Source organism: Cricetulus griseus (genome assembly GCF_003668045.3).
Source record: "Cricetulus griseus strain 17A/GY chromosome 1 unlocalized genomic scaffold, alternate assembly CriGri-PICRH-1.0 chr1_1, whole genome shotgun sequence".
Taxonomy (NCBI): Eukaryota; Metazoa; Chordata; class Mammalia; order Rodentia; family Cricetidae; genus Cricetulus; species Cricetulus griseus.
In genome coordinates this window covers 46,991,531-47,063,619 of record NW_023276807.1, presented here as the reverse complement: position 1 = coordinate 47,063,619, position 72,089 = coordinate 46,991,531, and the positions used below count along the sequence as shown (strand labels likewise).

The 72,089-nt window shown below is 34.8% G+C and overlaps 1 long non-coding RNA gene across 2 annotated transcripts; it reads left to right on the top strand.

The window, feature by feature from the left end:
* The first annotated feature begins 40,201 nt into the window (after positions 1-40,201).
* LOC118238715 lies at positions 40,202-61,077 on the top strand. Of its 2 annotated transcripts, none has more exons than XR_004772535.1 (5): positions 40,202-40,478; positions 45,719-45,777; positions 55,256-55,422; positions 55,670-55,742; positions 59,293-61,077. It is a non-coding gene; the product is annotated as an uncharacterized LOC118238715 (long non-coding RNA). The 2 variants fall into 2 exon arrangements; XR_004772536.1 differs by having other exon boundaries at positions 55,670-55,825.
* Positions 61,078-72,089: the final 11,012 nt, after the last annotated feature.

Genomic DNA, 72,089 nt, shown 5'->3' with positions numbered 1-72,089 from the left:
AAGGTTCATGTGTCTACATAAGCAACACAATACAAGGATACTGCAAGTGCAGCACCAGGCTTCCTCTGAAAATTATAATTTACTTGACCATATGTATCAGTTATTGAGGTAAATTAACTTGAGCACCTGAATGCTCTTAAAAAGAAAAACAAAACTGTCAATCTAAGTATCTTAATAAACTCAAGATGATTTCACTGTTTTGTAGCAAGCTGACAAAGAAATTCTATTTGAAAAATGCAACTATATTTTGCAATTAAATTATAGAGTAAAAACAAGATGTGTTGGTATACCTACATAACTATGCAGATCAAAAGTATATTTGCATATCAGACAGCTTTAAGAAATTGGTAAAAACATGGAGACATTGCTATATAAATTATTGATCAAATATTTACTATTTTTAGATTTCCCTACTAACTCTTTAAAGTCATGAAATATGCATAAGCAGGAAGGTAGAAAAGCCATTTAAGTAAAATATACAGCTCCCCCAAAGACTACAGTTATCATTACCCCATTTATAAAGGTTTTCTTTCTTTTTTTATTTGATTTAGAAACAAGATTGTTTCACATGTCAATCCAGTTCCCACTACCATACCTCCTCCCCAACCACCCCCACAACTAACACCCTACCTATCACATATCCTTTCTGCTCCCTAGGGAGGGTGAGGCCTTCCATAGGGGGTCATCAGAGTCTTTCATATCCTTTGGGATAGGGCCTAGGCCCACCCCAGTGTGTCTTGGTTCAGTGAGTATCCCTGTATGTGGATTGGGCTCCCAAAGTCCACACCTATGCTAGGGATAATAACTGAACTACTACAGGAGGTCCTGTAGATTTCCGAAGTCGCCTCACTGAAACCCACATTCCTGGGGTCTGGATCAGTCCCATGCTGTTATCCCAGGTGGTATCCCATGCTGGTATCAGTCTGGGGACCAAGAGCTCCCTGTTGTTCAGGTCAGCTTTTCTGTGGGTTTCACCTGCCTGGTCTGGACACCTTTGCCCACCACTCGTTCTTCTCTGCAACTGGATTCCAGTTCAGTTCAGTGATTAGTTGTGGGTGTCTGCTTCTACTTCCACCAGCTGCTGGATGAAGGCTATAGGATGGCATATAAGACAGTCATCAATCTCATTATCAGGGGAGGGCATTTAAGGTAGCCTCTCCTCTGTCGCTTAGATTGTTAATTGGTGTCATCTTTGTAGATCTCCAGACCTTTCCTTAATGCCTTTCTTATGTTGAACACTTGGTAGAATTTCTACCAGAATGCAATTAATTTGAAAAGTGAAAAGAGATGTTTTAAGAACAATATCTAAAATTTGGATAAGTTATCCTTCATATATACTAATGAGTTTATCATGTGAGCAAATCATACCTGCCATAAGAAACCATTCAGCTTCAGAAGACCATACTTTCCCATGTAAGTTAACAGCTCAACAAGCTCTTCTTTAAAACTAACAAAAAAAGTAGTGTAAGTGCATATTATGTGAGAAGGTGTCACATATATGAAAAAAAATTAGCTGGGTGGTGGTAGTCCATACCTTTAATCCCAGCCTCTGTGAGGCAGAGATGGTGGATCTCTGTGAGTTCGAGGCCAGCCTGGTATACAGAGTGAGTTCCAGGACAGCCAGGGCTACACAGAGAAACCATGTCTGGAAAAACCAAAACTACAACAAAAAATATTATTTGACATGCCCATAATTTTTTTTGGGGGGGATGGTTTTTGAGACAGGGTTTCTCTGTGTAGCTTTGGTCCCTGTCCTGGAACTAGCTCTGTAGAACTGGTTGTCCTCCAACTCACAGAGATATACCTGCTTCTGCCTCCCAAGTGCTGGGATTAAAGACATGAGCCACCACCACTTGGCATGTCCATGATACTTATTATTGCACAGAGTAGAAAAGTCCCACACACATGCAACATAGGTCTATTATTATGAGTACATGTGTTTATCTGGTACATATTGCATGAAGCATGAATAATTTCTGAAGAATAATGTATGAATCTTGGGCAGGAGGTCTTTGAGTTTCTCAGAAATCCACAGCTGGACTTAAGTATAATAAATATCCTTACTCAATGTCAGGAGGAAAAAAGAAACAGTCACACTCAAAATATGACTTTCTACTGAGCAATAAAATTTAGCAGTAGCCATTGCTACTTAAATAGATGGTTTGGCTATATCAAGCTCATTAGAAAAAATGTGCCCCAGTGTAGTCAGCTGGTATAGCTATTAGCTAAATGGCATACACATTGCCAAGTAAATCCCTCCCTGCCTAACTCATCAGTCATAATTTATCAGTTTCATGGTAGCAAGAGGGCTCACTGCCACATGAAGACTGTGAACAATTTTACATAATGCCATGCTGACAAAGATTATGAAGAGTGAAAACAATTGTGATAAGAAATAGAGATAGCCATTCAAGCATGCAAATTGTATGTGCATCCATGTGAACATTTCCTTTATTCTAACTATACCTTTAACCAAATAGAAGTAAAATCTACTGGTGGGATCCTGAATGTCAAAGGCATACCTAGATCCAATTTCGCTTGTTTGTTAGTTTGTTTTTATAAAGTCTAATCAATAAAAGCATTAGGTCAGAGAAACTGTTCAAATAACCTTTATTTAGATAATACCATAATCAGGTTCTTTGAGTTTTCAACTAAGTGAGAAGACTTTTAGTGAGACATCTCCTGGTTACCTTTTGATTCACAGCAGGTGAATTTTATTATAAAGTGATGGGCACAATGCAGATTGTGGCAGCTCCAAACAATGTGTTAATAGACCACTTACTTTGCATCTTATTTCCATGTATAAGAACTCCCACAGAAGTCACAGTGGGGCTAGACAGAAAGTGGTAAAAGGAAGGTCATGCATTCCTGTGTGCATTTTTCTGATGCATGAACATTATGACTGCGCTTGAAATTTATCCATTTATTTTTCCTTCCACCTGGTACCGTCTGTATTTTATTACATATTAAATTAATTAGGAAGGGAATACAACATAATAAATAATGAGTAATGAAGTGACAGCATAGCATTTGCCTGAATTTTGATATTTCAGGAAATCGTAAGTTCTATTAGTTCACATTACCTATCCTCAATTTCTTCAAGATAGCAGGGTAATTATCATGACACTAGCTATTATTTCATTTAGTCACAAATAAATATATCCATGTAATGGACCTCAAAAATTGTCCCTTTGGAAATCCAAATACAGACTAGAGCCAAAGTTTTTATTAGCATGATTGCTTAATTTTGAAATTCATATTTAGGAAAATGCTATGATCTCTTAGGAGTCATTTGAGGTGAAGAGCCTGCATCCCTTTCTCCAAGTTTCCTATGTTGACTCCTATACGGGAGACTGTAGATGATTACACTGCCTGCATGAGAGGCCATAGCAGCAGGAATAAGGATCACCATGGTAACATACCTTGGCTTTGTCCCACCAGTTCACAGAATAAGCCCCCAGTTCCAGGTGTTATAAGTTAAGCATATCTTTCCATCCAGGTACAGGGCATAGATTACACATATCTCTAAGTACTGACCGTCTCTCACAGCATCATTTAATATGTAATGCCATTTATTTTTCTCACAAATACTAAGAAGAGTCATTATTTTCCTTACAAATAGGGAATTTTCATTTGAAGTTTAGGGGTATGTGGTTATAGACAAAATAATTAATAGAGACCATTCAATAAAATGAAGCAAGTTAATGGATCATTTTTAAAAAGTAACTCTGTAGTTACAGTTTCACCATACATATTATTTTTTATTCTGATTTTCAACCAATGATTTTGGATCTTGACATATTTGGAGAAGACTTCATTAATGTTCTGAAGGGAACAGAAGCCACAGCACCAAAACTGGAATTCTGGAAACATTTGGGTCTATAGTTGTGTGGGGTCATTAAAAAGAGGGCATAACACTGAGAACAAAGCAATGAGTGTTATATGGGAAGTTTTGGAGGGAGAAATGAAAATAGGGAATTATGAGATTACATTATAATCTTAAAATATAAAGCAATAAATAAATTAGGTAGAGCTGTCTTCCACAAATCACATCAGGATTTCTCTGTTTAACAACAGCGTGCAGTGTATGTTTGGTGCCAAGAGACAACTAGACCCATTTTATGAAGACATTTTGAAAACTGTGACTTCACACATAAATATGATCAATCAACCTGGAAACAGCATATGCTTTGGTTAAAGCACAGACCCCAAAGGAAGACTGTGCCCTACAAACATTTCCTACAATGCTATCTCTGAGACCTCGGGTATTATTTGATCATTTTATGTGGCATTAAGAATAATTATGAATCATATCTGTATTGTTATTGTCATGATTCAAGGAATTCTTATTTTAAGGTTTAAAGAAAAGAACATTTATCATTACTAATATTCAGATTTGCCAAATAAAATTATTGCAGATAACAATATGGTCCACACTGTGCTTTGTTTTCATCCTAGAGAGAACATAAATAAAAGTAGAACAATGCCATGAACCTTCCTGCTTTTGGTATATTATTTACATTTTCAAAGGTAAATGAACTAAGCAATGACTTTGCTTGTGTTGTAGCCTATGAGTGTGTAGAACACGTTTTCCTGTCTGTTGGATAGCTTCCCAGTTACTCATAGTAGAGCCTCAGAAGAACACCATAACCCAAAGTGAAGTGGTACTATAATAAGACACAGACATGTAGCTGATGATTCATGGATCACATGTCGTCAAAGCAGTCACATCACACATCACTGTTTGTATTAAAAAGAAATCTGAGCAACCTTGCTCACAGGGCTGCTGTGATGATAAGTTCTGAACTGAATGCAAATCTGAATTTAAAAGGAAGGTAATATTGAGAAAAAGTGGTGGTGTGAACAGCATGGATGTCAGATGAACATCCTTCCAATTTTTAAAACATATCTCATAGGAAAGTAATGCAAAGAGAACTCACTAATCTAGAAGAAGGTCAAAGACAGACTCGAGGGTACTCAAGACCAAAAAAAAAGTATGGAAAAGGCCTACAACATCTTTGACTAGAAATCCAATGAAGGAAGATGAGCAAAAAGGCATCAACACAGAAGTGATGGACAAGCTGAAATGGGACAGAGTAGTTTACGAACTTTACTTCAAAAAGGTTTGATCATTAGGATATTTACTTTACACCTAACAGCACCCTTTAACTCTACATACTTGAGAATTTATTTTCTAGGAGGAACTGTGATATCTTCTAAAAGGTTCATGGCTGTGATATTGACATAAACTAAAAATAAAGGGGGGGGGACTCGGCAATTAGGCGGGCAGACTATAGCCAATTGTGTTTTTTGTCGAATAGCCTACTTCCAATTACATATGGCTGTCTGGAAAAAGACATCACTGATTACAACATAGAAGAGTGCCTAAGGGCCATGAAGGTCTTGAGCACCCAGTGAAAGGACTTAGGATTCCTTCCAATTCAGCTTTTCATTTTCCTCTAGAAAAGTCCCCCAATATCATGCCCAGACACAGCCCATAATCCCCACAAGAGGAGGCCTCTTTCAGATCTCAGATCATCTATGGTGTGGCAGAGGACCTCCTGAATAGCAAAATGGTCAGTTGAGATGAGAAGTCAGACACCTATTTAAGCATTATGTCCTCAAGATCCAGTGGTCTTAGATATTTCTCCATTACAAAATGGAGGCAGAAGTGATGGCTACCTAAAGAGGAACTATGAGGAGTAACTAGTACAATACTTATATGTATGATGTAAAAATCACCAGTTATATGATCTCTCTTTCTCTCAATCCCCAATGTGTTACAGACAAATCTCCCCCAATAAGCATTTGATTCCCAGACCAACATCATGAATCATCTAGTCACACCATCAAAGTACTAACATAGCCTCCAGGATTTGTTTTCAAATAAATTACACATGCATCTGACATTATTATATGTACAAAGAGTTAGAACTAGTAAACCAGGTATAATATTCCAGTATCCTTTATTAAATGAAAAATGATCCTTTAAAATTAGGAGACAGACTAGTCAAATGAAACAATCAATTAGAGTATAAACTTGAACATGGGAACCAGAGAGATGGCTCAGCAGTTAAGAGTAATTGCTTCTCCTGCTGAAGCCTAGGGCATGGTGTCTCATAAAAGTCTGTAACCACAGTTCCAGGGATCCTAGTGTCTTCTTTGGCCTAGAAGCCACAAGGCTCGAAAGTGGGGTACAGACATACATGCAGGCAAAATACCCATACATAAAATAAATAAAATACAATTAAAATGACAAACTATCCTAAGTATTATCAATCCATGAAATTATATTTTATGCAAAACTAAGTAATTATGAAATTTCTGATGACATAGAAATATTCAAATCACAATTTCATCATTTCACTATTATTGAATCTATTTTCCTTAATGGATAAAACTTGGAGTCAAGCCAAGTGCTACTTAATCCCTGCTGTGACTGCTATACTTCAAATACCCCTTAGTCAGCCAGTAACCTTGGGGAATCAGATGTGTAAGATATAACAGCTTGAGAAAAACCAGGAGTGCAAAGCAGCTGTGTACAACTGTTTGTGGTAAAATTGTAACTGTGGTATGCCATTTGGCTTTTGCTCCCAGGGTTTTAGAACATACAATTCACTTAGATAGATTAAATACAGTTATTCAGAAATCATACCTACTTATTTAAAACAGCACATATCCTACTAAATGTGTGTTCTGAGCAAAAAAAAAACATGTGTACTAAATCAATATAAATTGAAGACACAGCAAATAGAGTGAATATAGGCTTTTAAAAACATAATTAAACTTCAAGAGTTCCCCAAACGAAAGTAGAATTTTTTTTACACAATCCAAAAGTATAAAAATGTTAAACTGTAGATTCATTAGGGATATTTCACCAGAACCTTGAGTGAGTCATAATGCATTCACTTGAAGGAAGACCATCATAGTTTCTGGGAGGGACTGATTTCTTATTCAGGGTTATGAATTTTAATTCAACCAACACGGATAAAATAAGCTATTTTCCTCACTTTCTAGCACAGATTATATTAACTGTCATCATGAATTGAGCTTCTATACATGCCCTTTATCTTGCTTTTGTGACAGGGTTTGGGTCTTTTTCCTAAGGGTATGTTTGAAAGGCCACTTTCTAATAGGAGATAGAACTATGAGAGTAAGTAAAATTATCCAGTTACTCCAGAATTCAAGTTTGGTTAACTTTCATTTTTCTCAAAACTGCAAAATTACATTAGTGTCTAATAAGTTTGGTGACTGAACACCCTCTCATTCATCCTTGAAAGAATTTTTTCTGTTACCCACTATGTTGTTTCTATTACAAATGAATTCTAAGTTACATAACATATCATATCATTTTAATTTCTTAATACCTCTGATTTTATTGCACACACAGCATGGCAATTCTTGCTGAAGGGAAAGAACATGGTGTGCTAAGAATTGCATCCTTCGTTTTCATGTACCAAGAAATCAAATTACTTAAGAACTGATGGGGTAGGAGGAATGGTTTATAAAAATGATTCTCACAGACCACATTACTTTCTCTAGAAAATATATACCTGGAAATAGATAAGCAGGAATTGCTGAGTGACAGTTTGCCTGGAGTTAGTTTTTAAAAAAAGAAAGACAAAGACAAGAAAGGAAAAGAAAATCCCTAAAAAATAATCTTTGTATTCTAGATCGATGCAGCAAGACTGAAGTGCCTCTAATGCTATACAGCTCTCCTTTCCTAAGGTTTGGTCTATCTTCAGTATTCCATGCTAAGCCAAATGCACAGAGAGGAAATAGACACTTCCTCACTGTGGCTTTGATTTGGTGCAAAACAAAAGAAAGAATATAGGGAACAGTATAAGAAGATCCTTTAGGAAGAAAGAAAGCTGAAAAGAGACATGCTTCTTCAGGACATACTGGACAAGCATTAATATGATGGGGAAAAGCAGAAGTAGGATTCACAAGCAGACTGATGCACAGTTGTCAAAACCAGTTAGTCATCTAAAAAATATAAGTGAGCTCACCAAAGGGAGTGATAAGTCACTACTAATTCACAGTGTATTTAGTAAGAGAAAAATCTGGATTCTTAAACTTATAATTTAAAGAAAATATTTCACAATTTCAGTACCAGAGACATTAGTAAAAATACTTTTTAAAATAAACATATTAATTTTAATTAAAATGCAATTATTTAACCAAATTCATATAAAAATAATTCTACAATGTCATATGAGATTATTTTGTCAATGAGTTACTAGTACAATTTTCCCATCACTTTTAATTGAACTAAGCTATATAAATGAAACAATTAAGGCTCATAACAAACAAAAACAATAAACCCAGTTGTATTTTTTACATTTTCAAGGTGTTTGTTTTGTAGGCAATATTGCTATGAAAATGTTTTGTAACTTCACGTGTATATATTGCATTTCTTTTAATAACTGATGATGGGATGACAATGAGTTTCATTGCCCTAAAAAATTTCTAGCTATCTGTTATAAGTGTCAGATAAAAACAAAGTGGCTGTCTGATGCTGAGAGAAAACTGAATATTAAAATTATGTCTTAAATTTACAGTTCTACAGACTACTATCTCCAGTTCTACACTTCTACTAACCTACTGATAAAATTAAAATTTCAACATATACTATGTCAAAGAAACTGAATATTATTTTTATTTTACAATGGCAGATCTTACTTTGAGTTAAAGAGTGCACAGGGAAGAGAGAGAAGTTAAAAAAAGAAAGCAACAACAAGTGTGGGAAGAAACCCTGGCCAGCTTGATAAAATATCCTGAATGGTGCAATAGTGGCACTCACATCATAGGGATAATCAAGAGCTCTCCAATGCTGGTAAGAGAAACTTATCCAACCTCTGAGGGATAGTAAGGTAGTGGACTTTAGAGGACAACCTACTGCTGTCTGGGGGGCCAGACACTAGCAGCACAGGGCTTCACAAGGAATCCAAGGAGTCAGGGAGACCAGACTTTCCTCTCTGAGGGGAGTTAGTGGAAAAGGCACTTACAAACACTCTTGATGATTTCCTTCTTTATTCTCTTGTTTCTTTATCTTCTCTCTCCTTATTCCCTCTCCGTGTGTCCTCTCATGTTTTTTCACAACTTTTATACCCAGCAGAATCTTCCAGGCAGTACAAGAGACAAAACAATTGCCTTCTATTTCTCAAGTGAATAATTACAGGTAAAAACATGCTTTTCATCTCCATCACATGATTAAATATTTTATGTATTACAGCAAATTATCCCAATAACCTATATACGTTCATACCCAAGCAACTTGTTACAGATTAACTATGTGGACAAGTGTGGTGTTCTTGTCAGGTCTTTTACTAACAGACTGTGCAGCTGATATAAAGCAAGATGGGTCTGCTAAAGATAAGAGGAGACTTATGCTATTAGGCTAAGAAACTCCAAGTGTCACATTTATAATCTCATCCACATAAATTGTTAGGGCTATAATTTAGACAATATTAGGAAAAACCCTATAAACTTCAGCAGATTCTGAAACATCAGAGGGCAAATCCATCTATCATAGTAGGGCTGGAAGGACACATAAATTCAAATCAATTTTTTTTATTATCATAAGGATTCCAAAGACGAAGGCATACCCAATAGACCCAATAGATCATTGCTTTTCAAATCCATATTTGGAAATCTGTTTTGTTACGATTAGTTGTAGGAGAACAGTGGAATATCACCTTGGATGACATTCCCAGTGGACTGAGGGTTTGAACTCAGGACTTCACAGTTAATTAACATCTTTAGTAACGACTAAAAGGCAATGCTTCAATTATTATGAGCATGTGGAATTTGGCACAAGCAATTTCTCATCATTATTTCAGCAGAATGTCAAGTACTGGGTAGGACTTACACTTGATGTCTGTCATAGACTAAATAATTATGGCCAGGAACCAAATTGCTTATATTTTAAGCAATAGAATTCCACTCTTTTGAGCAAGGGATTTTAGTATTATTTCCTGGCATCAGAACTAACTCTGGGAATCCCTGAAAATTGGGCAAAGATTAATTTAGACACTTAGAGGTGTTTGGATTCTCAGTGCTGTTCTTTATTAACCTTGGAATGATTCATAAATCAGGTGAGTTCAGAAATTAAATGCAATTTGCTTAGGTGAATTGTTAGCTCAATTTTCTTACATATTTTTTTCCTTCTCTTGGGCCTGAATCCTATTATAAGGTTTTTAGGTATACTGTTCTGAGGGTATATTGGCTATGTGACTCCGTTCAACAACTAAAGTTAATTTTCCCTCAAGTGTAAGTGGGTTCTTGATCACAAAATCCACAGTGCTCATTTCATATCATTAACATAGATGCAGAAAGTCATACATTATTTACATATTCTTCCTCTAAAAATGTCATAAATTTCGAGGCATTTTATGACTTTTTAGTAAACTTTGTTATCCCTGTTTATCCCAAGTTTTTATAATTTTGTGTTTGACAGCACATAATTGTCATAACCCAGCATTTCTGAATGAGACTGATTTTGCTTCTTGGGTTTATTTTGTAGCTGTCCTAGCAAAGAACCTCTGCACATCCTTCTGTCCCCTTCCTAATAGGACTGCCTAATCCAGCAGCAACAACCAAGTGGTTTGCAGCCTTAGTTAACCATTCAGGAAATCAGACATTTATTCATGACAAATCTGATCTCTTTCAAATATTCCATTTGAACATTAAATAAACTTATGTGACATAAGAGGATGGGAGATTATAAAATTGATGTCATGTTTGACATTTTTATTTTTTTTGCATTGCAGTTATCTTAAAAGTCATTAAAATAGGCTTATCTATGGCATGGATATTTTCTTGAAATTCTTTAGTAACTCATTTGCAGAAATTCTAGTGGAATTTTCTGGACAAAATAGTTGTTCGGGCTTTTTTTTTTTTTTTGCGGGGGAGGGTTCTAGGCAGGATTTCCCTGTAGCTTTGCAGGTTGTCCTGGAAGTAGCTTTTGTAGACCAGGCTGGTCTGAAACTCAGAGAGATCCACCTGCCTCTGCCTCCCAAGTGCTTGGATTTAAGGTGTGCGCCATCACCACCTGGCCTGGTTTGTTTTGTTTTGTTTTTAATCTACACTTTTTAAACCTTGAAACCACCAACATTCAATATGAAAAAAAATCATGACTACTCACTAAAACAGTTTTGTGTTGTATCTTTGTATGGAGAGCTCTTTTCTGTACTTTTCACAGCAAAGTGGGAAACCTGTTAAATATAGAATATGCAGATAACTCTTTGAATATTTGTCATTAAACTTAATGCATCCTGTTAATAGAAATATGTAACTATTGAGAGAGAAAATAATATAGAATGTTTAGTTTGTGGCAAATGAAAATTTTGCTCGCCTCAATAAAATTACACTTAGGTTAATACACTGTAGAACTTTAAATGCTTAGAGCTTATAAGATTCAAAAGAAAAAAAGAAAGAAAGAAAAACCTTAAAAACAGTAGTTATAAAAATTCCCAATTAGCCTCTAGGTTGCTTCTGGCAAGCTATACTCATAATAGCCTTTATTCATATCAAAGGATAAAGATTGTTTACCCCCAAATATAGCTGAATGAATAGCAAATATCTCTTGCATAAAGCTGCAAGAGAAGCAAGAAAGTTGACTTCATGCTCTATAAAGTAAATTTAGCCCATTTATTCTGCATAAAGAACTTGGCATTCCAAAATTTCAGTAACTTAATTGTAAGAAGTAGAGAGCAATTACAGGACCAGTATTTCATGTTAGTAATGAAAAAAAAAAAAAGAGTGTGAGACTGTTCAGTGTGGTTATATGAGAAGAAACAGACAAGGGAAAAGGAAATGAGGAAAAGGTTTCTATAGAACCAGTTCTGAAACAGACAGAGGCCACACCTCCCTCCACCCTATAAACACCAGAAAATGGATCGGACCTAGCCAGGATTACAGACAAGAGCTGAAGTTGTCACTCTACTTCAGCTATTCTCATCACAGACGCAGAGGTTATTCTGAACACTCTGTAAGTTGATTTTTACTTAATTCTCAACACTATGACTAAGAACAAATATGTGTGATCCCCCATACTTGTCGGTATTCACATGGGACTTTGACTGCCTTCATTATCTTGAACAAGTTTTGTGCATATAGATAAATGTTATCTGATATTGACAGAACTGTTTGCTTTACTCATTCTAATAATTATTTTGATATAATATTTACATAAAATTATTTATTTCTAAATAATTACATATGCTAATATTTAACAATTTTTATATGCATATTAGCCATCTATATATCCTAAAAGGAACAAATAATGTCTTCCATGTTTTTACTAATTTTCTATTTTTTCTATATAATATATCTTAATTATGGGTTTTCCTCCCTCTGTTCCTTTCAGTTCCTCCCTGCTTCCTCTCCCATTCATCCCTACTCCCCTTAGAGATTTTTTCTCTCATTAGAAAAAAGTGGGTTTTTAAGGGAGAATAATAAAATAATAACATGGTGAAAAACAAAAGCTAACACATCAAAGTTGGACAAACAAAACAAACAGAAGGGAATGAGTCCAAGAGAAGGCACAAGAATTAGAGAACTACTCATTAGCACACTCAGTAATCCTATAAAAAACAATAAACTGGAAGGCATAATATATAAGACAAGGACCTGGTATATGTCCATGCAGGCCCTTTGCATCCTGCCTCAGTCTCTGTGAGTTCATATGAGTTTTACCGAGGTTGATTTAGGGGTCCTTGTTTTCTTAGTGTCCTCCTCTGGCTCTTACACTCTTTCTAATTCCTGTTCCAGTGAAGTTCCCTGAGCCCCAAGGGGAAGAATTTGATAGACATCCCACTTAGGGTTGAGTGTTCTAAGATATGTCTAAGATCTATTACTCTCTGCATAATGATTGGCTGTGGGTTTCTAATGTTAATGTTACCCTTATATAAGCCAACTTAAAAACTTAAATGACTTAGAAAGTATCAAGTGATGAAAGTTCAGAAAACTTTACATACACACACACACACACACACACGCACACATATATATATATGTGCGTGTGTGTCATGAACATAAGCAACATTGAGTCTCATTTAAATATATTCCCACCAAGAAAAAACATAGGTCCAGATGGTTTTTCAGGTCAGCTCAGTTCTAGAAAACATTCAAGACACAAATAATTCCAACTTGTACCAATTCATCCATAAGAAACATATTTTGAATCCAAAAATGCTTCAACTTTTTAAAAATCACTTTGTTATATAAACCAAAGATACTGTGAGACAAAAGTGAATGACCAGACTAACCCATGAGCATATATATACTTTCTATGGGAGGAATTTTATCAAGTGACTGTTTTGCTAACTTTATTTTTAAAGGTTATATAATAAATCCACAAATAAACACAGGTTTTAGGAGATTAAAATATACTGTATCACCAGATGTATAATAAATGCATAGAAACAGAAAAATGCCTGTGTATATTAGCAAGAGTTTAAAGACAGTGTTAAATTACTGAAAACAATTATACTGAAAGTTGTCATTTTTTTAATTTTTTGTCAGTAATAAAAGCTATAAATGTGTCTGTTTAAAAGCAGTGACACAAAGCTGAAAATGACTGCACATGCTTACATTATCTCATTGAAGTTAAAGAAGGAAAGATAACCTCATTTACTTAGCAGGTGCTACAGTGGTGCAGGATTTATAGGAGTGGCCAACCAACTTCTTGGTTAACCAGAAGTCCACACCACTAGAGGGAGCCCATGCCCCACACTATCTGGATGGGCAGGATTTAGAGCCTGATTAGCCCAGAGACCTAGGATGGGTGCCTTGTCCAGCCATCAAAAGAGAGGCTTCATCCAGCAGCAGATGAGAGCAGGTGTCAACACCCACAGCCAGACATTGTGTGAAGAGAGTCTGAATTGGAGGTCTCCATCGGGTCCAAACCCTAGGAGATTCAGAACTCAGGAGAAGAGGGTGAGGAAAGGTTGAAGGAGTCAAGGAGACCGCTTCCTGAACATAACACCAGTAGCATAGACACTGAGATCAATAATTGATAATGGGACCTCCTGAAACTGGGAAGCTTCTGTAAGGCAAAGGAGATAGTCAGCAAGACAAAATGGCATCCCACAGACTGGGAAAAGATATTCACAAACCCCACATCTGACAGAAGGCTGATCTCTAAAATATACATAGAACTCAAGAAGCTAGTCTCCAAAACACCAAACAATCCAATTAAAAAGTGGGGTACAGAACTAAATAGACAATTCTCAATAGAGGAATCTAAAATGGCTGAAAGACACATAAGACAGTGTTCAACATCTTTAGCCATCAGGGAAATGCAAATCAAAACAACTCTGAGATACCATCTCACTCCTGTCAGAATGGCTAAAATCAAAAATACCAATGACAGTTTATGCTGGAGAAGATGTGGAGAAAGGGGAACACTTCTCCACTGCTGGTGGGAGTGTCAACTAGTACAGCCACTTTGCAAATCAGTATGGCAACTGCTCAAGGAAATGGGAATCAGTCTACCACAAGATCCAGCAATTTGACTCCTAGGCATATACCCAAAAGAAGCACATTCATACAACAAGGACATCTGTTCAACCTTGTTCATAGCAGCATTATTTGTAATATCCAGAAACTGGAAGCAGCCTAGATGCCCCTCAACTGAAGAATTGATAGAGAAAATGTGGTACATTTAAACAATGGAGTACTACTCAGCAGAAACAAAAAATCCAATGGAATCTTGAAATTTGCAGGAAAATGGATGGAACTCAAAGAAACCATTCTGAGCGAGTTAACCCAATCACAAAAAGACAAACATGATATGTACTCACTCATATGTGGATTTTAGCCTTAAATTTTAGCCTTATCAGCCTACAATCCACACTGCCAGAGAACCTAGTAAACAAGGAGGACCCTAAAAGAGACAAACATTGTCCCCTGGAGAAGGGGAAAGGGTCATGATCCCCTGAGCAAATTGAGAGCATGGGAAGTCAGGGGAGAGGGAGCTAGGAGAATGAGAAGGGAAGAAGAGGAAGAATGCAGAGGTCATGAGGGAGCAGAAAAGTTGAGTCAGTTGTAGAATAGAAGAAAGGATATGTGATAGGTAGGGTTTTATTTGGGAGGGGTGGTAGGGGAAGAAGGGAGGGAGAAGGGAACTGGGATTGTCATGTAATTCAATCTTGTTTCTAATTCAAATAAAAAATGATAAAAAAAAGGTTGAAGGAGTCAGAGGGGGTAGAAGACAGGAAGAGAACATGGTCCAAGGAGTCAGCTAAGCAGTGCACATGGGCTCATAGACATTCATGGGGTTCTGCAGGGGTCTGCACCAGGTTCTCTGTGTACATATTATGCTGCTTGCTTGCTTTTTTGCTGAGACTCCTAACAGTGGGAACAGGTATACCTCTGGCTCTTTTTTTGCCTGTGCCTCAGACTATTTTCCTCCTTGTTCACCCTCAATATAAGAGCCTTTGCCTTTGCTTGCTTTATCTTGCTTTGTCCTGTTTTGCTATCTTCTCTTGGAGGCCTGTTCTTTTCTAAAGTGGAAATGGGGGGGTAATCTGGGGAGGAGGAGGGAGGGGCTAGGAAGAGTGAATAGAATGGAAGGGAAACTGTAGTTGGGATGTATTGTATGGGAAAAGAATCTGTTTTCAATAGAAAAAAGGGGAAAATCCTACTTAAAAATGTATTCTCTGATTTGAAATGATTTAGAAGAGTGAACTGACTCTTTAAAAAAGATTTTATTACACATATTAAAAACTTGAAACAAATTATAACATTGAACTAACTTCTAATAACTATTTAAAAGGTATTTGGTTTCTTTCAATTTACTACAAATAATTATTAACTATCAGTAGTAAACATTGAAATTCATCTATTGTTTACCATGAACCAAAATAATTCCTTTTGTTTTACTTCACATTTTAAGAAAAAGGAACTGTAATAAGAATGTTAAACATCTGCTTATTTCACTGTGTGTGTCTCCATCCAGCTGTGCTCAGAGCAGACATTACTAATAGAATATGATTTTCTCCCGCGTGGAGCCTATACTGCTTCGGTGACCTCCAGTAGGCACCTCAACTCTAGCAAAATAGGACTGAGTCAAACAGTAGCTACTCCACCAAGGCAATCAGCTTCAGCCAGCACCCCACACAGATATCTCATTAAAGAGCTCTGGGGTCTCACCAGGTTCTTCAATCCTTCCCAGGATTTATATAATGATTTATTGCTACATCAACCTTGGATGTTCTCAGCCAATTTAGATGAGATTCCAGAAAACACTGAGGACTAGAGTAGGCATTTGAGCTTAACTTAAGCCAAGCTTTGTCAAAATAACTACCAGATGGAATTTCCAAGTTAAAGTTTCTTGGGTCCCAGCTTATCTGGTAAAAATGTCTAAACCTGCAGTGAAATGTAGGAAATAAAAATTAAAAACTGCCTGCAACTTGTAAGAACCTACAACTGTGTTCTCAGCAAACTTTTGAAAGTATGGTCAAGTTTTACATATATTAAAATATAATGATTTAGGAATCAATGATTTCTAAATTTTATATGTCATAGAATAACAAACATACACATATAAGACAAATTTAATGAAAAATTAAGGTAAATAAGCATTTGAAATATAAAGTTAAACAAAACAAGATGAAACCAATTAAACAGTTATTTCAGGGTTAATCAAATGATTTAAAATTAAAATCATCATCTTTGAAAACTGAACAACTGACAAGTTGATATCCTATTTATCCTATGGAAGTATTTATTTTTGCTAAAGTCTGGCAAAAAATTATCACTAATCCACAGATGTATTTCATATGAACACACAAAAGTTTCCTGGTAATGCTAATGCATGCTGCAATCACTGAAGTGATGTACTCTTCGCAATATCCATCATGCTTACTATGACTACAGCTATTTCCTAGTTTGTCACTCTCAAAAAACTTATGATCACATTGACGTCGACATGAAGAGCCACTACTTCTGTCTGTTTGGATTTTAATAGAACAGTGCATGGATGGTGTGGTCCTTAACTTGAAACATGTATGGCAGTTCATGTGTGCTTGCACAATAAAAAGTGAACAGAATTGATTCAATTATGTAATTATTAACAAATTTGTGTGCCGAGTGAATGTTCAATGCCTGCTCTTCGACCATGGCATTGAGTACTTGGCCCCTAAACATAGTGGTGTTAGGAGAGTTTGTGAAACTTTGGGGAGGGAACTTCACTAGAGTGAATGGTCAATGGGGCTGTCCTTCATGTCTATAGCCCTACTTCATCTCATATCCAGCCATGCTTTTCTGGCTCATATGATGTGAGCAAGCAGCCACATGCTTCTGCTACCTCATCCAAGAACTGTTCATACTACTACCCTTTCCTCATGATGAGTTAATTACTGAACTACGAGTCAAAATAAGCCCTTTCCCCCTCAGGTTGCTTCTTTCCATTGTGACTTTCCTGTCACAGTGACGAGTAACTAATATAGTATGCAGATGTTTATACAGCATGTTACTAAGATCAGAGGTCCTGGAATTTCACAAATCAGAAAGTGGTAACATCTAATTATACAGCTAAGGGGAAGATGACATTCTGCACCCCATACACGTTTTCTCATCTTAATAAATACATTGTAAATCTATAATAATCACCTAGTGTCAAATTTGAGATCCAGTCACTTAAGCTGACTTAATTACACAATATGTGTATTTTTTGATTCAATGTAAGGTTATGCTATAAGTACAAGACCAACATGCAGCAAAGAATGAAGAATGCTTCTCTTTTCATGGCCAGCAAAGCTGATTCATTTCCTTAAGTGACAGTTACACATTATTGACTGAGGAACAAAAGAGAAAGCAGATAATAAGAAATTAAATGATCATTATAAGTTATTTGTATAATTAATGGAAAAATACAAGTTGCAAAGAGGCACTTATAGTATGTTTCTAATTTCACAGTTACGAAACTCCTGACATGATATTCAAGAAATTATGGGACTGAAGTAAATATTTTAGCTCTATACTGTGTATTTGCATGAAGTATGCTTTTGGCAATGACCATGAAAGTTAAAATAGCATAAAGCTTTACAATATAAAATACCCAAGTTGCATAAAGGAATAATTGTTTCTGTAGATAATATGATACATTAAGTTTTACTAATGGCTTCAGAAGAATTACATAATACCCTATTATTGGATCTCTATCATTAGGAAATTCAAGCAGCAGACACTGCTTGTGCTTAGGTGGTTTCCATAGAAACATCTTATACTGCTGAGCACTGTCTAGTTCCAGTGTGTGGTTCCAGATATCTAGAGTGTGAGAACATGACTGAGTAGGTTCACAGATGAGAACTCCATCTACATGGTAGGCTCAGACTCAACCAAGAAAGACATAAAAATTTGAATACTAATGCATTGATTTAAATATAAACTTCAATAGAATAAAATCTAAATGGTATTGTATTTATAGTGAGAGATAACAATGACTATTATTTTGATAGTCTGGAGAAATTATGTTATTAAAATGGTATCTTATTATTAGTAGTCATCAATTAGTAGTTACTAATTAGTCTATTCAATTTTCAGTAGACTAGAAAAATTGAAATCCACAAGTTTTCTAAAAGATGACAACAATGAGAAATATTGTGACTCAAATGGTGATTGATAGTCTAAATAATTATATATATGCATGTATTTGTATATATACATATAAACATATGTACACACGTACGTATATATGTTTACATATGTATACATATATGTGTGATATAACCTGTCATCGTTTGAATAAGAATGGCACCCATGGGTGCATATGTTTAAATACTCAGTTCAAAGTTAGTGGAACTGCTTGGGAAGGATTAGGTGGTGTGGTATTGTTGTAGGAGAGGTGTCATTGGTTGTGGGCACTGAAGTTTTAAAAGACTCACACCATTCCCAGTTAGCTCTTGGCACATACTATTGTGGATCAAGATTTGGCTCTCAGTTCTTTACTCCACCATTATGGACTCTAATGATCTGAAATCATAAGACAAATGTTTTTTTTTTTTTTTTTGGTACGTTGCCTTGGCCATGGTGTCTTATCACAGTAATAGAAAAGTAATTAGCACATATTCCCACATTACCAAGGTCAGAACTATTTCATGTAATAGAAGTGATTTCACAACTACACACTGATGATTCTGTGGTTATCTTACAGTTGTAAGTAGAAGCTATCTTCTATAGCTCATTTCAAGATTCCTGGGGCACATTATTTTCCTTCCTCCCACACTGACAACAGACTGTATTACAACTATTCAGAGTATGTTGTTAAACATATGTACCCATATTTTTAGATTGATTGCTGAATCATAACTCCTTTTTCAGACATATTGAACTCTTATATCTTCTAACTGAGAAAAATAAAACATTATTTACAATAAATTGTCAAAATGTGGTAATATTTCAGTAGTTTTCATAGAATATAGCAAAAGTGATTCACAACATTACATTCAAGATACTTGTGCTGCTCCCCTGATTCACTAAATCTTGGCTATTTAGGTGTCAGCAAGGGATCCATTTTCAAAGATATAAAGAAGAACCTCTGAATGAGTATGGAAATAACATTTTAAAATGGGACTATTTGTTGGAAAAAATAAAAAATGATTTAATCTTCTGTATTAAGCCTGTAGGACGATGCCTGTAAAGCAATTCTGTTGCTTTAAGGCTATCATATAGCCTCAAAACTATACCAAGCACTTAACATTCTGAGAACAAATGCTAAGATTTTAAACTCACAAAATGCTTAGTCTCTGTATGAATGTGCATGTACTCCTGTGGGACTTGCTGACTTCATTCATAGGTAATCTGGGTGGCAGAAAATCCTCATCTCTCTTAGCCTACCCATTCAGTGAGAAAGGAAGGGAAAAGCTACCACTACATGTGCTATCCATATGGGAATCAGAAGAATGTAGCCCTCCTCTGCCAGCTTTATTTGAATCTTATGGGGTCTGTAGTCTGAGACTCACTGACTTTGCCACCTCTTGGCAAATTTCAGTCACTCATATAGCTTATTACTGTAGCTCTCTTCAACAGGTATATAACCAGTTGTCAATTCAGGGACAATAGAACAACTCCTATTTTCATCTAGCATTCCACTTTAGTAATACTAATTCCTCAAGAAAAGTATATGAATCATGTGCCCAGGAGAAACATAAGAAGTGCTATCTTTTTCATTCAAAATATTCTCCAATAATCCACCTCTTTATGACTAATTGACCTGCGTATAACTCCACTTACCATAACTTGATCATATTTTATTGTAAACATGCATGAAATCTCTGACTGAAGCACTACCTACTTAATATCATAATTGTGACCACACTTGTCACATTGTAGTATATATTCAAAGATAACACATCTATTAAATTTTTAGTTCCATAAAAGGCAAAGAGATAGGATATAAGATAAATGAATTTGAATATTTAAATTTTGTGATAAATGAAATCAGAAAAAGTATCATGATGTAAATAACAATGGTAAGAAAAGATTACTGACAGAATTGGATGAAAGATAGATTTTGGAGGGAGCAGAAGAAGAGAGAGCTCAGTGATTATGAACAATTGTTGCTCTTACAGAGGAATCAAGTTTTGTCTCTTTAACCCATGTGAAAGCTCACAATGTTTATAAATCCAGTTACTTGGAATTTGACATCCTTTTCTTACCTTGGCTGCCCTCAGACATGCACATGTTACAAAAACACATAACATAAAACTCATAAATATAAAATATCTGATTATGAACTGCAAACTTTATTAATAACATAATACAGTCTTAATAAGAGATTTTCCAAATATTCTTACTCAATGGATTATTTTTACCATTCTCTGAAATAAAATTTATATGTAGTTACACACAAAAAATTTTTGACAAGATATTTACCAAAGGAGTGAATTTATAAGATATTTTCTCAATAAAGTAATATAGGCATTTTTCTCCCAGAGTGTGGTTTTCACTGTCATGATCATAAAAAATTGTGTTATTAATATAAATGAAAATTTAAGCTACATTATGGAAAATGAAAATAGTTATAGGATATTAACTTAGATAAAACTATTAATTATATTTAATGAAACCTAGTTTATTGCTAATATTACAGATTAATAAATTATACATGGAATGAGGATAAATTGTTGCTTAAATAATGAGTATCTAAATTTTTTTTATGTTTGTATATTTTTGTACATATTTCAGACACCAAAATCAAGGTACAAGTATGTTAGTATTCATGGCTTCTATTCAGCAGCATACAGTACTAAGATACTATTATCCAAAAGCACTAGACTTTACTACATCTGTCTAGAACTACAGAAGGCGCACAACTATATTTTGAAAAAATTTTATAGAAAGCCAAAAAATCCCAGCAAAAAATGGACAAAGAAATCCACTGAGAATGGAAACTTTACAATAGGAACTATTATCAAAAGATACTGAAAGTGGTTTTGTAGAAAGGTCAGAGTCGTAACTACCACATATGTACAAGCAAAATTTATGAAGTTCAAATTACAAAAGAGACCAAATATGATGCTAAGGATATGACTACATATTATATTTACATGAATTTTCCACTTCCTCCATGAAATCAGTCACAAAATAATCATTCCTATCCTACTCGCCTGGGTCCTTTATGAGATGTATAGTAGACATCCAATTATAAACCCCAAAGCTGTGTGTTCTAAGGGTCATGTGCTTGGTAGTTACATAAGAGATATAGCAAAGAGTGGTGAGATTTCAAAAGTGGTGAGAATGACATTTCTAATTTGGTTCCAGAACATTGTGGTTCTTTATATTAGCCATCATCTTGATCTGATTAACCAATATCTACAGAACAAATAAATCAGTTCTTCTGGGTATCTGTGAGGGTGTTCCCAGAATTTGACCTGTGGGATTAAGTCAGGATGATTTATCATCCATATGGATATGCACCATCCTATTGCCTGGGGGCCAGAAGACAAACAAAGAGCAGAGAAAGTTCTAGAATACATAATACATAATACATACATACATACATATGTTCATATATATATATATATATGTATCTATCATCTATCTATCTATCTATCATCTATCATGTACCTACTTACCTAATATCTTGATGAAAATATGGCGAGGAAACTTGTTAGACAATTTTGGGACAGAGACCCTGAAAGCAAGCAGTTCTGATTTCACTGCTAATCCAGAAATACTACAAGTGGTTCGATCAGAAATACCAGAAGGGTTTAGGGGCCCTCATTCTTATTCTGGTTTCTCATAACCTTTCCTTGATCATAATAGTCTGGTAAATACACTGGATGGTGTGTCTCAAACTGAGACATACAAATACATCATGGTGGAGTGAGTTACAAATAAAGTCTGAATAAGTGTGAGAACAGGAACCTCAGGGACAAGTCTTTCTTGAGTATATTTACCCTGTGCAGACCTCTGCTTGCTTCTTCTGTCTTAAGCGCTTTCTTACAACAGAGCTCCTTTCTAAAACCAACTACTCTTTTGTCTATGAAACTAATTCTTAGATTTCTCATGTGGGAGACTCTGGAAGTCACTTTCCTGGAACAGTATTTGCAGTCACAACTTTTCTGGGACCCTAGGCTCCAAATTATTCTTCATCTGAGGCAACAAAAGCCTCCACAATTATCATTGGCCTTCTTAACTTGCTTTACCATATTCTATCATCTGTCATCTAAGTATCCCACTGTTTCTATTTTATCTATCTATTTTATTTATCTATCCATATACTATTGGTCTGGCTCTCTAAAGAACTTTAACAAAATACCACTATAGTCCTGTTAGATTGTGACCAAGGTAAGAACAATCAGAGTAAAGGATACAGATGCCAATGTCACACATATTGCTTGCAGACACTTGAAGATTCCATAGTTCCTCACAGTGGTCAATACAGTCAAATATAATTAAAATCATTATCCTCTATTTAGGAAGTACTCACTGAGGTTAATTGTCTCATATGCTGCTAGTCTGAAGGTACACCACAGTGCTGGCTGCCCTTCGTCATTCAAAGCAGGTCATTTTTGATGCAAATAATTTTTCCAGTATTTCCACATGCAGTATTTGGCTCAACATTTAAGGTATAAACTTCCTGGTGGGAACGGAATTTTCTTTTATATCTGATATCTGCTGTATATCCCTGTCAGTGAATGTTCTTATATTAAGCCAGCATTCACATATGTCACCAGATAATAAGAACTGGACCCCTTTATACTCAAACATGAATAAAGGAACTTATGTTTCTTCTTTCTGTATTAAGTACTCAAAGATATTAAACAAACTATGAGAAAACAAAGCAAATTATTCTATATATTTTTTAATTTAGATCACTGGCTAGGGGGAAAAAACACCTCAACTACATTACTATAGTTTTATTCAACTTTGACTAGAGATAGTCCCATCTATCTCAATAGTGACAGTGTGAGTGTTGGGGAAGGACAAGTTGATTTTGCCACAAGATGAAGAAATGGTGCCAGGGACAGAAGCAAATATCTTGGAAGTCATTCAAACTCCCTAATGGACCATTATCAAACACTGAGAGGCACAACTCCTGATTTGGTTGGATGGCACTGCTTTTGTTCAGTGGCTAAAACCAGAGAGATCGATCCTGGCATTGCACTGCAGCAGAACAAACAGATCACACTGTTTATTTGTTTTTATTTTTCCTTTAAACTGTGCATTTGCTCTGATGTGGGTAACCCTTACAAGATTTAAAACTCTCAGAATTTGATTTTTTAACAATGTATCTCTATGTATGATAATGGACTAGGAGGAGAGGCTCACGAGTTATCATAGTTTTAAAACCGTCCTGCATATAAAAATCTTTATATTGTTCCTCAAAGCAAAGTGACTCTTCAATGCAAATAAGTTCCAGGAGACAGAGTGAGAGCAAATATCATTATGTATTTTGTCCTCTGTGCTTAATCCATTATAGATGATACTAGGAAGAGACACACAGAATATGATGCCACCTCACAAAAATACTATAACTTTAATCTATGAGACATTGAGGCACCTGATTCCACATCAATTCTGCTACAAGCACAGCATTAATATTTTAATAAACCATTTGCTTTGCCTTTTGGGCAGCTACTGCAGAACAAGAATGTCTGTATAAAATTTATCATATTGAATTTTAAAACCTGATGATTTGAGTTGATCCAATTATCTTAGTTCTTCATTTCTACCCTACAGCTGTATTTAATGGTAGCTAAGGCTACTAAGAAAGTGCTTTTGTTCAGAAAACTAAACTTATGAGATTTCTCTTTCATAAAGGAGGTAAAAGAGCAATCTGTCACCCACCACAAGAAGTTCAGAAGGGTAGAAATTAGAAGAACTGAAATCTTGTTAGGGGTTATCTTGAAACTATCCGTGGTAAAAATAGATTAATACAAGTATACAGGAAAATAACAATCCTGTTTTTCTTATTTGTTCTTAATCAATATTTACTAGTTGTTTGAGACTGAAACCATATGGGAAACAAACTGTAACCATGATAAAATGAAAAAAAAGAATATTATTTCCTGTTAGCTTTCAGCCATGCAAAATCAGTAGCTATTGCTTAAGAGACCATTTAAGAACTAAAAGTCATTCTCTTCACTAAAAAACAAGTAGGATCTTAGGTCTGAGCAAATGGAATAACATGGTAGAAAGGTTTTCCTCCAACTTACTTTTCTCATGTGAAGATAAAAAGTAACCCAAAGTCACCCCTTTCATAAACCTGGCTTCCCTTTGTCTCTTTATATATTGTCTTTTCAAATTTTATACTCTCTCTCTCTCTCTCTCTCTCTCTCTCTCTCTCTCTCTCTCTCTCTCTCTCGTGTGTGTGGTGTATGTGCATGTTCATCGTATGTCATGTGACTGCTGTTATTGTATCCTCTGACTAGAGATACAAGGGATTGTTAGCTGCCCAACTTGTATAGAAAGAAGAAAACTCTAGTTCACTTAAGAACAACAACTGATCTCAACTACTGAGCAATCTCTTTAGGCTGTGTACTGTGTTTTTCAAAATCAGATCTCATGCTGTCTCTCATGATTCCCTCATGCCATAAATATTCTTTGAGTCACTCCCTATGTTTTCTTTTCTTTCTCCTTAATGAAATGGTTCCTGTCCAAATCTCTTTCTACTTTTCACTCTGCATATTACACAGATGCTTTCATCCCAACATTATTTCTGTTGTTGAACATGTTTCATGAGTTCTTATACACTCTCCTCTTTTGACTTCTGTGAAAAAGTAGCCTGTTGAGTATTTGGTCATCTTTACTTTTCTTTCCTATCTTTCTATACATATCATATTTGACTAGATTTTAGTTTTCTCCAATTCCAATGTCTCTTCGAATATGAATTTCTTAAATTATTCCTGCTTTGTGGATTACTGATCCTATCTCTGTCTCATGTGCCCAGAGTGAATGCATGGATGTGCACTCCTGATCCCAAAGTGTATGGATGATGAATGGATAGATAGATGCATAGATAGATAAATACATAGATATATATATATATATATATATATATATATATATATGTGTGTGTGTGTGTGTGTGTGTGTGTGTGTGTGTGTGTGTGTGTGTATAGAGAGAGAGAAAGATTGAAGCATAGATAATATATAGAGATAGATTGATATATACAGATAGTTGATAGATTATATATATAAAGATATGTAGATATAGATAGATGATAGATGGATAGGTGCTAGATAGAAGATACATAGATAGGTATTTAAATAGATATATGGGTTTATGGGTAGATATAAATGATAGGTAAATGGATAGATAGATAAATAGGTAGATAGATGATAGATATCAAACAGACCAGACCCATAAAGATACTTCTCCTAACCAAAATATGACCATAGAACTTTTTCCATAGTTGAAAATACCATAATTTGTAATCTGGAACTCAAAGATCAACTGAGAAAAACAACTAGACATATAACATATATATTCCATAGCTTGGATTAGAATCTGGACTTTCCCAACTCCCCTTCAGGTATGTGAGTATATTTAAAACTAAATAATTGCGTTAGATAAAATTAGTACAAGGTATGATGGAGTATGTGGCAAAAGGTACTTACTAGATTCTCTGAGCAAATATAATGAGTAGAATTGCTTTTGCATTTATAATGCAGAACTAATGTATGCAAAGAGAATGAAAAGGAGAGAACTGGAGTCAGAACTAAGCACCTGTTTCTTTAAAAGAAAAATCTTCAATATATGTACTGAGAAGAGAGTTACTCTGTAGAAGGAAAGATTGACCTGCCTGCACATGACTGATTTGTCTAGAACATGGCGATTTATTATTATGAGGAGTTATTATTTCAGGAAATTGAAGATAAAATCATTACTTCAAAGATCATAAACCCTGGCATGAACTGAACTTTGAATGCAGGATATTTTATTGGGACATGAGGGCATTCATATTTGAGTATCTCTAGAGGTCATTTTGTTGACATTTTTCATTTTAATATTGGTTTAAACAAATTGTTTTCTTTCCATCATTTCTTAGTTTTTAACAATATGCGGTACTCTGCATTTGGTTACAAAGGTTGATTTTGTTGCATTACCATGATAATAAAACTAAGACAGCTGATTAAGTGTACACTTTCAGGGTGTGGTGGTGCCTTCAATCCCAGCACTCATGAGGCAAAGACAAGCACATTTCTATGAGTTTGAGACCAACCTGGGCTGCATAACAAGTTCCAGAACATCCAGATCTTTTCTCAGTAAAAAGAAGTGCACATACAGTTGATGTAATAATTCTGCCTCAAAAATCACATTTCACTTAAAGCCAGTCTGAAGATGGTTATCAAAGAATGGTAAGTTAATATTCTTTATCCTCAACCTTCTCATTTATAATGAAAATGAATGTAAACTAAGTCTTTCTTATGAGGTACAGTATATGAGAATATATCAAATTTTCTTCGCATTTTGTCCTTTCTAAATACTGCATCTGTTTTCCTATTTAAGAATTTCAAAACATGTTCAATAAACCAGGATTCAAATAATTTTAACTCATCCTAAAACACTGTAACTAACTCTGTTAATTATGCAAGATTAATTCCATCTTCTGGTACATCCAGTAAATAGTCAATTTATGGTTCATTTTTCAATTGAATAAAAATGGGATAAGAATACTTACTGAAAACAATAAAGATAAACACAAAATAACAAAACCCTATGTTCAAAGAGTAGTTGTAACTTTGTTTTACTTCTTTCTTCCTTTTTAGGGACTAGGAGATAGACAGATCCCTGATAGACAGACAGAGAGGAAGAGGGGTCAGAGATAGATAACAAAGATTAACTCTTTCTCACTTTTTTCTTATGCTCCTTGTCAGTAAACTGGTCCAACAATGTTAGGTCAGGTAAGTACATGTTTACTAAAATGGTATGAGCCTATCAGGTTTCCAGTCTTTGTTCGAAGTGATTTGTTCAAGCCTAAATTAGAGTAGGAAGAACCCTCAATAACACTTTAAGACCACTAGCCCTCAAGAAAGGTCATATTTGGCTTACAGCATCCTCCCTGTATTTCTTTGTGCTTGCTAATCCTTAATAAAAGCTTTTCATTACCAGTTGATTATATCTGCTGTGTCTGAGGCTTTCCCTTCTGCTTCCTGTTGTGCTAACTATTTTTCCCACCTTTTAATTCTTCTTAAAAGTTTATATTTTTACTTTTGAAATTAAAATATAATTACACCATTTCCTCCAATGTTGTCTCTAATGTAACCTGTCTGGTTTTCCTCAAGTTTTAGGCCTTTTTGCTTTAATTCATGATATACATAAATGTACAGTATTTATAAATACATAGTGCTAGATATATAAGTACAATCTGCTCAATATGGATAATGTTACTCCTTCAAATATGATTTAATGAATAACCACTTGATATTAGATATCAGAAGGTATCATGCAAATTTCCAAGAGAAAGAAGCAGGAAGCAGTTCTACCCAGCTATGCCTATAAATTGCAACAAGGAGTAGCATGTCACAATAAACCATATCTTGGTCATAACCAGCCACTCTTTAATTTGACTTAAGGCTCACTCCACAAGAGGGAAAACATGAATTGTGTTGGAAACTTAGCTACCTGAGGCTACTGAGGATCATGGATATTCAAGGAGAACTTAAAATTATTACTTTACTAAAGCAACATAATTTCTAACTGAATTCTAAATATTTGTTCTTATCACCACAGGTAGGGATATCTCTCACCATTCAAAAATAATACTTCTATTTGCTACAGACAATAACACTACAGAAAAACACAACAGATAAAAATGGAGAGAACAAGTGATCTTTTAATGTCCAGTCTCAACTAAAACATCTAAATATACCCTACAACCACTATAACTAAGGCTACAGGAACATCACAGAAGAGAGCACAGAAAGCTTATCATAGCCAGAGAAAGAGAAAATCTGCCACAGATTGCATCTTCTAGAAATAAATGTTAGAAATGCTTGGGACATAAAAGCTCTGATTTTTATTTCTTTAACAGGTGGACACACAAGTCTGCTAGCAAGTAGCCCTTCATTCCTTCTTTCCGTTCCTTCCTTCCTTCCTTTCCTTCCTTCCTTCCTACCTTTCTTCTTTTCCTTCCTTCCTTCCTTCCTTCCTTCCTTCCTTCCTTCCTCCCACCTTCTCCTCTTGTTCTTTTCTCCTTTCCTTTCTTCTTCCTCTTCTGATTATTTCTGTAGTTTTCTATCTCTTAAAAGTGTTAATGAAAATAGCCAAATGTCTCTACTCTGTACTGTGACAACAAATCAGCAGTCACCTTGAAAGCCATTGGATATCTCTGAGTAGATATATGTCTTTCATCACATTCTCTACACTATGCCAGAAACAGTATTTTTTAAGTTAGGTAAATAGCAACCAAATTCCATTCAGAAAAATGTACCTATAAATATAAACAGCTATGCAAAAGTGATATTTGGCTGTGTGGGCAAAACCTATAAAATAAAACTTATGCAGTATATAAATTTTGAATACATGAGGGTATGCAGTCTGAAGCATTAAAACTGAGTCTGAATTATTAATGCTATTATCCATAACGAAATTGGGTTAGAAATCTAATTAAATTGTAAAAGAAAGGTTAAATACCTTATAATAGAAATCACTGAAAGTCCTAAATTTAAACACAGATAACATGAAATGAATATCAGGCTAAAATTAAAAGATTCAATGTGGATAGAAATTGTCCATTTAGTCATAAATAAGAACTGATATACATGTTAGTTTTCCATTTGTAACATATGGAGAATAATATTCTCTCTATTGTGGTAAATATGAGGATTAAATACATTCATACAAGAGTTTAGAATAGTGTGGCATTTGAGATGGAACACAGGGAATGTTTATAATTTCTGCATAATAAGGTCAGTGTTCATCTCTAGAATTATTGTAAAAATGGGGCACATTCCTACATGCAATACATTGACCTTTTAGGGCATTTTAAGAAATTCAGGATTCATAATAGTTGTTGTTCCACTCTCGTCTTTTAATATCACTGGTAAGTTTATTACTGAGTTAAGGAAATCCTTTATGTAGCATATTGGACTTTCAATTATAGATGTAAAGATACTGGACAAATACAATTTATGTTTCAAAATGCTCTTGACTTGATACTTTATTTAGCCTTAAAAAAGAACTTTACTCTGTCAGGTAGATGAAAAATGTAGATTTAGTACTTTTTTTCATAAATATAAAAGATTCATTAGGGGCCATGAATGTGGCTCAGTGGAAGATCTCCTGAGTAGCATATTGGAGGCACTGAGATGCATCCCAAGTACTTCCAAAAAATAAAATGATAAAATAAAATAGCTCATTAATTTATTATATGAGTTTTCTTTGATCTTCCACTATTTGCCAAGCACAGTTCTAGATATGTGAGACACAGGTTCTTAGTATAAATACAAAATGAAATGAAAATTGATCTTAATTTTGAGATTCTGTACAATGAAGACAGTGCAGACAGACATGTAGATGGCCCTCAACTGTCTTCAAAGCCTATGAGGCCTGTTTTCTCACTGAGCAGGGTAGGACCTCTGAATTATGATAACAAATGCAAGAAGATGGAGATGTCATTTAAATTATACTTCCACAATTTACAGCTCCAAATTCTGTAGATGACTCAACAATAAAGTACTTTCTGTGCTGAGACTAGACAAAGAACCCATGTAAATTCCATGTGTGGAGGCATATACATATAATAGCAATGATAAGAAGGCATAGGCAGGAGTTTAGGGTGACAGTCCTTGGTGTCAAGTCAATACAAAGGTGAGTTCCAGATTCAATAAGAGATCGTGTCTCAAAATAACCAATTCACAGGGACATAGAAAGTCAATTTCTGACCTCCAAATGTACCTCAATGGGGGTGTGAACCCCACACACGGGTATGTGTGTATGCTTCCAATACATGCAAATCAAAAGTAAAACTAAATAAAACAAAAATCTTGCAACTAGTTTGGAAGATTCTGCTTATGATATCTCTCAGTACTTTTGATGAAGTGCACTACTATTTGAAAACATGATGAGTATTGGCTAAAACTGCAACAATTCCAACAGCTCTTATTGAGCTAAATTATTATCTTACACTCCCACAGATTAATCATGCCAAACATCATGTGAGCTTTGGAAGATCTTCTACAGCTCTTCCTCAGATAGAACTTGAGTGTGTGATGGACCTTAAAATAAGATGGATGGACCTAAGTGCTCCAATTCTTGCTATAGAAATTGATGGACAAAGTGTTGTATCACCACTGCTTTGGAAGTGAGCTATCACAGTCCATTAGATAACTAGAAGTATAAGAGCCTGTAATCAAGGGCTTTTCCTCATGGGTGCTATTCTGTGCTATTACTATGTAACTGAATAAACAGAACATTTCCCTTTATATAGTTTTACTTTATGTAGAATTAAGATTCTCAAAAGCTTAAAGAACATTTGATACTCTTAAGACATAACCCAAATTCTCCTCACATTTGATGAGCTTTCCCTTGTGTTCTCTATAGTGGATCAACAATGCATACATCTCCAACATCATAATGTAGAAGAGAAATAAACATTAAGAAACTTCACTTCTTCTTGTGACTTCCTTCTTTGTCTCATCCCTACTTTATGAAAAACAACCAAAGTAATACTCCTAGCTATTTTGTGTTTTCCATTCCATCTTGATCTTCAATATGGGCTTATTCATTCATTACTCTACATAGCATGGTTATTAGTTACAGGTTGGAGCCTATTCATTGACAGAATATGCTATGAGAATCATTAAATATCTCTTTTCCATGAGAATCATTGCATATCCCTCTTCCAACACGTTTGTTTCTATGTAATTGCTCACTCACAGGATGTGAATATCTTTATTTGTGGATAATCAGACTTTTTTTCCAAATTGTCTTTATCAATCATATGTAAACATTCATGCTGTTCTATATTTGCATTAATACAGTATTATACAGTCTTACCAATCTGTTAGGGTTATAACCATGTAAACATGTGTTACATTTTTGTTTTCCTATTACAACAAAGTTTAACAGATGATTGACATGTATATTTTCACTTTTTTCTAAGAGTTTTTGTAATAGTTGTTAATCAAACTAAGACTTCTTGGTTTGATTTAGAAAAACTTTCTCAATTTTTATACACAATATAAATTTCAGTTTTGAATTATGTACAAGTCTAAAATCCTCTTGAAGTTTTAGCATTACCTATAACTTTCCACTTTGAAAGTCACATTTTGGGTGTCTTTGATTGATTGTATTACATGGCTAAAGACTGAAACCAAGTCTTGTAGACATTAAACAAATGCTGTACCACTGAGCTACATTCTACCATTGGCTGATTAGCAATTATAAATTTAATTTAATTTTGTGTGTTTATATTCATATGTGATGTATTTGCATGGTGTACTTATGCCAGGACGTGTATGTGGAGCTCAAAGGACAAACTTGAGTGTCAGTTTTCAAATTCCATCATGTTTGAGTTGGAGTATCCTGTTGTTTACCACATTGCTACATATGACAGGCTCTGTCCCTCTGTTTATACATCAAGATCTTTACCCAGGAATCTATCTCTCAAGGTCCAATTTTACATTTTAATGCTGTTGAACACAGCAGTGTCTTCCAATGTGATTGTGGCTTTCCTAAAACCCATATAATTTTAATTTCATATTGATATTTTGAAATGACTTGATATTCTTTGGTCCTTCATATGAATTACTAATTTAATGAGACATTTGTCAGAATCTCAATAACTATGTCTAAAATGTTTATTTCTTTACCACAAATATGTAATGCTGTTTATACACTATAATTCAGGAACTATTGAATTTATTAAGTGGATGTTTACAGTTTAGCTGTTTTAGTGTTTGCTACACTAGGTTGCAAATAGAAAAAAAAAGACAAGACAAATTTTACATTACATTCACAGACTATATTGTGCTGTGTAGAAACAAACTTTATTAATTAGGTTAGTTCCTAGACAATTTCATACATATATACAGTGCACCCTATTTATCTTTTACCTATGCATTCTTTTCTCTGCCTTCCATCTCCATCAATACCCATTCATCTCTAACTGGTGTTCCCTTGCTGGCTATTATTCACAGTGCCTGAAAGTGCTATGAAGTTTGCTGGGGAAGAAAAGACATCAATAGTTTTACTAAGATAAGAACACTATATATAGATACCAACTGACCAAGCAAGAAACTCACTTTGTGACACAAATAATCTTCTGCCATAAAACTTATTATTTGAGAAAAAAAGTTAGATATGTTAAGGTAATCTTGTGTTGTCAGTCATCCTTTACTGTTTTTTCCAGATTTCTACAGTAAAATATTTATAGCATATAACCTCAGGCAAAATGTCCAACATATGATCTTCATGTAGCTAACTTCTTAATAAAATAATATCCTTTTACTGGTTGACTTTTTAGGGAGGATATTAATAATTACTTTTTATTTTTGTTGGATTACAAGTTATTTTAAATTCAGAATGAATATTTTTCAGGTATACATACACATAAACACACATAAAAGCATGCACATTCATGTCTGTCTGTCTCAGCATTAGGGAAAATGAGCTACAACTCCTCATGCTTACAATATAAGAAAAGAATATGATAATTTTATAGCCTTTTAGGTTAAAATAATTTTAAGGATAATAGGAAAATTACTTTTTAAATATACACAAAAGTATCTTTAAATAAAATTGATTTAACTATAATTGTTATTGTTAAATACATTCTGTAAATATGTAAAATTTTGTTCTATATTTTTATGTAACTAAGCATACATACAAGCATGCAACAGATGGTGAGCTCTTTTAGCTAAATTCATTTATACTAACATAAGCATTCAAATTGCAAATATAATTAAATTTTATCATCTCCAACATTACAGTGAACACACTTTAGTGAAGAATATATTCAAAAGAGCTGCAATATGTTTGAGATATATTTACATGTCTTTATATTATTTAGATATATCTTATAAAAACATACTAAAATTGAAATTATTAATATTTTCATCATAAGCATAAATTCTCTTTATTTTGAAAAATTTACTTTGAAAAAGGTGTATATTAGTTGGTGGAAGTAGAAGCAGACCCCCACAACTAATCACTGAACTAAACTGGAACTCAGATGCAGAGAAGGGCAATGAGGAGCAAAGGGGTCCAGACCAGGCAGGTGAATCCCACAGAAACAGGTGACCTGAACATCGGGGAGTTCTTGCTCTCCAGACTGATAGCTGGAATACCAGCATGGGACTGATCAAGACTCCAGAAACATGGGTTTCAGTGAGGAAACCTTGGAAATCTACAGGACCTCCTGCAGTAGTTCAGTACATATCCCTAACATAGGTGTGGATTTGGGAGCCCATTTCATATAAAGGAATACTCCCTAAGCCAAGGCACACAGAGGTGGGCCTAGGCCCTATCCCAAAGGATACAATAGACTCTGATGATACCCTATGGAAGGCCTCACCATCCAAGGGGAGCAGAAAGGATTTGTGATGGATAGGGTTTTAGTTGGGGAGGTGGTAGGGGAAGACGTGAAGGAGAAGGGAACTGGGATTGTCATGTAAAACAATCCTGTTTCTAATTCAAATAAAAAAGAATCCAAATAAAAATTATTATGAATAAAAAAAGAAAGAAAAAGGTGTATATTTTGGATCTCATGTACATATTCACTTTGCAGCTCTGAATTTTATAAATACTTACATAATACTCAAGGAGATAAAGCTATCCTACGTCCCATGTTTCATTGAGATAAACTGCTAAGCTTATTACACATATATGGTTTACCAGTTAAGGTTGCATACTGCTTTTGAAGAAGATCTGAGTTTAGTTCTTAGTTAGCATCTATGGCTCACAAATGCTTGTAATTAGAAGGATTCTAAAATCATCTAATGTGGGCACTTAACACTGTGCATAAAACGCCCACACTGATATGTACATAATTAAAAATGAAATATAAAGCAAGAATTTCCCTCTTTTATTGTCTATTTATGAAGTACTGAATTTGATTGATTATTGTGAATACCAACAGCCAATATGAAGTGTGGGTGGATTTTTCTGTCCTGACACCCAGTTCCCAAATAACCAACAGAGACTTTTTATTAATTATAAATGCTCACCCAATAGCTTAAGCCTGTTTTTAGGTAGGTCTTATGATTTAATTAACCCATTTTTCTTAATCTGTGTGCTGCCCTGAGGCTCATTTACCTCATCTACATTCTCTCCATCCTGCTCACACTATGTCTTGTGGTGTCCAGAAACTTCACACTTCATCTTCCCAGCATTCTCTCTGCTTGAAAATTCTGCCTAGCAATCAGCTTTTTTTTTTATAAACAATGAGAACAGCACATCTTCACAGTGTACAGAGGGATTATTCCACAACTCAGAAGTCTTCCCAAATCTACATCCATTACTGCTAGAGGAGCCACATAATTACCAAGAAAAAAGTAAAGCCTGAAATATGTGTTAAAAGTAAATAATAAGGAAAGAGTCTGTAACTGTGTGGGATCACTAGCCCCTATATTCAAATCTATTTTTGCCAGCACTTCTCCCATACCAGTGCATTTTTCTTCAGCAAAATGAAGTATAGTAGAGATTCTCTTACTGCAATCCTTGGATCGGTTGCTTTCATAATTATTTTCTATAATTTCCTTGGCTTAATCAATTGATTTCTAATCACTAGTTGGGATATTTGAAGTATGAGTAACTTCTACTAAAGTACTTTGTTGTATCTCAAATGTTTGAGAGGATACTTCTGAAAGCAGGAGCGATTCATAGGAAATATTGCCAGTCATATTTTCACATTCTCAGAATGCTGCAAAGTATGAACTTTCTTTGAACTCCACCCAAAGCAGTTGAAGAGCATGATCTTCATGTTTAATCTTGAATACCTTCCTCTATATTTCATAGTACTTCCAGTTGCCAGATTACTGGGTTACATGATGTATAATGTCAGGACATAAAGGAACTAATTTATCTCTATAACAGAAAATTGAGACAACAGTGTGAAATACTACAGCTGCACTATATTGTGTGGTTAATCACCAGTCATAAGTACTGTACCACTTTGGTGAGACTAAAGAAATAGCGAAAGAAAATCACTTACAGAGTATCAACCAGTGGTTATTGCTGCATACTATGTTAATCAGTAATTATATGTAGTACATTCTGAAGCAAGTTACTGCCAACAATAGAGAATCATGTGGCCCCTGAACACAGTGTGTTCAATTCACAACAGAAAAAAAGATTGTCTTTCTATCTCGAGAAAATGAAAGAAACATATTGCAATTACATATTCATAAACACATATGCACACACACATACACTAAATGCACATGCACATACATATACACACATATGTTAACACATACCACACACACACACACACACACACACACACACACACACACACACACACACACACACACACACACACACACAACCACTTTTATCAGTGGAGATATTGTTTATCCATCCATGAATATCTTTTTACAAGCTGACCATGATAAGTTTAAGCTTCTTGGCAGCCAGGTGGGAATCAATGGTTCAATGATGCCTGAGTTGCACTGACTCATGCTTTTTTTTTTATCTGTGTGTACATTTTGTCTGCTAATAAGCGTAAAACAATCTGCTGAGCTTTCCAGGTCCATCACTTTTCTTTCATTAATATTTTTATCAGTTAGTAAATCTCTTCAAATGCTAATTACCATCCTAGAGTCCCATTAACAGCCAGTTGACAAATGCTAAATTCAAGATCAGTGACCTTCCCTGGGACACTTAAGAAAATATATTTGTTTCTCAATGCAAAAGATGAAAGAGAAGGAGCAGCTGTAGAAGAACACAAAGTAAATTACAAAGGCCATCACAGGAAGGCCAAAAGCACGGATGGAGAGGTTTACTTGAGACCCCAGTTAATACAAGTAAGTGGGCAGTTTGAATAGCACAGTGGTCATCAGGGAAATTCTGTTCAATTTATTGTACAGGAACCCAGCTGACTTCCTAATTATAGTTGAAGGAATAAAACCCATCTTACAATTCACTCAGGCTCCTAAACACTTAACTACCCACATTCAGAAAGAATTTTACATTAGCCTTCAATTAATTTATATATGTTTATTTGATGGTTTTCAAGACTACACATTTAACATCATAAATATGGGTTTAAAGAAGGTCAAAAGAAAGGGGAGTTGGGAGAAAATGTTTATCTTTTAACAGTGAGCACGACATTGAAATTGCTTAGTGATATGTAACTTGTTACGTTAACCAGATTCTACCTTATTTTTCTTCTTCTCTATTACCCTTAAGGGATGTAACTTCCTAATATAGACTATAGTTTGTATGTATAAATAAACTATTTAATATAATGCATCTGAGTTTATAAAAATACATGATGCTTTAAGTTTATAGTCACTACCCTCCCTGAAGAGGATTACTAATAAAGGCAAAGAAAATATATAGGAGGTCTCATTTATAAATGCTTGGGCAATTTATAATATAGGCACACAAAATCAATTAATGTTCTAGTTTTGTCTATAGGTAAATTAAATACTATAGAATTCTCACAAATGATACTAGGAAAACACATAGAATTATCTAATTTGAGCATTCATTGGTATATTCTTTATTGTATTTGTGAACCATGCAAATATTTTCCACTTTAAACAAGCAGAAATTCACTTTGGTATATCTGATATGACACTTGCATAAGAATAGTAACACAGCCACTAATCGCTTCAGTAAATGCTAGGTCAATTGGATTTTATGTGAAAGATTGACACAGAGATCATTGTTTAAATAGAAGGATTAGAAATAATAATGGCCAATGAAACACATGATGTTTGCACTTGTGTAAGGATTCTGAAAAAAGAAATCCATCAGAGACAAGATATACAGTACAAGAGAGTCACTTCTGCAACATATTAGGAGAACAGTTTGTTCTTTTTCATTGCAGACAAACAGAAAAAGGAAAATTCACATAAAATGTTACTGGCAATAGGGGATGAGCCCTGTTCTAGTGAAAAATAAGTCTCCTCGGGGCTTGCTTTAGGCAAAACTGTAGAATAAGAGTTAGAACAGGACAACAGAGTGAGGAAATACTTGGACTTGAAAGTTTGGTTTTATTGAATTTTTAAAAAAAATGTCCACATAAATTTGACCAAGACGCCGGGCGTTTGTGGCACACCCTTTTAATCCCAGCACTCAGCAGGCAGAGGCAGGCAGATCTCTGTGAATACGAGGCCAGCCTGGTCTCCAGAGTGTGCGCCAGGATAGGCTCCAAAGCTACACAGAGAAACCCTGTCTCGAAAAACCAAAAAATAAATAAATAAATAAAAATAAAAATTTGACCAAGACTTAAATTTCTCTATTTCTTAGTTTCATTGTTGTAAAAGTAAATAGGTCTGAGTCTCCTCAGAAGTGATTACAAGAAACCTGCAATTATGACTCTGTCTTCAGATTTCAACACACCCACATGACATTTTCCACTATGTGTGAGTAACTAACTGTTTCTTAATCCTAGTTATCATCAGCTTGGTGTTTCATTACCTAATGCCTCAGGACTTCATCTAACCCATAATTCCAGAAATGACTCATGATCTGGTACTGCATTTAAACTTTTCCTCACATATTCCTTTACTACATTAAAAAATCTACAGATGTGGTTAACTACATAATGGTTGACATTTCTGGTAGAGAATTCACCCAGTTGGCCTAGAACACTGTACTGACTTATAGTCATGGAAAGTAATAATAGACACAAGTGATAAATTGAAAATGGGTTGGGAAATTTTATATTTTCAGAAATGCATGTCCATAGGGTGGTATAAGTGTTTTGTCCTAATATTCAAAATGGTATCATTCTGCAATTCAAGCTTAAGATAGGATTGCCAACTCTTTAACAAAATATGACCTCACTCATATTCTGCTTCCTGTATCATGTGTTCTTCAGGAGGAAAGAGTGCATTTTGTAGTCTTCAATTGCAATTGTGTCCTTTAAGTGTATGAATTTATTTCCATTGTCTTCAGAAGTTATATGTTTTACCTACTATATTTCCAGCTCAGGAAAAAAAACCCAGTATTTTAACTTGTTCAGGATAGTTCCTAATATGACAGCACATAGGTTTGCTAAAGGTTACAAGAGTGCACAAATCCCTCCATTAATTCCTATGCAAAGGTTACAGGACTAAAAATAAGTTTATCTCGTGAAGCACAGACTGAAAAAACAGAATAAGCCCATCTTGTTGCACATTGACAGTTTTGCCTCAACTCAAGTGCCTTCCATTTTTTTGATGTCAGTGATTCTGTCACTATTAGAAGGGTTTGACCATGTCATCAAATGTTACTGCCCCAATTTAGCCACTGTTTTCAAATTACAGTGTAACATGTAAATCCATTATACTATACCTAGAGAAAAATCTTATTTTGTATGATATCATGAAGCAAAAGCACAATGTTGCTTTAATATACATCTTTAGTTTTGTTTGCTTCTCATTTGTTTCTAGGATGCCACACAAAGATCCTGGAGGAAGTATGATTCCCTTCCCAAGTCTTTATAGCTTCATATATGTACAGAAACCATATTGGTTTACTCTAAATTCCATGAAAAACAGATTGGAGATGAATTTTCATGTGAGAATTTCGTTAAAGCAACTCTCAGGATGAACAGGAGCTGGGAGTATATAGAGCAGAATGGGGAGAGAGATGCTTTGGATTTAACTCCCAATCTGGAGGAATATGGCCCTAAGAATCATCCTCAATTGGAAAAATGAAATGATCCTTCATCGTACCACACTTGGGAGATATTGGATATTAACTGCTTCCAAGTAAAGCAGATCCCTGAAGTCCAGGTCAGATCTATATAATTCTATGCTATGGGCTGTTGGATTCTAGTAATCCTCAACTCTGAGGAACTTGCATTGATTCCACAAGGAAGGATTTGTAAGTAACCTCAACTGCTACTGATGCAAAAAATGAGATAGAAAGCAATGCCATGCTTATAGTAACAAACATTATTCAGTGTCTCTCAAACTAAATGATAAGGCTACTCATATCTCATATCGTGGAGTACACATTGATGAGTCATTGACTTATTATATCTGGTACACGCAAAGGGAGACTCACTGTTGTTCATTCTTCATGAGACAATACTTGTATAAACCAAAATTCACCATAGTTTGGCATTAGAAATATAAAAATAACAGCCTGCTAGGATCATCTACATTTATAAAGTAATCCTTTGAGGACATTAGTCTATGGTCACAGTTGCCCAATTCAAGTAGCCAGTAACTATTACAACTTGGCCTGGTTATGAGTCTTACTTTGAGGTTACCTCCTCAATGATGCACCTAAAATCTGGTTCACCCAAAGCAGTAGGCAAGACATTTAATCTCTAAGGCATATAATCTATAATGTTGTTACTGATTTATTTCTTTAAAACCACAAAAATAGAGAAAAGAAATAGATATAGCACAGCACAAATGTATATGTGAGTGATGGGGGATGTACAACTGTGTATGTTTATCTTATTGATTATTGAATAAAATACTGTTTGGCCAATGAGACAGCAAGTTAGACGGAACTAGGAGTCAAAGAGGATTCTGGGAAATGTAGTAGAGAAGTGCTGATCCAGGCAGGAAGTGACGTAGCAAGGAGACTCATATTTAAACGAAAGAGAAACAGGAAGGGCCCGCTCTTTTCCTCTCGGCTACTGCTCCAGCGGCACGATGTGATCCACCAGCTAGGAGGGACGCCAATAAGGCGTCCGATAAGATAAGTCTTATAAAATATATAGATGTATGATAATTGAGACTGAGCTAACAGATGAGAATCCTAGTCATTGGCCAAGCAGCATTGTAACTAATACAAGTCTCTCTGTGTATTCATTTGGGCCTAACTCGGTCAGGCAACTGGCGTAAAGCATACACGTGGCGGTGGGGCTCAGCGGTTTATGGCAGAAAGATTGATCATAACATGTGAGTTCTTAAAATGAGCTTTGGCATGCTTTGTTTCTTTGTTCTGTAAACAGTGTGAGAGATATCTGTTGTATAATATGACAGCATTTTGGTATAGGAACTGAGGGAAAGAAAATGGTTAACAAAGAGAAATGAAGAGACAATGCATTTAAACTATAACTAAGGTCAACATCAGATGAAACTATATAAAAAATGTCATTTGTGTCTGTTCTATTATGATCTTACATGTATTTACTCACTGCACAAGTATTAAAGATTTAGTATATATGCAATGGACACTACTCTACCCAGAAAGAACACTCTTGATAAACGTTGTTTGTTCCTCAGCCACAATCTGTGGTGCCAAGTCACTGAGCCTTTTTCTCTAGTTATTCTCCCCCAAACCCAGAGGTCATCACTTCCCACAATTTTTGTTATGTCCAGCATGATTTTACCCCTTTATTTTCTTCCGACTTGATTTGTATGCAGTCCTCTGTCCAATTATGATTTTAGTAAAGAAGGTATAGGAATTCCACCTCTACCTCCTCTATCTAGAGACCTGGCTGACTTCACTTTTTGTAAGTATTAATGTTTAGCATGTGTAAGTCATTGTACTTTTCTATTAAAAAGCCCCTTAAAATATCAAACACTTGGAAGATTTATTTTCTGTGAATAAAGCATCGTTTTCCTAGTTGTACAAACTCCTCACTGTCTCAAATCTGCCACTGTATAGTATGGAACCCATTTATTTCTAGCCCAATACCCCTTTTCCCATTTCTCCCACTAGCCTGATTTAACATGATACAGATGACTTCACAACTTATTATTTGCTTTTTGTTCAACTTCCCCCACTTATTTTCCAGGCTTCAGGGCCTCACTATTCAAATGTCTGCCTTCCTCCTAAGACAAAAAAAGATGCTTTGTCTTACTTGTGCAGGGCTTTCTCATACATAACTTTCTCTTCTTCCAGATGGGACACCAAGACCTGTTTTTAATCCCAGTACTCCCTGGTTCCCTCTAACACACCTTCTGCTGCCTCTGGCTAGTGTGCTTTTCCCCTTATTTTCCCTGTTTGTTGTATTTGTTTATCCTGTCATAACTTTGTCAAATTGTTTATCTCTTGCATCATATGTCCTTATGATAGGTCTACTTTTTTGTTTTGTTTTAAAGGTTTATTTATTTATTTATTTATTTTATATACAGTTTTCTGCCTTCATGTATGCCTGCACTCCAGAAGAGGGCACTAGATCTCATTATAGATGGTTGTGAGTCACCACGTGGTTGCTGGGAATTAAACTCAGGACCTCTGGAAGAGTTATATAAACCTCTGAGCCATCTCTCCAGCCCTATAGGTCTACTTTTTGTGCCACTTTCAGAATGGGGTGTTTCTCTGATTGATGTCACTATTCAATTAATATCTGAAACATAAGGAAATTAATGCTGTCCAATCTTTGTAGACATGAATTCCCCAGATTTCAAACAAAATGCTCAAGACAAACTTGAAATGATGATTACAAATTTTTCATAACTTAAATTTGAATGTCTGCAATAAACAACTAAGCAATTTCAATGGCTTTCAATTTCAAGTGGTTAGCTTATGTTTGGGGGCCTGCCAGACCCTCAATGGCTCTCTACCCATATATCATTTCCAATTATGAAATTATCCAGGAAGCTTTGAAATACAATTAATATACCTATCTTATACAGGATTTAATTCAGGTAGAATTGAGTCCAATTCAGACAGGGCTTTAGAATCAGCATAAGAATAAAATATACCAAATCCACAAATCTCCACAGATTGGTTAAAATTATTGTGTACCTATAAAGAATGAATTATACATAGGATCTGCACTCTGTATGTCTCCTGCCTTCAATTTATTCCATTGCTTTGTAGTATATCATCTTGATCCTATCAAACATAGTGTACAACATAATTGTAATTTATATTATGATTTTTGTGACAGATTGATTAAAGTCAGGTGAATAGATCTGACATTTTATGACAGCTTCTAACTTAGATTTTTAGGCAGACATCCTGATAAAAGATTTGTCAGGATTTGATATAAACTAAGGAAATACACCCAAACTGATGACTTCAGTTAATATGCCATTAAATATTTATTCTATGTCATACTAGAATACAGGTGATGAGAATATAGAATTACATTCATTGAGGACTATATATATATATATATATATATATATATATATATATATATATATATATTGTTTGGTAGCACAAAATAGGAAGCAGAATGATCATCCTAGTAAAAATGGCTCTTTCAAATGATAGAGGGAAATATTTTGTTGCTTGTTAATGAGAACCAATTCATGGCACAGGAAACATAATTTGTCACTTAACTTGTAGTTCTACTATTGGTAATGATAGCAAGCCAAGCATTTCATTGTCAAAGAAACTCTAAATGTATTCCTTTAGCAACATAAACTGTGTTTTACAATGTCTTTTTCTCAGAAATACTACTTTGCTGTTTAAAGTAGATTTTTGCAATGCACAATGTTCTGATATCCCAAGTAACCTACAACATTACACATGACAATGGTATTTTTATGGTATTTTACAAAATGTGATGGTATAGAAAAAGGCAAAAAGCTATTGAGAAACTATGGACCAATTAACACAGAACTCTCTCATACCTGAGAAAATTAAATTGCTTGTACAATGATTCAAATAAAAACATATGACTGAATTAGTTCTTCTAAGTCCATACTTTCATACACAATTTCCAATGTCTGTCCAACATTAAAGCATGTTAATTAAACTTGAATGGCTGCAAATTACTATAATTCTGGGCTACTAAATAATTGTGTTATGGCTGACAATATATATCACTATTACTATTGTCTAGAGCACAAATATCTATCAAATCATCGATAACTGTCATTCTGTGAAAATTTCTTATGTTTATACTACCCTAAAGTATTGTCTCCAAGAGTTGCTACCTACTTTATAAATCCACTTGTTGGATATATGAGTTGTGTTCTCTTGCTATTACAAATAAAGCTGACAGAGACATTTGTGTGAATATTCATTCAATACAGATAGATATAAATAATGAATTTTATTTCTCAAAATACCACCCAGCATTTAGAAACTTCAAACTACTATTTATTAGATAATCAGAATAATGTTGTGATGAATAAATCTAATACAAGATAGAAAAATGTAGATATTTCCAAAGGAAATAAAAATTATCTTTATAATCAATATATATAGTACATCTCTACTGTTAGCATGCTCATATTATTGAATTGAATTATAGTATTAAATCAAAGAAAGACAATATATCCATCAACCAGTACTTTTGCTGGAAAAATATATTAGCAGTGTGTGTGTGTGTGTGTGTGTGTGTGTGTGTGTGTGTGTGTTCCAACATTATGAAATTATATTATTTATATATATATTAAATATATATATTAAAGTGTATTACAAATTAATAGTTGTATATTTTCATCTTCTCTAAGAGTGCCTATTCCTCCCACACCTGTTTTTTTAACACTTGATAGTTAATCACTTTAGTTTAATTAATACATAATTCACAAATATTTTTAAATTACATTGGATTTTCTTTTTGTCTTCCATAATCTTGAAAATAAAAAAGCAAAACTTCTACCGAATTTTTTCTTTGGCCCGTTTTGCTTTGTGTATTGATTAATAAAGGAAAAAGCTTTAATCTTTGCTTTCTTTCAGCCTCTTTACAATGGTAGATTTGCATTTGGACTGATGTTCCATGGCGAGTGTGTTTTGTGTGTATGAAGGATGATTTGGCTCATTTATTTGTTTCAGTCTTTGAAAAGGATCACCTTCTTCATAGTCATCTTTGCCTGTGAGCTGAAAGTAAGGAATCGACATATTACGAATTCTCCTATATGAGGACTGTGTTAACAATCCTTTCTTTCTTTTGCTAATACTACACTGAATTAATTATAATTAATTAATTATAAGAGTCTGTTGAGTCTTGAAATCTGATAGCCTTCTTTTTTCCATCTCATTGTAACTTTTCTATTATAGTTCTTGTTCCTTTCCACATGAATTTGGTGCTAATTTCCAAAAAAATTGTCTGCCATTGTTTTAAAACTCTAAGCCAATTGAATAGAATGGCCATGCTAGTAGTAGAGCTATATTACATACTTTCAGATAAAGGTAACTTTCATTTCCTTTAGAAAAGATTACATCTTTCTTATCTTCTATGATATTTATTCATCATAATATTTTTTATTCTCTGAAAAATAGTAGATTTCTCACTGCTGGATGCCATTTTGAGAAATAAAATGGATTTTGTATATCAATCATTCATCTAAACATAGTTAGTACTGATACCACTTTGTATGTAATTATCTGTACAAATTGTCATGTTAGTTTATTGTTTTATATTTATAAGATGACTTGTGTAATCACCCACATTGCAGTGACAAAAATTCTCTACAAGACAAGAAGCAATAGCAAATAATTTATTTGCTATCTTTTTACATTAAGGGAGCTCAGATAGGTGTTACTCCTTCACCATGTTCCTGTTTGGCATGTGTCAGAGTTATTCACTATTATTTGAAGATGTCCATGTATGTGCACTGAGTTTTTCTCAGATGCGAACACCAAATTTTCTTTAATGTTTTTGTTTGTTTATCAGACAGTTTTTAATGTGCCTTTCTTTTGCCAACACAACAAGTTATACTGATAAACTTAAAATTGTAAACAAATTTTTATTTATAGGATATATCCCACTCAGTCATTATTTATTTTCCATTTTGGAAAAAATATTGTGAATTCTGTCTATGTTCATGAGGCATATTGAACTATAATTTTCTTTTCTGGGATGGGTATTGTGGCTTTATAAAATAAACTGTATTTTCTCCCTTTAAAATAGTTGTGAACCTCTTATATAGTATTGGCATCACTTCTTCCTAAAATACTTGAAAATATCACTCAGTAAAATTAAGTAATGCAAAGTTTTTATTTCACAATTTTTATTTCACATTAGTTATTGGAAATCATTAGTATAAAACTATTCAAAATATTTAATTATTTTTGTCTGTCACTTCTGTTGTAAGATTTCCATTTTCAATCTTGATATATCTTATGATTTGTGACATTTCTCTCCCCTTTTCTTTTCCTAATTAATCTAACTTGTTTTCTGACCAAAATATTTTCTTATTACACATTTTACTTTCAGCTCTTTGTGTGTTCATCTTTGTAAATTTTATTTTATTAAAATATAATTATGTAATTTCTTCTCTTCTCTTAGCTCCCTCCAAAGTGAGTTTCTTTGGGTGACACAGTTTAAATGCTGGTTAATCAAGAATGGTAAGCCCTACCCATTCATCTGTGCATTCAAGACATGTGATTACTAATATGGTTAAGATTGTTGCATTTTGGTTCACTTGTTCTTTGCTCTCCTTTTTTTCTCTTTCTGCTCTACCTAAGGTTAACTTATAATTCTTTATCATTCTGGTTCATCTTCTTCATGATCTGGCTTACTGCAAATCTCAATATTGTCTTTCAGCTGCATTGGGGTTCATAGTAATCGTAATTAACTTTTCAATTCTAGATTAAAGGTATATTATTATGTCACTTTTCATGTAGTTTAAGAAGCTAAAAATAATGTCTACATATCCACCATTAACCATTGTACTACTGTCATACATTTATTTTTCTATATACCATATTCCCCACAAAACATTGCTAATAATGACCTTTGAACAGTCAATATTGTTTTAGAGAAATTTACAAAATGATAGAGTATTTTTATATCCACTCATTTGGTCATTATTTTCAATCTCATTCATTACTGTAGATACATATTCTCATCCCCAGCCCTTGTCCTTACTATGTTTACACACATGGTAATTCATTCCAGATCCCAAATGTGAACACTAACTTATTTTGTGTCAAATATTTGAACACTTCTAAATGATATTTGTTTTATATTACAAATAACGAACCTAAAACATGTGTTGATCCTTTTAAGAAACACTTTGTTTGATGAAAATGAAGGAAGGCCCAAATAGCGATAATTATTCTTAACATCCAGACAAGAACTTTTTGTGTATTTTACTCAAGGAAAAAAAAATCATGATTTTATATTCTTTGGCAGACTGAAAGAAGTACAACTCTTAGCTCTGTATAAATGTTAGATGTTATTACTTGTCATTGTTCTAGGAATTCCTCTCCTCAAATTTATTCATGAATATGTATCAATCAAACTGCACATGAAGTGGTATCCCTATATTTTTCTGCTGGGAGGCTTCTCTCTGAAACTGCAACCTAGAAATTCAAGTAATTTTGCTTCATTTCAGCTGAGAAATGTATTTCTCAAAATCCTGGTAGTGTCATTTTTTGAAGTCCCGTTTTCTTGGTAGACCTGCCCAGCTCTCATCAGGGGAGTCTCAGCTAGCTGTTTGTTTCACTGGTAGAAGCAGTGGGCATAATGCTGTGGTTGCAAATGTGCTATAGAGATTATATTTCTGCTCTGAGTAAAGGCAGTGGAAAAACATAGATGACCCTGCACACAACAGCACTGTATACCCCTTCCCTCTGAACTCTGTAACCACCTCATTTCATCTGAAAGTTGTGCTCACTCTTGCTCTTCCCTCCTCTATTGTGACCTTTTATTACATAGACTTCATCTTTACTTACTTTTACATTTCTTTCTTTGGCACCTAATTTAGCTTCATTTTTACATTTGAAAATTACTTTTATTAGATATCTGTGTGTTTCTCTTTATTTTAACAGTTTCATATTTACAATATACTGAAATTAAACCCATTCCCTGTGACCATCTGATATCCTTTTAATTGTTCTTTGAATCCTTTTAATTCATCTAATAATCTAATGGATACATTGTTACAGAAAGTGGCATCTCTTCCCCAGCAACTATTAATAAGCTTTAACCCCTCAAGAAGGGATATAGCCACTATTTTTTGCCAGGGTTTGTATTGATTATCCACACTACCCTAGTGAATCCACACTTTTTTTTCCAAGTTTAATCCATATCAGTTTTATGTTCCTAATATGAAATACTACATTTTGTAAGTCTAATGTGGAGTTTCACATTTGCAACAGGGAATGAATTAGAAAATATTCCCTGAGGGTAAAAACGATGTGCAATTTCCCTCCACCTATGAAGCAGCTGCTGGTAGCCCTTGCTGACTTGCAAATCATTAGCAAATACTTCAGCACATCTTTTACTTGTTGACATTGTGCAAAGTCGGCTCTTGAACTGCCTGAGACTGTTACATTCATGAGTCTCTCTTCTAAAATTTCATTGTAGAAAATGATTATTAGAAATATAAGCTATACAATGTTTGACTATGCCTTTACAAATGTGTTTTCTCTTAAAAACAAATTTCCTTTGTGTGGCAAGTGAATATTGAATATTCATTTAGTGACTCAAAATTAGCTCTTGGAGGCACAGCACCTCCTTATTTATCAAACTACATCTAGAAAGAGGAAGAGCTTATATGATGAGCATCTGCCAGGAGCTAATGTATTGATTTACAAGTTCCTATAAACATTATAATTACCCATAAGACTTGTTCAGTTTCCAAAGTCAAAGATACCACATAAACCAATTACATACTAGTTTCAGTGGGAGATACATGGCCTTAGTCTTTTCTGAAACTCCAGATTATACTTAGATACTCAGAGACAGACAATATTAGAAACCAATATACTAAGTTCTATGCTTGCTATCTGCATGCTTAATTTCATGAGATTTCTTGTGACCACACTTTGAAGTACAATTCTGCTATAAACTTTAGTCTATATTTACTACAATGAACAAAACACTTGGAGAAGAAGTAACTTTTTTCAGACTAAGTTGAGTGAAAAATGATGAATGTAAAGTAGATTTAATGAACATGAAAAAGGAGTTGCTTTTTGTCTATGTTCTATTTCACACAGTGTTTAGATTTGCTGTTACTTGAAATTCCCATGTATCTGAAGTGGGAAAGGGAACCTCAGGGGATCTTTCTATTATATCCGTAAGCACTAGGTCCCCCAAAAGACCATATTGAAAATAGCTCCTCTTTTAAAGAATAAATGTCTAGCCATTCTCATCAAAGGATATTGAAAAGTATCGTCCTTGTTCCAATCAAAATTAAAGAAAAAGTCTATAAATCAATACCATAGACAATCTGGAAAATGCACAAAAAAATGAAGAAGGGGAGGCCTGGCCACTACAAACCTGCACTGAACTTTCAGAATCTCAATACATAGCACATAGCATGGATGCTCAGCTTGCTTTGAGAGGTGCCAGAAGTTTCTTTAGAAGCCCATTTATATACTGCAACAATGTAATAAACAGCGGAGAGAGAGAGAGAGAGAGAGAGAGAGAGAGAGAGAGAGAGAGAGAGAGAGAGAGAGAGAGAGAGAGCACGAGAGAGAGAGAGAGCACAAGAGAGAGAGAGCACAAGAGAGAAGGACAGCAGAAGAGAGGGAGAGCTGTAGATTCCCTTTCTGCCACTCATTTTTATGTGTAAGACAGGACAGAGTAAATGGTTCAAAGAATAAAGTACTGGCCACCCCATACCCCCATGGATAAGAAAATGAAGGAATTTCTGTTAGAATGTGATAATTTTTGCCTTATTGGTAATAGAACCTTTTTCATCTACTATTTCCTCTGTTAGTTTAGAACCATGTTTTCATCTTTTCAATGATTAATAAAACTCACATACAGACTTTTAAGTGCTAATCTTCCCACTTACTGAATGTTATTTTTTAGCTAGCCACACCTTTCTTAGGTCTCTGACTTGTGATTTACTGTATATATCCAACACTGTTAGCCTGTTATAAACACATCAGATATATTCATCTCTATATCAATTTCAAAAGTCTGCCTCTAGGAATGAGGTTTCTGATGACAAAATCAAAGTCAAAAACATATTTTATTCAAAGACTTATTACTCTAGTTAGCAAGATAACACTTGTACCATTCTCTGAGTAGTGGAAAATAGATACATGTTGCAAAAATGGTGAAGGCAAAGCTTATACTACCTACTCCAATGTTAATCTTGAGTTAAACATTTGCCTTACTTTAAATTCATGAATTATAGAACATCACTGATTCTACTTGGAAGGTTAAGAATTAAAAGTATAGAAAGGCCAAATGTATCCCTTAACCTGCCATCTGTGGTGGTTTAAATTTCCTTTTAAATGTGGATGAGGTATATTATCACTTTTAAAGTTAATGGGGCCTGAGAATACACTTTCTTCATAGGAACTAAATTTTAAATACATTAAGGCATTTGCGAAATTGTGAGCTGGCCAACACTAGCTATTTATGTTACTCTTGTAGTCATGTTCATGAAAATTTAGTATATAACTCATATGCATTAAATATGTACTTGATATATACATATATATTAAACACACAAAAGTTTTTCTAAGTCTTGGGTGTAGAAACATACGTGGAACTACTCTGATTGACAATTTACTGATAGCAGCTATTGTGTCTATCACAAGATTAAGCTTCCTCTCTGCTTCTCTCCACATATATCTTTGATGGTGGTAGCATGAATTTTGCTAGGCCTGTGTACCCAATGTAAAGAACAAGCTGGTAGAAAATCATCACTAAATGAATAATTGCTAAGTCAGTGATCTGGTTAGTCTGTACCAAGCACTGAAGAGTTATTTAATATTAACACTTATTTCATCCCTGGTTTTAGGTAATAATTTTTATTTCTTGTTGTTGAAACATTACCACTTTTTCATCCATATCTTCTTAACATCTCTTGCATTTTTATAATGAGAGTTTATTCTCTGGAGAGCACAATAGAAGGTGTTTTATATGTTGCTTCATTTAAGCTTTATGATATAATCATTTACATATTAAACAGAGGAGAAGAAAGACAGGGACAAAAATATGAAAACACAGAAACCTTTCCTACGGCTTTGTAGTGTATGCAGCACACTGTGGTAGAGTGCATAGCTTTGAACCAAGGTCAACCTTGATGCTTAAACCTTCTCCCCTACATTTTAAAATAACAAAATCTCTATGATCTTAATACACACATTTTCAAAGGATATTAAGACACAATAGTCTAATTCTTATCCTTTGAAATTGATAAAATATAATGTACATGTCTGTGTGTATTTAGCATGTAACCATTGCTATTTTCCATTTTCAACTTGCTGATCATTTCAAGCCAATAGTTTATCTCCCAAGTGTTGCACTAATGTTTGTAGCATTCTTATTCTCAGTTATTTCTACACAAATTCAATTTCACATATGTGATCACTGACTTCCTACATTTTAAGTATTCACATGCAATTTAACTTTACCTTATGATTAAAAATTGTAACTTATCTTTTCTTCTGTCCCAATCAAAATGTCTTCACATAATTCTGCATACCAGGTTCTATAACTGTTATCCACATTTGGCTTTTCTGCCTGCACTTTGTCTGGCAAATTTTCTGAAACATATCTCTAGATCTTTGCTTCCTCAATACATTTTATGACAATACATCCTATATTTAGTAAATTAAGGCTACTCCCAATCTCTGTAGTACTGAGGGATCCCAATGAATCAATTACCTGTTTCCTGCCATGAAAGCATGCTATTTTTCTCACAAGTATATAAGTGCAAAATAATGAAATGTATTAAAACATTATCAGTAAAAAAAAAGGCACTAACAGTATCAAAAATAAGAGTGAAGTACTACCTATCTTCAAAATAGAATTCTATAATTGCTTCATTTAAAGCAAACTTACACTTTCAGCAAAGGAGCAGGATACAAAATCAACATGCAAAGACCAGAGGTTTACTTAAACACTTTAAATTCACACACTGAGAAAGAAAAATCTCATTTGAAATAGAAATTTAAAAAGAGTAACTGGAAATAAAACTTTCTACAGAAGTGAAGGTCTGTACAATGAAAAATGTAAAACAGTGCAAGAATTGAAAAATAAATTAGAGGATGAAATGACTTCCTGTGCTCATGGGTCCTCTTAATTAATATGGGTGAAATTACTGCACTAAAAAGAAGATCCACATATTCAATACAATTATTATCAAATTCCAATTCTCTTCTTTACACATGTAGAAAAAAAGGAAACCTCTTAAAATTCATATATAGACACCCAAAACCTCAGATAGCCAAGATGACCTTAGGTAAAAATCAAGGCTGGGGGTTTTGTAGAAATACATGATACCATGGAACAATTATAATACATCTTGGAGTTAACATAACACTGATGGAAAACTGAAAGTCCAAGTCACCCAGTAAGAATTAGTGTCATTAAGAAAACAAACAATATGCCAGGTAGTGGTGGCCCATGTCTTTAAATTCAGCACCTCAGAGGCAGAAGCAGAGGATCTCTGATGTCAAGGTCAGCCTGTTCCTGGACAGCCAGGGATACACAGAAAAACAATGTATCAAAATAAGAAAACTGAACAAAAAACAAAACAAACAAACAAAAAATCAAGTGCTTACAAGGATGTAGGAAACGGTAAAGTTTGAACTGTTGTTAATCAGAACATAAAATGGTCAAACCACTGTGGAAATCAATATGTAGAATCTTTACCAAAATAAAAATGACTTCAGGTAATACCTAGTTAAGCTACTTGTATGTACATACCCATGGGACACTGAGTTAATACACAGCAGAAATACTTGATCAAGTATTGTCATCGTGGCACTATTCATAATAACCAAGATACTGAGCCAACCTTGGTGGATAAAGAAAAGTATGTATATACATGGTGATTTTCTCTGCCATAAATGAACCTGAATAAAATTATAACATCTATAAGAATACAACTTGATGTCCTGACATTGGTGGAACATACCCAAATCAGAGAAAGGAAAGTAGGTATGTACACTGAGCTTTTCTCTGTGCCATAAATAAACGTGAACAAATAATAGCACCTATTAGAAAATAAATCCAGCTGGCTGTACTCACATAAGTGGAACATACCAGAATCAGAAAGACAAATACTATATATATTCTTTCATTTGTGATGTCCAAAATGTACCTAGATAATAAGTCTAGTTATATATTTTTGATGTGATAGAAGGAGGTGGTAGGGGAGAGGTGAAGGAGACTATTATGAGGGAATTGTAGGTAATAGGAAAGAAGGTGAAGGTCAAAGATCATGGTGTGCTTGAAAATATTGGTTTTATGAAATCTCCCACCATGATCAGTGAATAGACACTTATGAAAAGTGAAATATGCAAGACAGCAAGACAAACAACCACATATATAAGTTTAATTCCAGCAGATTTTTTGGAATTGCTCAATTTCATTTTCAAAAACAACTACATGAAATTATTTGCATCTATATTTCAAAACTCAGGACCTAGAAAACTGGTAGTCACTAAAAAGTAAATGTTCTACAAGAAAATTGGAAGTAATTCAGGATGCTTACATAATCCCTTTTGTAAACTTAATGGATATGTCCTTTCTGCTAGACTTGCTCAGTCTCGCCTTTCAATGTTAGTAGCTACCTCATTATCTCTTTTGAAAAAAATTCACTTAAGGGAGTGAATGAAGCCGACCTTCAGCATAGCCTTCTGTGTCGAAGATGTTTTCTTAATGCTCTTGACTCTTAGCCACTGCTGTTAATACCAGCACGTAAAATATAAAACCATCCCATTTATATTCTTCAGTAAAAAGCTCTCAATTTATGTATTTAAATAGTGCATTATGATTATTAGTTTGTGGATAAGTAGTAATAGTTTGAGGCAAGTGTAAGAAAATTAGCCTTAAAATGAATCAAGAGATTGTGTGGTACATTTAAGGATTTTGAAAAAATGAATTTCATACATCTAATCTCTATTAATTTGTTTCCTATATTTATTGTGTTAAACATATAGCATATTTGAACCTTACTTTGAAATATATAAATTCATTTCCTGCTATACAATCATTTTAAATGTGTCTAATGATATAGAGATGTTCAGTATAATCTTCACTGGAGTAGATCCAAGAAGGCTTAGGCTATCTCTCAGTTGGACATGGGTATGTTGTGGTATGTTTGGTGATGCTGTAGGATATAAGGGCAGAAATAGCCTCGCTTGTTTAAAAGGCAATGTCTTGTCTTGGTCATATTGTTTTTTCTAGCCCAAGAATATGTTTAACTAGATGAGGCACAGAACACAGCCTAGGAGCAGATGTATGAGAAGAAAGTCATTTCTCATTGGCCAATATAACAAGGATTCATCAGTAAAAAGTGATCTCCACTACCTCTTTAGAGTCTAACTTGTATTATGACTATGAGGCATACTATATTTTTGAGGCATAATATATTTTAATTGCTTGAATCAGTTTAAAAAATCTATTTGCCATTTATTTAGCTACCTATTATTGACCTTCTCACATCCTTAAGCTTTCTTCTCAACTACACTTCTAATCCACCTTACATCCCATTAACAGCTAGGAGGCTTCAGTGGCATCAAGTTGATGCACAAACATTCCTAGACCAAATTCCCCATATTTAAGACTGCCACATCAAATGTTACACAAGTAGGATCTGAATAAATCTGCCTACCATACTCAGACATCTCTGTTGATTCCCACCTGGTTCAGAGAAAATGGAGGGTATTCTAATGTAACAAGAAAGCCCTCTGATCCTTTCCTATTACATCTTCTTAGCCATGAATTTCATATACCTTCTCTTCCACCAAAGCATGCCCATCTTTCTCAGCTGCAAATTAAATTGATTTCTTAAGAGTTTGTAAGTCGTGTTGTCATCTGAATGCAAGTCCCAACCCTATTTTTATCTTCCACCTGCATTAAAATGATGCATAAATGAGAGGAGTAAAATTCAGGTTGCTTTTAGATGCACTCCTGTGACTCACTGAGTGGAGAATGACCCAGAAAATCTTGGTACCTCATGAAGCTGAGTTAATTCTGTAGGTTCTGTCCATGCACAGGCCAGAGAAATCCAGGGCACAGTTTTCCTTAACAATCATCAGCATTGAATTCCTTTACCTATTTAAAAGTGCATTAAAAGCTTACAGTAATATTTCTTTGTCTATTTCCTCATATGACCAAAATCCAGTGACTTACAGTTCATATGATTCAAAACTTGATAGCTCCAATTTGCCATGGGTATTATATATGGTTATAAACAACTCATAGATAAACATAAAAGACATAAAGGCATGAAAACAAATCATTCTTAGAAATTCTAGTAAGACACAACAATTTTCTCCAATCTAATATGTTTTCTATTTGGAAATGAAATAGCTGGAAAAGTTTTTTCTCTGTTTGAGATATAAGCTCACTGGTAGAGCACCATGCTCACATATATGAAAATGCTGGGTTAGAGCTGAAGCAGAAACAGAAGAAGAAGAAAGACGATAATGAGGAAGAAGATTATGATAGTAATGCATAGAGAACAGAAAATGGAATATGGTCTTGTGTGGAAATAAAATAAGAATGAAAGGAGTATTTTTTTTGACTTGAAAATAGGCTTGTGTTTCACTGTCTCCAGGGACTGGGCACTAAAACAGCCAATATTCAATATAAGTCCAAATGGAGGAACTTTAATTATATATCAAGTATGTTCAAAACTTGCTTCATAATTTGTAGAATGTGTAATTTTTAGGAAATGATTTAAATTCTTTGAAGCTTAAACTCTTCTCGTCCTATAGAGTTTTAAATACTAAGGATTTTCTCAGAAGACTATAAAAAGAGTGTGGTGTGATAATATTTGTTGGAAATTTCAGTATAATGCTGCAAAGGTTAATTGCTATTTTCTCCTTCCTTCTTGGAGAGAATAGGGTAATAAAATTCTCTGAACAGCCTGTGGAGTCATCTCCACTTTTCTCTATGTAGAGTTGCAGTCATCACAAGCTTAGGGACATCTGGAAATGACTCTCCATCTTCACACTTCACTGCCTTGACCTCTTGAAGATGCCCCATCATTTAAAAACCACTGTGACTGCTAGGAACATCACTCAAGTTGAACTATGGGAAGTCTTGAGGGCATTGATTGTTACAATGTAAGTTCTCAAAATAGTTTGCCTTCCATTTCTATAAAGAATTGAAACAAGTTGCTACAGAGCATAGTAGTTTTCAAATTCAGGATAGAATTCTAAGAGACACTGAAGTTAGTAGATACTGTATAAAATGCTTATCCAATAATTAAGGTGTTAATTATTGTGTAATTAATTAATGTGTATCTAATAATTAAAAGACACTACCTTATCCTTATCACTTTATTAACTGTTTTCTGTGCCCTCTTTCTAGTCCTCATGCAGCTGCTAAAGTCGACAGATCCTGGTGACAAATAGAACAGCGATAATCTCAGCCCCTCCGACAAGTCAGTTAATTCCTGTTCCCTTGTTTCTATAAAGCATATAAATCAACTAATGCTACCAATTCTCAGAACAAATTAAGTATTATGTAAGTGACAGTGCTGATTTCTTGTATTGGGTGATGTCATGAATTATGAAATGCCCACAACAGTCCTCAGAGTTTAGTTTACTTATTGTAATTTTAGAGACATGAAGCAAGGAAACTCACTTGCATTTCTAAAATGAGACAAATAGCAAAACACAATCCAAGGCCTCATATCTCTGTAGCCTTTGTTTCCCAATATTTTCAAATTCATAATATACCTTGACCAATTTGTATGTCACAATTTTCTTCTTTAGTATCTTTACATGCTTAACCCACAACACTATATTTTATTAGAAATACATCACAGATTGTTCATGAATGCATATCCTATCTATTAATGAAGACTTATACTAAATGCCATGTTGTGTGTAAGTTTTTCTCACGAGATCAGGTACTGGAAGTTTGCTTCTAAGCCTCTGCTGCTGTTGTAAAGTCACAGAACCTTATACAGTCTAGTCCACTAAGAGAAAATTAGGTATGGATTTAAAAGGGATATTGAGAACCCAGAGCATCTCTCTTCCACTAGGTAAGCAAGTTTCTCCACCCACACAATGATGCGCTACAATGCACCACCTGACTGTGGCATAAAATCTCCAAAACCATGAGCCAAAACTACACTTTCCTACTTTGAAATGAATTTTCTCAGGTATTTGTATCATGAAGCATCGCACACTAGATTGCTGACTTATAATGGCACATGTGAGTGGAAATTTTAAATATTTGTCCTGTTTATAATGCCACTGTGATCAAATTAACTTCAAGAGCATCCCTCTTTTTATTAGAGTAATTGTACTAATAAAGATAAATGTAGAGAAAGACAAATGTAGGGTACCCACATAGACATCATCAAGCCAGTATTGTTTTATGTACTCTCCAATCCTCTTGAATTATTCTGAAGGAGGTTCACCTGTAATTTCACCTCTAATGATTTTACCTGCAATGATTTCACTTGTAATGATTTCATCTCTAATATTTTCTGCATCATTGATGAAATGTAGCTGCAATCCCATTATGAATCATAAACAGTAAAAGTGCATTGATATAATATTGAAATAGAATACCTTCCACATTTTCTATTATGTTTTGCTATATGGAACATTTTATAAACTTAAATTTTAGAGTTTTTCACATCTCTTTTTTATTAACCAATTTTTATCTTTCCATTTGATGCTTAGAAAACTATTATGCATAGATACTGGACAGTTGCCACAGTGGTTGCAAGTGCTTACTCTGTAAATGAGAAGCTGAGTTTGAAAACTAGCACTCATTTAGCAAGCAAGACTTCCCACAAATGCCTGCAACTCCAGCTGTAAAGCATCTGACACACCTTTATACTTTTTTTTGCTCCATACATGTATACAAGCATGTGCATACACACACACTCTCTCTCACACACACACATGTACACACACATACACACACACACACACACACACACACACACACACACACACGTACACACACACGGTTATTTGAAACACTGTTTGTTCTTCAGAGTGCCATGAAACTGAGTTTTCTTCTCTTGCTGTTATGAAATGTCTACACTGTCATTTACATAGACCTTAAGTTGTGGGAAGCCTATGGATTTAGCTAACTGATCTAGCAATCTGTTTATATTCAGGGTTAACTTTTGGGTAATAAATATATTTCAAATAATATAATTTGAATTGTAACAATTTAATACCAACATGATAATGTTGGTAATTTATCTCATACTCTACCAGAATAATTTGGCATTGAGCAAAAATCAAATCCCTCTTATTAGGACATATATTTAGTTTAGATTTCTAGTTAGTATGGGATAGGATTTTGTGTTCTGGGTTTTCCACAGCATTATTTCTTTTTATTAGCTTATAGGAAGTCTGATGTTTGGGTTGGTTGGTGGAAATTTTTGTATAGGCCATATATGGAATTTAGCAAGGACAGTGTTGCATTTTTTACTTCTAAAATATCAGGGCTCTTTATTTTGGGGGTGGTGTCCATTGTATTATGCTAACTTTAGTTCCAAGCTTTCACTTATTTGCAAATAAGTAAATATTTAATGGTCAAATATGAAAATAAAGTAATGTAAGAGGATGGACGAATTTGTGTGTGAATCTATTTGGGAGGTTACATTTGTCTCTACCCAGTAGACAAGTAATATATTAATATTGGAGGGAAGTAAGATCACTTTGCTTTTTTCTATAGTCTCCCTTGGAACAAAAGAATAAAGTATTCTCAATTCTACAGCTTCCCTAAACTGGAGACAGCGCTAGCCTGCTCTCAGACTCTGTTTCCCACGTGGCAAGGAACAGCTTTATGCTTTCTTTCACCAAAGGAGAAAAGACAACATTGCACTCTTTCTACAACCAAAATTGTACACATGGAATCAACATATCTCAGACCACTTTCCATCATGGGAGGAGCAAAAGGGTCTAAAAATTTATGAGAAAACTAGGGTCTAAAATGTCCAGAGATTTGGAGTCTGACCTCAATGTCTTGAATTGCAATTCAAAGTAAACAGAAAGCTGTTCAGCATGCAGGATGTGTGCTTAATGTATTCCATTCAGTTCACTGCCAGAAGTGAATTGTTGCATTGTGTGCAAGTCAAAGATCCAGGAGGGATTCAAGGATGGAATGTGTGGAGGGCATCACAGCAGTCCATTTAGGGCATTAGTAAATCAGCACAGACTGTATTGCAGGCCAGGTAGCTGAGTCACAGCCTGAAACACCACTGAAATATAAACCCTCTCTATGAACTCTTAGGATTATTTATGAACAACAAAACTTTGAGTCAAAAGATAAATGTAATTGTCTCAATTAAATAAATGCAGGAAAGGAAAAATGAAAATCTGAGGGGTTTTGGACCTTCATGGCGTAACCAATCACTGTGATACTCTGAAACAAACAGAAGAGTAGGATTGAATTAGAAACCAACTGCATTAAATATAACAGAGTGAAATTATTTTTATTTTATATTATGAACTATAATACATGAAAAGGTAGTATTGCTCTGGTAAATAACTATATCTATTATTGGTGTTTTTACAATAAATTTCAGAAAATGTATTCTTACATACAAAAAAATATCTCCCAGAACACAATGTTTCGTAGGTCATTGGAAAGACATGTATAAATATTACTTCCACTATTTCTTGGGTTATTGTACATGCCTTTAAAATGTTCTGTCATGCTGTTTAAATCCCTAGAGGTAATTAAGCATCTCAAATTCTGATTGCATAATAATCTTATTCCTGCAAACTGTAATTCCCTTTTGAAAATATAGATTTTTAATAGTATTTCAGTATGTTTCTTATGAAAACCATACTATTATATGTGCTTACATTTTCAAATTACTTATATAGATGACTAGCTTGAAACCTTTTTAGGAAATTATGATAAGTGATAGGCAATCGTTTTCCAGATTTATTTTATCCATTTATATATAGATGTGTGAATCTTTGTGTTTGGGTTTTTTCTTGTAATTACAGGTGTCATAGAGACCAGAGCTGTTGGATCACCTGGACTGGAGTTACAGTTGGCTGTGAGCCTCCTAATGAGAATACTGTTAACTGAACTCACATCTTGTATTACAGTGGTTCTCAATCTTTATGCTGCGACCCTTTAATACAGCTCCCCCTATTGTGGTGACCCCCAACCATAAAATTATTTCTGTTGCTACTACATAACTGTAATTTTGCTACAGTTATGGATCATAATGTAAATAATTACAGAAATAGAGGTTTGCCCAAGGGGTCACCACCTACAAGTAGAGAACCACTGTTCTAGAAGAACAGTGTATGCTCTTATGAGTTAAGGCATCTCTCCGACCTAAGGTAACAATTCTTGATATGATTCTTTCCCAGGTAATTGAGCTACAGAAGTAGACAGCAAACTTTCACAATATGTTAATTAAATGATGGAATCTATTTAAATTTTGCATTAATTATTACATTGTTTTTGTGTGCAGAATAGTGGAGCAACTTCAGCTAGAAACACTGCCCTTTTTACAGATGTTTAAAACAGAAGCATTTAAAGGGCCATTTATGAGTTTTAATTGATGAGTAATAATAACATAACTTCTTTAAAATGATATTTCAAAAATTTAATTATTGCATATCCTAATGTCTGAAGGTCAAATTTGAATCTTATTTCACATTGGAACAGTAGACTAATGAACAATTAGTGGAAATGACTATAATTAGAAATGTATAATTCACAGTGTTTCTACAGTTGGTGGAGTTTCCCTACATCCAAAGAATATTAAATTGAAAACTACCTTATTTGTAATAATATGAAAACATGAAAGTCATTCTGTGGTATTATGCAAAAACATTGATGTTTTCTGATTAAGGGATTCTGGAGAACAGATAATGTTCAAAAGAGAAATAAAGGTGTTCAAACATCAATATGCTGCTCATAAAGCCAGGCAACAATAGATCATCTCTTACATAATTCAGTTATTGCACAATCCATCTTTTATTTTTCCAGAGCTGAGAGCAAAGCTCAAGGCCTTGAGTTTTTTAGACTGGTGCTGTACCACTGAGCTAAACCCCTGACCTCTATGACAAATCCTAAGCAATTACTTAGTTCTACTTACCTGCCAAAAATTGATACTCAGGGGTCAATTTGATAATATTACCACACCTAAATATTACACACATTGTATTAAGCAAATATTGATGCTGTTAAAGTTTTAATTCAGACTCTGTATAAGAATCCCACTGGTAATTATTTTTTGCTAACGTACTTTCATCTTCCACTTATATACACAGTAATTCTTCTCTACAATATGATGAAAACTATCCCCCAAGTCCTTTAGGAATATGTCCTTTGATCATGGCTGTCTTTATACTAAGAAACTTACCTGCATTATTAATTATCACAATGTAATTAAACCAAAACCATTTACACTTTTAATTTGAGACTGTATTGCTTCATAATTAACCCAAATGGAGGATAAGGTAATTAATTTTTAGGAAACAATTTTACTGCATAAAGTTAAATATCAACTAATATGTGTATTAAATTTCCAGAAGTGTTTTGAAAAATTAATTTTTTCCTAAACTTACAGAGCAGCAGAAATTTCATCATTGCATTCTCAATGTCAAATAATTCACAAATAAAAAAGAGGGAATTTAATTACAATAATCATTAGGAATATAATCATGTTTCTGTTTATCAATTATTCTTTTTTTCCCCTCTTTTTATTATAATTAATTCAAGTTAGGGAACAGGCTTGTTTCACATGTAATTTCCCTCTCCTTCTCCCTCCCCTTACCCCCATTCCTTCTCCCCCACCTCCAACCTACCCCCCACCCCATCCACCCACCACTCCCCAGGCAGGGTAGGGCCCCCAACCGGGGCTCCACCAAGTCCACCAAATCTTCCTGTGCTGGGCCTGGGTCCCTCCCCATGTGTTCAGAGACAGAGTGCATCCCTTCAAGTGGGATGGGCTCTCGAAGTCCCCCACATACACCAGGGCAAAAAGCCAGTCCACCTCCGGAGGCTCCCAGGAGTGCAGGGGCCTCCCCGATGGCATCCATGATCAGGGGGCTGGATTAGTCCCGTACTGGCCTCCCAAAGAGCGTCTGGGGTCGATATGCTTTCCCTTTTTCAGGCCAACTGTTTATGTGGGTTTCTCCAACCTGGTACAGACCCCTTCGTTCTTCATTCCTCCCTCTCTTCAACTAGGTTCCAGAATTCAGCTCAGTGTATTTCTGTGTATGTCTGTCTCTGCTTCCATCAGCCACTGGATGAGGACTCTAGGATAGCATAGAGAGTAGTCATCACTCTCATTCTAGGGGAGGGGCTTCTAGGCCATCCTCTCCTCCACTGCCCGGACTGTCAGATCGTGTCATCCTTATAGGTCTCTGGAGATCTTTCTAGTTCCAGATCTCTTCTCAGACCTATAGTGGCTCCCTCTGATATGGTATCTCTCATCCTGCTCTCTCTCCTCTATTCTTCCCCCAACTCAATATATCTGCTCCTCCATTTCTTCTCCTCTCCTCTTCTTCTTGTACTCTTATTGTGGCAATTATTCTTTGAGTGTTCCATCTTAATTTTAAGGAATAGGTAGATAAACCCAGGACTATTAATCTTATAGATATAAATCATAATTTAAAAGTATTATTTAAGCTGGTATTTGTGATGTCACTCATTCTACATAAAAACAGAATTTGTGTCATCAGAAAATTGTAGTTAGTTGATCTAGCAATACAATACAAGAAATTATAAATTTTAATAGAAAGAAGCATTCATCTTAACAAAATTACCTATGGAAAACAGAGCAACTTCCCAACTATACTACTGTCATATTCCATGATGCAACATATAATCTATTTTCTATAGTCAATAGTGTTTATAAAAAACCCAAAATTGGAACATTTCTCAGTCCCTATGGGAGCATAGATTTGCATGACCAAATGCCAGTCCTTGTTGCTTTTTATATTATAAAATTTATTATTTGCTTATATATGTATTAAGATTTGTGTTTTTTTTTCCTTTTTCTCTGAGGTAGAAGTAACCTTGAAAAGTTGATTTCAAATCAACTTTTAGGTTCTCTGTAGCTAATAAATATATTTTAATACATTTTACATATAACACAACCATTAAAAATTAAAACATACAGCTATTATTCTTACATATATTCAGAGAATTACTCAGCCACAATTATTATGCTTTTTAGTATATCTTAATAGAAAAGTTTTCCTCTGAAAGTAAATCTACGGTAAAGAAGTCTTTCTTTTGAAATGTTCTTATAAGAAAAAAAACACAGCTTGAATATTTGAAATAATTTTAAATTTTTGCTTATTCTAAATATTTGAAGATTTCCCCATGTCTATGTGTGTATTGAGTCACAATATTCAAGACAGAGATGTTTCCATAGATGATAACAAAATACTAATTGCTTAAGACAGATTTTCAAAAAAGGTATTTTTGTTATTTCATAGGCTTTAAATACTGTTCCGAAATCTTTCCAGTTAAACAGACAGTCTAACTGCCTGTTTTCATGGCTCCCTCCTGCCCTCAAACCACCCACTGTGGTCTTCTCCTCCAAACTTCCTCCCCACTCATCTTGTTATCCCAGCCCCCAACTCCAGCAGGCATTGCCAAGAATCCCATAGCCACGCCTCCAGAGAAGCAAGTTTGCCAGCAAAGCAGGAAGGCTACCTTCAAATCTTCAATTCCAAAACCAAAACCTCTATCCTGGTTCCTAGGGGACTAAGCAGATATTGGTTTATCACCTTTTTCTTCACCTACTGGTGGAGCACTCCTCTCCAAGCCTATGCCCATTCTTAAGTATCAGTATCCAATATCCAGAAACACATTTTTACCATAAGCTTGATCTATCTGTAGTGAGAATCTACCATATCCTGTGTGTATTTAGTTTATAGTTCCCAAGGTATAATTTCACTGCGTTAAGGTTTGCTTAATTCATACTTAAATAAATCCATATTTTACTTGAAGGGAAAACAGTCCCGGGCTTCCTCATGTCACATTCCATCATGGACTAATACGATTCTTGTGCTTATTTAAATATTCCTAAGTCACACAGTGATGTTATATTTATTCATGTGGTACTTAATATCCACAAGGTAAAGGGACTATGTGTGTGTTTGTGTGTGTGTGTGTGTGTGTGTGTGTGTGTGTGTATCTGTGTAGTACATTGTTATATCCAGAACACCTAGAATAGTGCATAGCACATCCCTTTTAAACACTCAATATATACTTCTTGAATGAATTTATTTATGTTTTTGTTGTATATAATTCAGACGAGGTTCTTTATGCTATAGAAAACATCTAAGCTTCAGGTTTTCATGTAATATACATCTAAATCTTTCTTAAAATAATAAACTAGAATATCATTTTTCTTAAAATAGCCCCAATATTTTTTTCTGGGAAGATTTGAAACATCTTTTATATTTAAATTTTATATTTATTGGATGCATTTTCTAGGATTCTTATCTTATGGCATTGGTGGATTAAACTGTTTTGCCCAAATTTTGAAATCCAAAAATCAACAAGAGACCCATTTCAATTAAAAAGAGTCTTTTATTATTGCTGTTTAATGAGCTAACCCCATTATCTTGGGCCCTTTGTCTGTTCATTGCAACAGATGCTTGGAGAGGGAGCCAGGGGAACCAGTAGGCAGGGAATATATTGGGTAGCATAAGGGGAGTGGTGTTGATTGGTCAACAGGCTGTTACATCCAATAGGCCCTCCCAAGGCAGTTGCTATGCTCTGCACATCACTGTTGTGAACTTGTACCTAGAACACCCCCAGAACCATAAAGCACAGCCCTACCAGCTAACTTCTGATTGGTTCCTTGCCCTGAGGAGGGTATCTGACCTCCTAGTGACTAGCAGGAGGGGCAAGGTCAGGCAAGCACATGTTAGCGTGCCATGGCTGCTAAAGCAGGGGGCTAGTCTCTTCAAAACAACAAAAATGGAATAAGCAATTGGGCTCAGGATCATGAAAAATTGAATATCAAAATCATACACTGTATAAATAGGTAGGGAGGAAGTGACAACATCAATAAAGAGTACCATGTTCTTTCTCTTCCCAGCATAACCATCTAGTGTGACCTCTTTAACTTTTTCCCTCTCTCTCTCTCCTGATGCCCTCCACCCCATTCTTCCTCCCCTTCACCATGCACATACACACACACACACACACACACACACACACACACAGAGAGAGAGAAAGAGAGAGAGAGAGAGAGAGAAAGAGAGAGAGAGAGAGAGAGAGAGAGAGAGAGAGAGAGAGAGAGAGAACACACACCATACCCCTTCACACAATTCACTGCTATATTTACTTTGTGTTGTTTGTGTGACTATACTTTGTGTACATGTATAGACATGGACCTGCATATGTGCAGGAGTGGATGTAAGAATGAGAGTATAACCTCAGATGCTGTTTCTCTGTATACAACTTGTTTCTCAAGACACGATATACACTGGCCTGGAGCTCTTCTAATACACTAGGCTGCTGAACAGTGAGTCCTAGGATCTGCCTGTTCTGTCTTACAAGAGTTGAGATTACAAACACACATTAGTATGATGATATTTTTATATGAGTTCTTTGTTTTAGCTCATGTGCTCTTGCATGCAAAGCAACCACTGTATTATTTGGCCCTCTCCCCATTACTCCATTTACTTATTTTTATTAGAGTAATGTTCACTTCTAGATTTCTTTAAAATTATTATGATTTAATCAGTGATGAAATATTCTTGTTTAAAATCTATATAAATACATTTATGGATTACTACTGCAAATGACTAAAAGTATTATTTGCCATAAGCTTTTACAGTGAAGTATGCATTATCCCATTTGAAGAAAAGTCTTATTAATGCAGTTAGAACATCTTGATATACAAGTAGTACAATTTTGTAAATGAATGAATTACTAAGAAAGATTAAAGCAGAAATATATTAGCATGCAGTTCCCTTTATCATGGTGAAATTTATGCAAAGATCATATGATACAGCTGCTATGCTTCAAGTGAAAGTTAATTAGATGTTATTAATATGTGATGATATTAATCAGCAGCCTCAGCTTGCCATTCTTTTCTGCGCCAGTAGTTGTTAAGCGTCATTATACTTAAGATTTGTGCTTTTGGAAATAGTCCTCATCATGTTTCCACTTTCAACATGTGAGGTAAAGAAATGAAACTTCCCAATTGTGTTCCTCTCTTTTGTCAAAAAAAAAAAAAAAAAATCTGCGAAGATTCAGCAAAGGAACAGAACAGCTACTAAATGACTGTACCACTTTCAAACACAATAGGAAGAGAATGTAGGCTGTGAAAAACCATCAATACTTAAAGACCAAGAAGCATTAACCTGGAGAGAGAGAAATGAGTGAGTACCTTTGGGTAAATATCTTTTCCAGACTTCTCAGCAAAAACAGTAAAAAATAACTTTTGATGATAAAACAGGCTTAGTTAACTTAGACCAAGTCATTTTTTTCTCATGTAAATATAAATAGTACTTAATGGAAAATTACTTCTGGATAAACTGCAAGTTTGTGATTATAATGTCCCTAATGAGAAAATATGATTTGTTCCATATATCCACTCTGAGGAAAGTGATTGTGATTGGAGCTATCATGGCACCACTAATTACTTAGTTTTAGGTTGAAGGTGTGCATTCTCATTTAATTCTTCAAGAAAGTAGCTTCATCCTTCATTACAGAGCCACCTTCCTTACCAAGCAAGTTGAAGATTCAGCCAGATTTCTTTCAGAGATTTAAGACAGAGGACATTTACTAGTTATATATCACTCATTAAAGCAATTATTATTATTATTAATTATTATTATTATTATTATTATTATTATTATTATTATTTTGCAAGATTTACAATTCTAATTTACAACAAGGATCTAGATACTAAATGTACTTTTACACTCAAAGTCAACTCAAGTCTCTGTATAACCAGATTTTGCTTTTTAAGCCATTGTTTTGAAAAGCCAGGCAGGCTTGTCATAAACTTTTACAGTTAAGAAATTGTGTCCTTGTATTTTAGAATTGGTAATTCCATAGGCTAATTCCAAAGCTATCACACTCAGATTTTGTTTTTCTTTTAGATTTTAAAAGGATACTCTAAAGGTAGACATATCAGCCTCATCATTAGCCCTGGTTATTGAGCCTAATGGTTCATTATAGAACTAATGATTTATTGAAATTGATATTTTAGTTTGGTATTATGTTAGGAATTTAGCTAGGTGGGCTGGTTCATACCTGTAATTCTAGTACCCAGGAAGCTGAGGCCGAAGTACCTTTATGAGTATGAGACCATCCTGGGCTACACAGTGAGTTTCTGGTTATTCTAGGCTAAAAAGTGAGACTCTATAAAAAAAGAAAACAGTAAGAATTTTTATTAATTCTATAATATTGAGTAAGAGTTGGTTCACATGTTAGAATAGTAATCCATAATTTCTTCAAATGCATTAGGCCATGTTTAAGGAATTGAAGGAGGTAATTAAAGTGGACTCTAAACCAACCTGAATATTATTGGATATTGAAAAGCAAATTCACCATACAAAGAAGCACAATGAATGCACCCAATAGATCATATGAAGAGTCAGCCAGAGGTTATCCGTGTGTTTCCAGTGAGAGAGGCCTCAGAAGATCCTGTCAGGAATAGACCTTAACCTAGTGCCCCCCACCCCGGAAAATGATGTGATTCTTTAATTCTTTACGTAAAGCTAGACAGTGTTCTGTTACAGCAGCCCCAGTAAGTTCATGAAATAGCCAATGACATTAAAAATAGATAGTTTCAAAGCTGTCCCAGTAACACAGACAAGAAACAGAAAGGAAAATAAATTTCAGAGCAGAGCCCTGGCTATGCTACAGCAGGTGAAGATCAGTGCCAGAACAGCATGCTCCTAAGAATCATTTCAGCAGCACTAGTAGAAAAAGGAAAGACAAGATTACTCTAAGTTTCAAGACAAAAATCAAAATAGAAGTAACTGAAAGAGATTTTGAAAAAATAGAGAATGGTTGCTAAAGTAGGGACATGTTGGATCATCATGTAGCTAAGATAATTTCAAGTGTTCCTTAACAGATCAATAAAAAATGTTTTGCACACATATGTACACACACACACACACACACACACACACACACACACACACACACTAGAGTTTTATTTAGGCAGAAACAGAAAATGAAATTACATTGTTTACAGGAAAATGGAGATCATCACTTGAAATGAAATGAAGCAGATTCAGAAAGACAAATACCATGTTTTCTCTCATGTAGATCCCATTATGCATCTCTCTCTTATATATATATATATATATATATATATATATATATATATACATATCATGCATATTTAAATGTTACTTTATTACTACATTTCCCACTTTTGTAATAAAATATATGAAAAAAGAATATCTGGTTACACTGTATCTGGAGTCAGGTACCAAAAAAGGTGAATGTAAGGATTTAGCTAACTTCCTTCCTTTTTATGCAGCCATAGGATGTCTTCCCTCTTCAGTTAAAAACCTCAAAAACATATCCAGAGATGTGTTTCCATGGTGATACTAAATCTAGCCAAGTCAACAATGAACATTAATGATAGTATCTACATGAAGCAAGGCTATCTGGGAAAAAAATAAATAGATGAGGTAAATATGGTCAAAGAACATGAAAAACATGAATAAAATGTCTTTATAAAACTGGTCAGTATGTACATGAATAAAAAATAATTTTCAATGAATTTGAAAACGTAAAATTAGAACCTCTACCTTCACCCTGGTTGTGCACAAAATTTTGGCTTTTGGAGTGAAGGGTCTCAGCCTTGCAGAATTGTGTTGATTATACTGTGATTTAAACAATTCAAGGTAAGCTTGGTAATTATTACTCATCAAGCACTTCTATAATCATATAGAATTATTATTATTATTATCATCATCATCATCAACAACGTTTGGAAAACATTGAAATGAGGTCCCAGAAAAATGAATAGTCTGTCCCTGGTTGTCTACTTTCTAAGAAGTCAAACTATACAGAACTAGGCAGTCTAACTTCCATTATGTCTAACTTCAAAGAAGTTAACAGAGTAAGAGAGTTTGTGAACATTAGTGTCCAAGGGAAATACAGCAGGAAGCAAAGAATACCCCAAAGAAATCCCATCCTTTTCAAAATTGGTGTGTAGATTTTCCCAGGAAATAGTACACAGATAGGCTAAGCAATGACTTGCAAGGCACACAGGAAGGAGAATAACCACAAACGCACAGGATACTTCCACCCATTGTGGTTTGGGAATACAGGTATATTAAGTAAACCATTTCCAGCATTGAGCCAATAAGAATCCCAGAGAATTAATTATATATTGTATTTTCTTTTCTTTTGGTTTTTCAATACAGGGTTTCTCTGTGTAGCTTTGGAGCCTATCTTGGCACTAGCTCTGTTGACCAGGCTGGCCTCGAACTCACAGAGATCTGCCTGCCTCTGCTTCCCAAGTGCTGGGATTATAGGCGTGGGCCACCAACACCCCACTATATTGTATTTTCATTTGTAAAGAACAAATTAATTAGGAAGTATGTCCAACACAATGTAAAGTTAGGCAAATATAAAACATAGTAAGAACTTAAATAACATATCTTTTATTTGTATGTTTAGGCTGCCTAAAGAGGAAACATGTCTGACTTAGTTCTAAGAATTTGTATAGCTGTGTCATTAGCCTGGAGATTGGAACACAACTGTTTCACAGATGCCAGTAACAGGTGATCATGGGTCCCATGGAATAATACTATAAAAGCTGGAATGAGAAGTACACAAGAAGAAAACCATCCAAGGACACACATGTCCCCTTCAGTACCTTGTGCACCCATCTCAGGCCACCACTTCCCTTTCCATTTGCCTATTTGACATGAATCTAGGATCATCACTAGCACAAAAAAAGTAGTTCTCTCCTCCACCAACAGACTATCTTTACTATTTATGAACAATTATCTTGCAGAAACAGATATATGCCAACCATTTCAGTCTTTTGTTTAAACGACTGATGGCTAGACAGGGCATTTATAAGAGCACACTAAGTTGTGCTGATACAGAATTGATATTTTGTTGTTCTAATAAATTGTTTAAATGCAACACTGGAAAATTAATAAGGAAGACTCAGCAGTCAAACAGTAGAAAGTGGAATAATTTACCTATGATTAGAGTAAGCTGTACAAACTAATTAGGGTGTAGAACTCTTTGAAAAAATAACATCATTTGTTCACTGTTGTAATGTTTCAATACAGGAATGAGAGATGGTCTGAAGCAATGGTGTTTCCTGAACAAGCATGGAGACCTGAGTTCCACAGCTGAAAGCTGATTGTGTGTGATTAACCTGTAAACCTATAATCCAAGATCCAGAAACTCAGACACAGGGTCTCACTGGCCAGCCAGCCCAGTTAAATACTAAACTCTAGGTTCAGCAGGAGACTCTGAATCAAAGTAGTAATAATAATAAAATGATAATAGTAATAATAATAATGATAATGATAAATATTGAGAACAACAAAAGAAGAAGCCAGAAGTGAACTTGGGGTTTACACACACACACACACACACACACACACACACACACACACATCTAAGTGTACCCCACACATGCACACATACATAAAATCTCACAAAGATTTGAATATAATATATAAAAACTACCTGGGATATATAGATGATGGTGACAAATATTGACTAATGAAAGCCTCAGGGGGTGTCTAGTATTATGAAAGACAGATAACCTATAATATATCTCATACAACTCAATAATTTTTCAATAGATTATGGGATCAGTGAATTGAAGTGTTGAGAAGCTAGTATGTAGTAAAACTAGATCTGGAAATGGAATGCTTACCTTACCAATAGTATGCAACAATGAATCTGCATGGGGCTATGAAAATTAAATGAATATTTTAACATATGCTTCCATATAGTTCAAGTGTGTATTATCAGCTATATCCCATTACCATTCCCTACTCTGACTCAGCCTATCTGAAGTAGTAGGTTAGAACATCTCTCTCCAAAAACTCCCAGAAGTTGGTCCTGGTGTGTGTTTGTGTACTCAAGTTGAGAACAAGGTCTCCACACTGTGATATTTTAAGGTGGCCTTTGATTGAGTGCTAGAGGTGATAGTATGGAAACAGAAAGGGAGTCTTTATGGCTTCAAAATGTAACTTTTACTGTAGTAATCGATGCATTTTCCACAAAAGTTAGTAGATTCTTTGTTAGGCACAGATCATTTCCAAATGACGAAGTCATCATTGTAACATTCTTTACAAACTTTAATAATATATAATATTTAGAAATGAGAACATGATATTACTGGTAGATTCCAGACTCTTACTGCCTTTCTCTCTCAGAAATCAGGCTATTATACCCCCTGCATACTCACACTTAGAACAAGACTTGAAAATCTGCTGAGACTTAAGACTCAGAGGGAAAAGTAAATCACCCACTCCCCCTCCCTGCTTGGCAACTGCAAAATACATTCGTATTGCTACCTACTGCCAGCTTCCCTGGAAAGTAGACTAGGTCCCACTAACTCATGTAGTATGGAATTTTCTGCCACTTCCCGGAAACTTCTGAGGGTCAGAAATCCTGTTTGCTCAGGGAATTTGAAGGCTCATTTCTTTCAAGTGCATCATGGTAGAAATGACAGTCATCTCTCTATAGTCACTCTGCTCCGGGTTTTAAAAGGAAGAAAGTCTCTCTCTCTCTGTGTCTCTCTGTCTCTCTGTCTCTCTGTCTCTCTGTCTCTCTCTCTCTCTCTCTCTCTCTCTCTCTCTCTCTCTCTCATCAAGGCCTCACCATGTTGGCTCTGGCATGATTCTGTATCTTTCCCACTTCTCTCCCCTGCTTATGACCCTCATGGTTGTGAGACTTTGGTTCCTAATAAAGTATATTCTAAAGAGTAATCTGTCAGCATCTTTTCCAAACATGCATTTTAAAATATGGCAATTATACCTGCATACTCATGCATTTGACACAAAAGAGAGTACCTGTTCTAAATTTGCAGCCTCCTAATTCATTAAATCTACACCATCATACAATATAGGAACCCCTGGCTGTTACATTTATAAATACCCCGGGTATCAACTTATGAGTTATAGCACAACCACTACATTTTGATTAATATGTATACTTCTTTCCTACTCTCCTAGACCAGGAATGCATGCTATGAAACTGCCAAGGATAATTTATAGCCCACAAAGACAAGAAATATTAATCTAATATCAATGGAACACTATACAAAGATACAGTGTTTTCTGGAAAATTCTATAATTTTGCTATATGGTAAGAGGATTCTGGCACAGCTTCCTTTGAACAGCTGCACAGTCCTGGAGGTTCCTAGTTGGGGTTATCCTTGTGAATCTCTGTACAATGACCTAGCGCCAGACTTCTCTTTAAACCTATAGTGGCTCCCTCTATTGATGTATCTCTTTTCTTGCTCTCCTCCGTTCCTCTCTTCACTCAATCTTCCTGATCCCTCATGTTCTCTCCCCTCTCCTCATTCTTCTACCTCCCTCCCCTCCCTCCATAGTCCCCATTTGTTCAGGGGCTCTTGTCTATTTCCCCTTTCTTGGGGGACCATGAATGTCTCTTTTATGATCCTAGTTGTCCCAGCTTCTCTGGAGGTGTGGGTTGTAGGCTGGTAACCCTTTGCTCTATGTCTAATATCCATATAAGAGTACATACCATGTTTGTCTTTTTGTGACTGTGTTTCCTCACTTCTGGTTTCTTCTAGTTCCATCCATCTGCCTGCAAATTTCATGACTCCATTGTTTTT